Genomic DNA, 72,089 nt, shown 5'->3' with positions numbered 1-72,089 from the left:
GTTTCTTCCCCCAGGCAATCTACCTCATGAACAGTTAAATGTTCCCCACTTATGCTTATAAACGTGCAATATCCTTATATTTATTTGTTACCCCTCCATCCTAGTACATCCCTGCATCTTTTTCAATCCTATCCCATTATCATTTATAGCACAATTGTTTATACACTTATTTATTTGGCTACAATTTTTTTTTTTTTTTTTTTGTGTCTGTGTGTTGGTGTCTCTGTGTACTGGAAGCTTATGTCACTAAAACAAATTCCTTGTATGCGCAAACATACTTGGCAATAAAGCTCTTTCAGATTCTGATTCTGATTCTGAAAAAAAAAAAAAGATTTATTCATCTTGCTGAACAAGACTGAAAGGTCCAAGTGGGTAAAATGATCCAAACTTCCCATAACTAGTCAAAAGTAATGCAAGCCTGTGAACTGTGATTTGCAGGCAAAAAAAACAAAAAAAAAAAAAACAAACAAGTTTAAAGAACTACAAAATGGACTGACTGCATAGAACCAATAAAGTAAAAAAGCATGTGTAAAAAAGCAAACTGCTCTAAATGCAAAATGTCTAAATGACTTGTTGTGCATGTGGGGGCAAAAGTTCACCAAAATAAACCGCCATGTACTATTCCGTCTTTACTTTCTCTGCACTTACAATTTTGGCCCGATTGTCTCACTAACTGAGTTTTGCAAGCGTGAGGGAGAGGGCGGATCCACCAAATTCTTGTAGCCAATAACATGATGCTCTCGCTGACTCTCCATTTGCTCTTATCCAATTGGTTAATCAACAGATCATATGCCAAAACATGAATCTTCATTTATTTCTGGATCGTTCTCATTACCAGAATGGTCCTTTTATTGTACACATTAAAAATAAAAATAAATCAATATCAACTTGATTAAAACATGATACTTTATAAGTTGTCTACAATTAGGCTATGTGTTCATACTGAATTTTGAGCTGTGTAGCATCCTTTTCTTCTTCAATAGGCTATTTATGAAATATTAGTTTATTGTTATATTGTAATTTTGATAATACTTAAAGATGGCCCAGGGTCTGCACTAGTTTAATACATGTATAATTTCACCAGTCTACTTATCAGGAACTATCCAGTCGAAATGTTTTGCAGTTCTTTAAACAGTTTCTTTTGCTTGAAAATCACTGTTCAAAGGCTTTTTGACTTTTGACAATATTTTAGTGAAAACACTGTGCCATAAGCGTAAGCAAGGAAAAATGGAAGTCAGAAGAATGCTGATAGCATGTAGCTGCAGATTCACAATAAATTAATTATACTTATGGGTAACAGTAAAATGCTGCATTTTGTTCTTATGCTTGAAACACGATTTACATGTCGACAAAGCATCTCTTGCACATGCAAATTTAATTTAGGATTACAGTCTTAAGAACACTTCCACAACTCTTACCCTGCATATGCAAATCTTTTAGGCATTAAATTACCTTCATAATTGAAATTGAAAATCATATTTAGTTAAAAACTTAAATTGATAAAATAACTCATGCACGTTCATATTCTCCGCTCCCATAAGGTTAACAGTTTTATTAAAATGCTACGCATTTAGCGCTATGTGACTTCTGTTTTATATTGTTTATCTACAGTATAAATTTGTATATTGTTTTGATTAACCTGCCGAGTAGACAGATATGAATTTTTATTCATAACCATATGGAAAATGAGTGAATATTGTTAGCTGATGCTAACTGTCTAGCTAACAAGTTTGCTGGTGCTAAGTTGGGGTACATTTCAGATATGAAGTCCAAATTTTTTATTCAACTATGAACCATCAAAATAGATTATATCTGGGGGAAAAGAAAGGATGTTATCATAGCAACTACAGTAATCATCAAAGTGGGAAGTGATGCCCTGTGGGGGCATTTGGCCAGAGGTGTTTTTACACCACAGACAAGGTTTGAGAAAAAAAAAAAAAAAAATCATTATGAACATATAATAATATTTCATATGAAGTGGCCTATATAAAATTGTTAAATAAATATATCGGTAGCACTTTATTTTACAGTCCTGTTCCTCATGTACATACTGGGCCCTATTTTAACGATCTGAAACGCAAGTGTCAAAGCGCGAAGCGCAAGTAACTTTGTGGGCGGGTCTCGGCGCTGTTGCTATTTTCCCGGCGGGATAAATGGCTCTTGCGCCCGGCGCAAATCTAAAATGGATTGGTCTGAAGTAGCTTCATTATTCATAGGTGTGGTTTGGGCGTAAGGTGAAATAAACCAATCGGAGCGTCAACCAACATTCCCTTTAAAAGCAGGTGCGCAAGTTCCATTATGGATTGCTATTATTATGGCGTATTTACCAGGCGCACGCCAGGAGCGGTTCACAGCCGAGGAGACTGATGTTCTTGTAAGAGCAGTGAAAGACAGAGAAGTTGTGTTGTATGGGGATGGGAGAAACCCACCCAAAATAGCGTCGGTTAAACAGGTGTGGGAGGAAATAGCCACAATTGTTTCATCGATTTTTTTTTTTTTTGGTTTTTGACGGACAAACAAATTTGTCAGATGTCCTTATATACATATATGTCTTGCCACTATCGGGCAAACAGGTCTGATCCTTAATTACTACTATTAGCCTGAATAATTTGTAAGCAAGATTTCACAATGATTTCCGTCTTCTCATGTGTTAATATTTTTTTAGTGTAACAATTTATGATTTGCAAAAATAACTGTTGCATCTGTGTAGATTACATGAGCAAAGTGTATGCGCGTTGTGCACGCTATACATTATGGTCAAGCTTGCGCCCTTAAAATAGCATAATGAACAACGCGCAACGCGCCACTGACTTTAGACTAGGGGCCCTATCTTGCACCCAGCGCAATTGACTTTGTACACCGACGCATGTGTCATTCCTATTTTGCACCTGCGCAAAGCGCGCTTTTCCCTCCACAGAAGCACGTCGCTAAACTAGTGAATGAACTTGCGCTCCCTGGGCGGTTCAGAGCAAAAAAGGAGGCGTGTTCCGGCGCAAACAATCCCTGGTGCTATTTTGCTGTTCCATTAAACAATTGCGCCACTGACCAGAAAAAACCTAGTCTAAAGTCAGTGGCGCGTTGCGCGTTGTTCATTATGCTATTTTAAGGGCGCATGCTTGACCATAATGTATAGCGTGCACAACGCGCATACACTTTGCTCATGTAATCTACACAGATGCAACAGTTATTTTTGCAAATCATAAATTGTTACACTAAAAAAATATTAACACATGAGATGACGGAAATCACTGTGAAATCTTGCTTACAAATTATTCAGGCTAATTGTAGTAATTAAGGATCAGACCTGTTTGCCCGATAGTGGCAAGACATATATGTATATAAGGACATCTGACAAATTTGTTTGTCCGTCAAGAACCAGGAAAAAAAAAAATCGATGAAACAATTGTGGCTATTTCCTCCCACGCCTGTTTAACCGACGCTATTTTGGGTGGGTTTCTCCCATCCCCATACAGCACAACTTCTCTGTCTTTCACTGCTCTTACAAGAACATCAGTCTCCTCGGCTGTGAACCGCTCCTGGCGTGCGCCTGGTAAATACGCCATAATAATAGCAATCCATAATGGAACTTGCGCACCTGCTTTTAAAGGGAATGTTGGATGACGCTCTGATTGGTTTATTTCACGTTACGCCCAAACCACACCTATGAATAATGAAGCTACTTCAGACCAACCCATTTTAGATTTGCGCCGGGCGCAAGAGCCATTTATCCCGCCGGGAAAATAGCAACAGCGCCGAGACCCGCCCACAAAGTTACTTGCGCTTCGCGCTTTGACACTTGCGTTTCAGATCGTTAAAATAGGGCCCTAGGTTTTTTTCTGGTCAGTGGCGCAATTGTTTAATGGAACAGCAAAATAGCACCAGGGATTGTTTGCGCCGGAACACGCCTCCTTTTTTGCGCTGAACCGCCCAGGGAGCGCAAGTTCATTCACTAGTTTAGCGACGTGCTTCTGTGGAGGGAAAAGCGCGCTTTGCGCGGGTGCAAAATAGGAATGACACATGCGTAGGTGTACAAAGTCAATTGCGCTGGGTGCAAGATAGGGCCCACTATGTAATTATTATAGTAATTACAATAACTATGTAATAACTAGGTACTAACTCTGAACCTACCCCTAAACCTAACCCTACCCCATGTAGTTACCTTGTGTTACCAGAACTTTCTTAGATAAGTACACTGTAAGTACACTATAAGTACATGCAAGTACACGTACTGTAAAATAAAGTGCAACCAATATATCTATCAGTACTTTTTTTACTTAAGTATATAAAAAAAATCTAGTACTTTCACTCGAGTAAAATTGAAAAAGGAGTACTTTTACTTTTATTAGAGTAATATTTTATTATACTTATCTGTACTTTTACTCAAGTACTTTATTTGTGTACTTCGTCCACCACGCTTTACTGTCAAATATGTAGTACAGTATTATTTGTAGTATTGTTAGAAGTTTCATTATTTTTTTTCCCTATTCCCTATTAGACAGCAGCAACCTGTAATGATGTTGTTATCAGATCTGAAAAGGAACCAAATGTTCTCTTCTGCACACTGAATATGGTTTTAATAGATAAGTCAGGTTAAGTAAAGTATATTTATAGCACTTTAAAATATGTGGGTTGATTCAAAGCAGAAAAAAAATAAAATAAAAAATAAAAACTCTTAGATTCAGGAATCTGTAATAGTACAACTTACATTTCAATTACATAGCGGCACAGTTCACATGCTTAAATACAGTTTACCATGTTTCATAATGTTAACTGAAAATCAGATATCTATACCTTTCCACAAATAGCACTTTATGTACTTTTATGCTTATGTTTAGTAATAGTAATAATACTGGGATATGGTGAGTCTATGTAACATTATGACTATAGGCTGTCCTTTGGGAAATCTGGAGTAAGGCCATATAACAACACTAGTAATACTGCAGGAAAAGTGGGAACAGCAAATTTTAAAAGACTGGCAGGCAAACCATTATTATTATAATTTTTTTTATTTTTTTTTATTTATTTTTTTCAGGGTGAATTCAGTCATCAGTTCAGGTAATCAGCAGAGGTATAATACGCACATTCACAAATCACACTTGGCGTCTTATATTGTCATATCATGTTGCCAAAGAAAAAAGCACCCCACACAATTGCAGAAAGATTAGTATTGCCTGCTGCTAGACAGAGTTAATATAGTTCTGGATGAAAAGACATCTGAAAAGCTAAAAATGATTCCTCTTAGCAACAATATAGTGTCGCTGTGAATTGGGACTATTGCCCAGAATTTAGAAAAACAACTCACAGAGAGAATGAAATCAGCAAAGGGCTTAGATATTTAGCGGGATGAGAGCACTGACATCGCATCAAGCACCACGTTAATGGTTTATGCTCAGCACTTTTCACTATGTTAATTTGTTGAAGATCTTTTGGGCTTCCAATGCACCAGGTTAACATATTTGTAAAAAGAGTTAAATGTTTTCATAACAAAATGTAGTTTGGATTCAGCCAATTACAAAGGCATTGCCACTGGCAGGGAAATCAGCATCACTAGCAAAAAAAAACAGAGTTCAGTTGTCAAAAGGACTAAGAATGCAGCGAAAAAGACTAGTGAAAGTCATGGCCTAATGATTAGAGAGTCGGACTCATAACCCAAAGGTTGTGGGTTTGACTCTCGTACCACAAGGGATTGTAGGTGGGGGGAGGAAATGTACAGCGCTCTCTCTCCCACCTTCAATACCATGACCTAAATAATTGAAACTACCATTACAGAAAGGACAGTATTTTCAAACATTAAACATGTTATTGTTATAGATCAACTTGATTCCATGTAAAATGTTAATAGTTCTGGCTGTGTACTTGAGTCACATTTGTGGGGCCCCACCTTCTCTACTCGCGCTGGTCCATGATGCATTGCACATTGTCACTTACATTATTTAGTTATTTATTTATTAGATGTCAATAACTTGTTTCTGTGTCTCAAGCAGGCTGGACAGAGTTGGTGTTTTGCTCATGAATTAATCAGTATTTTAGATTGTATTGAAATTAATGAATTGAATTGTTCATCAAAATTCACAAATTATATCAAATTCAAAACAGATGGAACAACTTTATGGCAGCTATACACAATATGACTTATAAAAACTGACCAGACTTTAAAACACTCGCCATTGTTCACTTGCCCACTTTGTAAATGGCTGCAGAAGAAAAACTGTGCATCACACATTAAATGACTAATGATCACACATTACCAGAAATACAGGTCTTTCAAAACACAATAAACATAAACACATGCCTTGTTGCTAGGAGACACAAATTTGGCTAAAAATATGAAACATATTTAATATCCTCTGACTAGATGGAATAATTTTATTCAGTGGCATCGCTGTGAAGAACCTTTTAAGCCCCTTTATTTTTAAGAGTATAGACTCGTCCACACTGCAAACATGTGGGCAAAAAGTCCTTATTGATAATTTACATCATGTTTAACTAGCGCTGTTTGCATAGGTACTATACTACACAATATTTCATAACAATACCTAAATAGCACTGTTTTAGAGTTGTGTGGAATGGAAATTGTAAAATTCCTTAGGATTGGGATTTCCCGGCAGTCATCACAACGGTAATTTCTATGCTATTCTCATTTGTACTGTACATTAGTTGCTTATTATTATCTGAAAAAGACCTCTGCAGCAAACCAGGGCAACATTAGTGAAGCAGCACATGGTTCTGTAGATCTCTCCAGCTTCACTGACTCACCCGCTATAGTCTTCTATTCACTCCCCCGATCCAGGGCTTCTATTTGAAGTGAAAGCCTCCGGGATAACAGCAAACCAATTAATCTTTCCTATAATAGACCGAAGGCTCGCGGATTATGGTGCTGATTGGAAAGTTTGCTTCAGGAACTTAATTAGCTTTGCAGGTTTACCCGACAACCAAATCTCTTCTGACTCCTCAATTAATTTAATTCTTAATATAATTATCATGCATTGTCCTCATTATCGATTGACTCCAGTTACATGAATGAAAGGGGGGGGGGGGGGGTGTTCTCCATAGCCTTTGTGATCCTGGTGCAATAATAACTTTTGTTATTAAAAGTAAATGTGATACATGAGACCCCATCTGCCTCCCATCTTTGTCTTGCAGCTCTAATTTACCAAAAAGAAATTGTTGTGCAGGTTAGTAATGCATTTTACATGAGGCAGAGGCTGATGGGAATTAATTGAGCCTGACACTTGGCAGATCTTTGTGATGTCTTATAAGTGAGTGGGCTGACTTCTTGTAATTGATTACATCACAGGTGAACACGTGTCCTCGACCCCAGCAGAGATAACAGCTGGTTATGTATATTCCAGCTCTTTTCTAGCAGGTAACTGTCTGGAAAAACTGAAAAACAGAATAAAAAAACGCAACTTCTCAATTGACTCTAAGGAGTGAGTAAACCAATTAACAGCAAGAACACGATAGTATAACATATTATATATATATATATATATATATATATATATATATATATATATACACACACACACAAGGAAATTAAAATGATATTAAGTCATGTAAGATTTTGTCATGCTACACTGAAATGTGTTGTGATTTTAGATTGTAGTTGGAAAAAGCTACTTTTTTAACAGAAAAGATATTGGCAGTTATTCAGTTTCATACTTGGTATCTTCCAAATACTGTTTTGCCTCTTTAGAAATTCTAGTCATGCTTGAGGTGGAATCAAGTGCTAGATCATAAGAAACAACAGCAGTTCAAGTTTCAGTACCACACTTTGATTTCCTCTTTAAAATACAAAACACAAATGTATGTAACAAACATATTACACACACATATACACATACCTCCTACCGGATTCTTACATTTTAAGCATGTGAGGTCATAAATCACACTATTTTGGATACAGCTCGCATCTCCACTGGAATCAGGGGATTGGTTGAGGACTGTGGGTAGGTCACAGTTGTAGGGTTAATCAAAGACATGAAAAGCCTTTGGGAAACCTGCTTAATTGCCCCTTAAAATTAATGGTGAGAACTGATCAATGTTGAAATGTTAACTAATGATTCCATTCCAAGCATTCAATAGTCCTGGAAAAGCAAAACAAAATACAGCTTTCAGCTGAACATTTATAGGTTTTCTTTGTCACAAACATGGTCCATTTATCTGAAGTGCAATCATATTCCATTAGGAATACTAAAGCTTGTTTATCACCCTCAATAAGACATGGTAAGTACAAGGACATTCTCTGTGTAACTGACTGCTGGTTTCAAACACCTGCTTCAAAACAGAAATCGGTACTGAAATGTTCCAAATATTCCAATATAATCAACTTTTTGTACTAACTACTGCTTGTGACCAGTGGTTAAAAGCACAGTTTCATCTGGACTTAAATAGATTATGGTTTTGGGCATAGTAAGTGAGGTAACATGCAGTACAGGCAGTAAGTAACAATGCACATTTTAGTGTGTCAACTATAACCTATTTTGAAGAGAGCACGTGTGCATAACTGCATAAACAATTATTTATTTATTTTCTACAATGATGTATTGTAGTGCAGTAGTCTACTAGTGAGTTACATTGTTATATGGAAAATCAACACACGTACCTAGAAGTTCCCCTTCAGGAATACAAGCTGCGTTGAAAATCTATGGGAATGCCTTCAGCATGACCATGCTTTGATTCATGCGTGTAATCAGTCCAATAGATGGTCAAGACATCATAGACGGATATGCAGTTTATCTCTTGAGGGAGATGATTGTCCTTCTGCCCACTTTAAACGCCCTCTCCTGCTGGGCATAATTCCAGGAGTGTGTCTATGCTTGTGATCTTGCGGTTCCAGTCCCGCTGCTGCAGAGGCATCGTGGCATCGAGGCTTTTGGATCGCTTATTCTACACGATTTATGTGTAGTCTGTTTTTACACAGACCACGGACAGTCTGTTCTTGAGGGGGCTGACAGTATTCATTCTGTTAATGTCCCTAAAAAAGGGAACATTACATTGGATGTTTAGCTGTACTCCTGCTGACGTTTCTTCTCATGGGAAGAAAGTCTTATGCAATGCAGAATCGACTGAATTGCACAGAATGGGGAAGAAAGGAGATGTAAGTGACTTTGAACCAGGAATGGTAGTTGGTGCCAGATGGGCTGTCTGAGTATTTAAAAAAAACTGCAACCATCAACCATCTCTAGGGTACAGAGAATGTTCCGAAAAAGAGAAAATATTCAGTGAGCGGCAGTTGTGTTGATTAAAAATGCCTTGTTGAAGTCAGAGATCAGAGTAGAATTGGCAGAATTGGTAAGAGATGATAGAATGGCAACAGTAACTCAAATAACAACTCGTTACAACCAAGGTATGCAGAACACCATCTCCGAACAAACACCAAGTCAAACCCTGCAGCAGATGTGCCACAGCACCAGAATACCACACCGGGTGTCACTCTTGTCAGCTATGAACAATAAACGGAAGCTAAAATTCACACAGGCTCACCAAAATTGGACAATAGAAGATTCAAAAATGTCCCCTGTCTGATGAATCTCAACTTCTGCTGTAACATTCAGATGGTAGGGTCAGAATTTGGCGTAAAGAACATGAGCGCATGGATCCATATTGCCTTATCTCAATTGTTCAGGCTGGTGGTGGTGGTGTAATGGTGTGGGAGATATTTTCTTGGCACACTTTGGGCCCCTTACTACCAATTGAGAATCATTTAAATGCCACAGTCTACCTGAGTATTGTTGTTGATCATGTCCATCCCTTTATGACTACATTGAACCTATCTTCTGATGGCTACTTCCAGCTGGATAATAAACCATGTCACAAAGCTTAAATCATCTCAGACTGGTTTCTTGAACATGACGATGAGTTCACTTTACTCAAATGGCCTCCACAGTCACCAGATCTCAGTACAATAAAGTAGCTTTGGGATATGGTGGAACAGGAGATTCACAGCCGAAAAATCTGCAGCAACTGCATGATATATACATAATAATGTATATATATATATATATATATATATATATATATATATATATATATATATATATATATATATATATATACATAAGACAGCATATGGTGAGGGCTTTTCTCAATCCGGAATCGTACGGTACTGGGAGTCTCACTACCTCCAAGGGAGTCACAAGAGCAGTTAGAATGGTAATTTCCTGGTAGTCCTACACTTCAGGACACCAAGCTAGCCACTGTAGATACACCAGAGATCAGTCTCAAGAGACTGATTTCCCTAGGAGACTATTTGGCAATGTGGAAGCTTCTGCCAAATGTGTCACAATGGGTCCTACACACGGTAGATAGAGGCTAACGCATTCAGTTTGGATCCCCTCCACCTCATTTCAACAGGTTGATTCCCACTCTGGTGGGCCCCAAGCAGGCTCTGGTATTGGAACAAAAATATTTTAAACATTCTCTTGAGGAAGGAGGCCATCGAGGTGGTCCCAGCTCCCGAGAGAGAGTCCGGGTTTTACAGCCAGTACTTCATTGTTCCGAAGAAGGATGAAGGGTTGCATTTGATTTAGATCTGCACCAGTTAAACCACTCAGTCATGTGACTAAAGTTTGGGATCCTCAAATCAAGTCTGAGGACTGGTTTTTGTTGATCGATCTGGTGGTTGCTTTTGGGGGTGAAGCTCACCAATATTGTGCTCTTCCGTTCAGCCTTGCACTCTCACTCTTCACTTTCAAGTGTGTGGATGCTGCTCTGGCTCCACTGCAACTCCAGGGCATACAGATACTGAATTATATTGATGATTGTTTGATATTAGCTCAATCAGAGCAGACGGTAGTTCGACATTGAGATGTCATTCTCGCCCCCATTAAAGAGCTGGGGTTAAGACTGAAACAACAAGAAAATTTGCTTTCTCCATTACAGAGGACCACTTATCTGGGTTTGGTATGGGATTTTACCACAATGCAGGGACTTTTGTCTCCTGTTTGGAACGAGTTGATCCTCATGGCAGTCAAGAGAGTGAGAGAGGGCCAGCCACACATGTGGAGAAAGCCATGGTTCTTGTCTCAGAGTGTTGGATACTCTGTCATCACATATTGCACATAACGATGGATGCCTCCCTTACCGGTTCCAAAGCGGCCATGAGTGGCTGCCCAGTCCGCAGTCTGTAGAGTGGCCGCCATCCCAGATGGCACATCAACCTCCTGGAGATGCTGGCTGTGTTTCAGGCACTTTTTCTCCTGGATCTAAGAGGCCATCATGTGTTAGTGTGCACCAACTACAAAGCAGTGGTCTCTAACATCAACCACCAGGGAGGTCTGCCATCATGCACCTTTTACAGGCTGGCTCACCAGATCATTGTCTGGGCCCAAGGGAAACTCCTTTCGCTGAGAGCAGTGCACATACCTGGGCATCTCTATCAGGGAGCATACATCCTGTCGAGGCAGGGGCCAAGGCCCAGGTAATGGAGGCTCACACTGAGCTGGTGGAGCAGATTTGGAGGGAGTTCGGCCAGTCTCAACTTTACTTGTTCTCAACTCAAGACACCTTGCACTGTCCACTCTGGTTCTCCCACATGCACCCAGCTCCACTTGGGTTGGATTCCATAATGCAGATGTGGCCAAGGCTTCATCTGTTCGCCTTTCCCCCAACTGCTCTGCTCCAGGGAGTTCTGGAGAGAGTATGCTGGAATGGGGTCTGTCTTCTCTTTGTAGCACCGTTCTGGCGGGGCAAAGTATGATTCTCTGACCTGATTTCCCTTCTTGATGGCTCTCCTTTGGAGATTTTCATCAGGAGAGATCTCCTCTTTCAGGCAGGCCTTTCCCCCGATCCAGTGTTTGGAACATGTGGCCCCTGAGGAGGCACAGCTCATAGGTTCCGGTCTCTCAACTGAGGTTGCTGGGACCACACACGTTTTGATACAACTCAGGTTCCTGAAGGGGAACATCTTTAGGTTACGCATGTAACCATGGTTCCCTGAGGGAACGAGACATTGAGACTCATTGCCATATTTCCAGCATCTCTGCGAGAATTTCCTTCATTCTACAAGAAACTGCTGCTATATCCACATGCTTTTGAGATCCCTGGTCTCTACGTCACCCCGCCCATGACGTATCATCCATCCACTGAATTGATTACACATGATTTAGAGCATGGTCAAGCTGAAGGCGCTCCTATAGCATTTTGACGCAGCATCTTGTTCACTCTGGGAACCATGGTTACATGCGAAACCTAGAGATGTTTCTAGGAAGTCTGAAGACCTTGATTAGCTGGTTGAGGTGTGTTTATATAAGTTTAGTGCTAAATTCTGCAAGACGGTGGTGGCCTTCCAGGAACAGATTTGGACACCCCTGAACCAAATAAATGTTAGTCTAACCACTTTTATCGTGTAAAACCAGTCACTCTAATGATGTATCTTGTTCTGAATTACTCTATTGCTTTACCAAAGAATAAACTAAACTGTGCTCAAATGAAACATATGTTGTCATTTGCATCTTTTCATTTACATCATTTACATAATGTATTTACACTTTGTTTGCACTATATGACAGGTGTTCTAAACACAGTATCTAAAAAAGTTTGATAACCAGCCATGTTGTTGTGTATTCCTAGTGCATATAAACCAGAAAATTTGGTTGAAAGAGTTTGAGAGTTACTTGTTCTTAACTATTTGTATTCTACTACAATGACCTAGTTTTTAGTCCTTTCACTGCAGTTTTCCCAGTGCTGAGTAATGTATTTGTCCTTTAAATGTAAGAAATGTTACTGACAGACGTTCAATATTTTTATTATGAACTGAAAACTAAATTATTCTTCAAAAATCACACATCAAAGATTGTTGCAAACTCAGTGAAGAACTGTGTTCCAAAGTCTTTTTATTTTCCACCAAGGGATCTGTGAATTGCCCACAGCTATTGAAACAGCATGACATCAGAAAAGAGGGGAAAACAAAACAATACTGCTGTCTCTTTATATATTGTTTTATTTTTCTGTTTCCTTCAAAACTCAGGAGAGATATATTCACATTACCACTTCGTTCCGAAGATGCTTTTATGGGTTTGGAACGACATAAGGGTAAGTGAGATTAATGACAACATTTTCATTTTGGGGTGGAGAATCCCTTTTATAATAATCACTTTTGCTCATATCACTCATGAGCTGATTACTCCTTTGCCTGACCAGTAATGACATGCTTGACAATGGCATGCTAACCCCTGATGTAATTCTTTTAGATTGTTTTGTTTTGTTCTCTTGTCCACCAGGGGCACACACCTCTCCCTCATAATTAATGAATTTCTTCCTTGTAGAAATTGTAGCTCTCGAGAAGCTTGCCATACAAGATGTCTATGCTAGTTTGCAAAAAAAATAAAAATAATAATAATAATAATAATAATAATAATAAAAATAAATAAATAAATAAATAAGGAATAATAATAATATGAAGGACAGATTGCATATGTCATGTATGTTGGTGATTTGTTACAGATTTATGACTCTGCCACTTGAACTTTCCCTTGCCCTGTATTGTACTCTCTCATTGGCTGTAGGGCATGCCGTCATTTTCAGTGAAAATACATTTTACTCTGCAGAACTGTGAGTTGCTGACAGGTCTAGATATTTATCATATCTCAGGCATAGGCAAGACATTGGCACTTTCCTCAGATCGCATCTTTGATAAACTGCATCTGATTTTGGGCAGTTGTCTGCGGTTTTCACAAAACTGTTGGAGACTGAAAATCAGGGCTAAAATTGTGCAGTGTGTGCCTGGCATTAGTGGGCCACATCACAGCAAGTAGGTCCCTGGTTTTAGTCCAAGCTGAACCAGGACTTTTTGTGTGGAGTTTGCATGGTTGCATGGGCATGAGCTCCTTTCTGTCCAAAGACACGCATGATTATAGGTTTTTAAAATAATGGGCAATTATAATGATCTGCAAAAATAGGAATAAATATTTAGATCTTACTTCAATCTGATTTATATTTTTCCTTCTACTGATATTGTGTCAGAGTTACGATATTCTCTCTCCTCTCTGGACCAGCGGTCAATAATAGCATAATATTGATTGGTTAATAATGTAATTCTTAGAAGCACCATGAAAGTAGGTATGGAAAAAAGAAACTGATTAACATTTCCAGTCACACTAACAAGATGATCAATAAATGTAATTGGAAACAGGAATTTGACTTAAGAGTTACTGATGTAAAGTAATATGATTGCTTACAGCATTAATATTAGAGGGAATTTGCCTGGTGGCTACTGAATAATGAGATCGTAGAAACTCTTCTTATGATTTCAGTTGTGGTCATGGATTATTCATCCTTTTCCTCACTGTTTATAACGCTTACTTATGACCTTGCCCATGCAGAAGTGTGAAGCTAAACATAGTCATGTGCTATGCCTTGTTAGTTTTGCCTAAGATCCCCATGGAAAGGGTGGTCAATCACAGTCACAGGAATCAGAGAAAGTGTCATGATGCGAACAAATGAAGGATCCTTTTTGCGGATTGGCCTGATAACTCAGGAGAGTTAATCGATACTGGTCAAAACAAGGCAGAGGGAAAATCTATTTGTATGCATGGACTCATTAAATCTGACTTGATTGCATCTAAGCTGCAACTGCCAGGCCCACAAAGAGAACTGTAATCAATAAAGAAACACTAATCAACCAAGACCGGCCTCAGATAGTAGATTACAGATGGAGTTCAAAATCTTGAAGTAAACAGGACACAGAGGGTTAGAGGTCTTAAAATAGAATAGATTTAATACACTCATTTGAATAATCTTTAGAGCCGTTTTCAGGAAGGCTGGAGATGCTCCCATCAACCCAGGGTTTTTGAGCTAAGAGGATAACACAAGTGGTGGTAGGAGGGAAGTATAATTGGTCTCACCAACTCAAATGAGCTTTGGTGTGCAGTGGTGGGGTGCATTCATGAGACTCATATATTGAATCCCCATTATGATGCCTCACATGACTTAGGTGACTAATTGAATCCCTAGCCCTCTCAAGTATTTCTGCACTTCCTGTTGTAGAGAACTTGAAGATGATGTGTGCATTTTTTTTTTTTTTCAACACTGAAGTGCGCATCTCTGCTAAATATGAAGAAATAACTACGTAAACCATTCATACGTTGATTTCTCAGAAAAGCAGAGCATAAATGTGAGTCATATGCTTATGAAATGTTTTTATTTACAGTCAAGAAGCTTGTTCTCTATCGCAAACAGTACATACTCTGAAAGAACATTATTTTAGAGGGCAACACTGGTATCTGCTGAGGACTGGGGACAACCCCACGACCCATTTTTAAACCACAGGGGAAAATCAAGGGATTTGTTTCTCTCTCTTACTCTACCTTTTGCCCTTTACAGGTACAACTTTTTTATAAAAAAATTTCTGACAAGGTGATTTCATCAGGTTTTGCAATTTTTATTTAGACATTTTCATAATATCCACAAGAACAGCAAAACCTGCGCTCATATATAGAACCTCATACGTGAATGCTGTGAAGACGGCAAATTTAAAATAGCAATTCTCACGTTAAATGCATATGCACACTGATTCCAATAAACTTGAATATATTATCATGTTGCTAAAGTAATGACATAATACTATGATTAGCATCAAATACACTTTGTACTCAAATATTAGCTAAATCTTAGAAGGCAGGGAAATAAATGTCTAAAAAGACTGACAGGAATCCTCAAAACTAGACATGCTATACAGCAATAGAGAAATTCAATATCAAGTAAACAAGTGTATTATTTATTCTTAATTAGATACATTTACTTCTGTCAAACCTATACGCTAGGTGGCATTTGAAAGCTCTGACTGTCATGAGACAAATTGTACGCTGTTCAGGAGATGTTTGAATAAAATTGAATCAATTAATTTAATCTCATCCACTCAGCTCATAGAGGTTAATTTCACAGTCGCCAAAAATTTCATCACATGTCACTCTCTGGAGATTTCACCTGTACAATAATATTACCTTTAATATAATATCAGTCCATCTTAATTAGATCTTACATCATCTACGCATATCAAAATGCAATATTTGCTCAATATGTATATTAAAACTGTAGGCACACAACTGTAGCAGAAATGAGTCAAATCAGACAAATCAAAGAGTCTATCAGAGCTGTGTGCATTGAAACATGAGCTGAATTCCTCAGGAAGTCATAAATCAGTTCTAGTGCCACAAGAACCAAGCAAGATAACCAACCAACCAACTTGTTCACACAACAGCTTTCAAAATTAACACCAATAGAACAATTATTGACAATTTTAATTCGAAGAAGAGATTGTCAAATTTATTGTTCGTGATTGGAATGCAACGCTGGACATCACATGTAAACCCAGGAGATCAAGTTAAATACTTGCATTGACTCCCCCCCCCCCCAGCCAGTGAAACCAGACTGAAATTCCTAAGGGGGAAGGGCTTTAAACCTTTGTCTTCACAGAAAAGTCCTTTGCCAGAGAATGGCAAAGAAACTGCTTTTTATACATTATATATGGACCAGAATGAACTCAAAAAAGACTTATGAATGAATCATTCCATTGCTTAACTCCATATTCATTTACGTGTAACCCACACATTTGACTATCATGTATAATCACTTATTGTGTATGTCTTTTGATAACTATAGGATACCTAGTCATGTCTAGTATTCAAATAATCGCATTTTCTTGCTTGATATTGTCCTGACAATCATTTATTTGTAAAATATATCATAATCATGTTACAGGAATCATGTCCAAAATTAGACCCTGTGAGGCAAGAACCACATGCTTGGTAAGATAAACAAATGATTTATGATACCCACCCCAAGAACATATCTGATTGGTCAAGGCAACATTTGAGGGGTGGCCAACAAGGAAGTTTAAATACATTGGACACGATGTAATTTTGCTTTTTAGTCGGCTTTTAGTTCTAGTCTAGCTGCTGCTATTAGCCATGTCGGCTTTTAGTCCTAGCATTGCTTGTGCTATCAGTCATGCCTTGTTTTTTTAGTCTGCTTTTAGTTCTAGTCTAGCTGCTGCTATTAGCCATGTCGGTTTTTAGTTCCAGCCTTGCTCGTGCTATCAGTCATGCCTGCTCTTAGCTTTTAGCTTGTAGCTTTGCTACCTAGCTTTAGCTATAAGCATCTAGCCATGCGGTTAGTCGTCATTGTTCTTTGAGCGCGGTTCCAGCGTGCCTGCCTACTGCTTCTATGCCACAATGAGAAGGAACACAACCTAGTCTCGTCAAACTTTATTTCTTTTCTTTTCCGTTTGAGAGTTTCGTGTTCTGAGTTAAGTTTTGTAACGTCCATTCAACTTCAACCAGCGAACACGACTCTGCACTTTCAGCCAACGCCCAACAACCACGGGCTTCCCAAGACGTCACTTCAGAGACTGAACTTCCAGCCAATCAACGACCTCGGGATAGCCCTTTCACCGAGGCTCCTTCTTCACAGGAGATGCAAGTAACTTTACCTCCAGACTGTGACCTTTACTGGTGTATCTAATATAATTTTAACCCCATTGAGGAACTCAATGCGAGCGCTAATTACGTGATTGATGGTTGTTCATGTCTATGCAATTTAACGTATTGCTGTTAACTTGGGATTCCATATTTCCATTCTCTTAAACTCATCTTTCCCTAACTTTCGACCTTCCTGCAACTTGTGTGAATGTGTGTGTGCCTGCGTTTATATGTTAGATTAGTTTATATGTCTTAGATTTATCTAATAAAGCCTTATTCATATTGAAAAGAGAAGTATCTTGTGTTTTGTGCTTACAAGTTAATGTCTTAAGCTGCCGATCTTGTTACTGTGCTAATTGATAGTGTTTTCACTATAGTTTGGATATTAGTCTCCAGCGCAGATTTGATGTTAAACGGCTCGTTCACTGAACCGCAGGCGCGTCTCCGTGAACAGCCGTGAAACAGTGATTCTGTTCAAATTCCCTTTAAAATCTTAAATGATTCCCTTTGAGCTAAATTGACCTGTTTCCCTTACATTTATAATGGTGGAGAATGCGGGCAGTTTAACCTAAATTGTGAGCATAAACCAAGTTATTTAATCTTTGATTTTGCTAAAGGAATGACGGATGAAAAGCTTCCGAGACCTGAGTATGTGTGTGTGTTTGCGTGACGTAAGCAGCACGCGCCCTCCCGCTTGAATGAAAGGAGCTAGAGGAGACTTTAACTCAAGTCCGTCTCCCCTTTGTTAACAGCAGTAAGTGAACTTAAAAGTAAACATCTGAGATCGTACAATAAGGTAGAAATTGAGCGTGTTCCTCATTTGTGTAATGCCTTGTTTTATAGCTGATTTGATTTCACTGCGTGTTCCAGTGTCTCAAACGCTATCTCAGTCACTGTTTGCTGAACGGAGCTAAACTGTTAGTGTTTCAAAAGGGATATAAATCGGTGAATAAAGAATAGTTTTGAGCGGGTTCCTCAATCTATTTATCAAAGTCCCCGTATTCATATTTCATATAGTTTGATTGCCAGTGCGTGTTCCACTGCCGAATCAAATTTGATATTCGACTCCCCTAAGTTAACGTTAAACATTAGAGAACAATGTTTGCCCATTTGTATCCGTTCACAAAGTGAATGCAATCTCGCGTAACACGGCGTGTGTCCGAGAGTAATTTGAATGGGAGTGTTTTAAAAGCTTGATCAAGTAAATTTTAACTGTGTACCAACAGCGAAGGAAAACTTTTATGTTTGTGTCCAGAAAAACTGGCACGGAGATTCAAATTGCTGAGATTGATATAACGGTGTTCCCTTAACTACAGCAGGAAGCTGCTATATCTGAATTAAGATAAATTTAACTCTATACAAACTGAGAGTTTAAGTGCCACATCGCAAAACCAACTGGAAGGCGGTGTTGTTATTTGTACAGTGTTGAAATGAGCCGACATTTCATGTAACATGCTTAACTGTATTTGCAACAATGCAACGATTCATGTGCTAATCCACTAGAATGTGTTTTGGTTGCCATAGTGACGACCGTGACCCGGAAGCCTAACGTACTTCCGGAGCAACTCTGAACTGTGCACGCGCAGCGCACAAACTCCGCGGTGTCGCTAAGCTAACGAAACCATTGCATTTACATTGAAGTCTATACTAAAGCCACTAGCCTCAAAGGTTAGCCGTTAGCATTACCATCCAGTGGTAGAATAATGTGTGTTTGGGCAACGCTGACGTGATTTAACCATTTTAAACATCTTAACTAACACTTGTTAGTCTCTTTCTTTTTATCGCTCTCTTTTCTCACTAGACCACTTATTTTCATTTTACTAGAAAGGGAAATACTGACTCACAATTATTAATTGTCAAATTGAAATTTAATTGAAACATTAAATTTATTTTGAATCATTTAAAATTTCCCTCTCAGATCATTTCATATGATTTTTTATTTCTAGTATTCTCTTTTGGGTCTAATTATTTTAGGAATGAATAAGCCTTGAACTTTGGAAGTTAAAGTAAACTTATTCTTCCTAATTTATTTATTACCCATCTGAATATATGCTATTCAGACCTTTACTTATTTGAATGCGTTTTACCCCTCTTCCTGTTTTGGTTATACACTTAACCACTATTGTTTTACGTATTGATTTCCTCTTTTTAATTTCATTTTTGCATATTTTGCCCATTTATTAATTTTTTTTAAATTTTCCTATTTCTTACCATTTCTTTTGTGTATCCTAGCCTGGGAACGACAAACCTGAGCCCTAAAAGGAGACATTGTTATCCCTCACTACGAGTTCAAATAAATTAGAAAGACAACCCTCTTTCACTTAAAGTTTATTTTGTTTGATTAGTTGTGCAGCAACTAACACAACGCTCTCCTTGTAGTTGAGATAACCGCTACTGAGACTTACCATCTCCGTCCTCTCTCTCCTTTACTTTCCTCTTCTCTTTTTACATTTGTAGGACATGTAAGAACCATCAATCAATTCTAAGTGAAGTAAATACACAATCGTGCCAAAGACGACGAATCATCCTTATGAATTTGATTGTAATCATCCTCTCATTTGTTCTTCATAACCTCCCTACATTTGGAAACGCAATCCAAGTCTTAGCATCTCATCCAACGTTGAGATCAATTTAATAGAGATACGTGTTGAGCAACTGTCGCCCTCGCTGACTCCCTGGTGAGCGGTCCAACTGAAAGGTGTACGGTGTCAATCCTGTCAGACTAAGAAAAGAGATATCAGAATTATTATTGTATTCTTTTGTCCAAAGAAAGAAATATAACAATATTGTTTACGTTTTTGATAACATTTAATTGGAAAAAAATAATTTTCCTCATTTGAAAAACATAAATTTTGCTTGTCATTTGAATTTGTTTTTCACCTCTGTCTCTCTTTTCCTCTTCCTCATTAGAGTGACAAAGTCTTCGCATCTCTCGTCTACTTAGACACCCTGAGACCAACACAGTCATCACCACATTTCACTAGTGGTTCACAATCACTGATACAACACTTAGTTGTCCCACCACACATAGGCTTTTACTCCACACAGATCTGTGTCAGTCCCTCTTCTCCCCAGCGTGCCAACATGCCGCAGACTGCAGACCCCATTGCCCATGGGGAAGATGTGAACATTTGGCTGAGAGGCATGACAGACAGCCTCACTCCAAAGACATTTGAACTGTTATTATTTTTAATAATAATCCTAATCCTGAGAAGATTCCTGACACAAGATTCAAGCCAGAACAACAACCACGAGGAGCTAGTCAAGATCACGAGCTCACTAAGCTATGCCTTCACAACCCAGCTGAAACTGAGCGACAAGCACATCACCCACCCCATCAAGAGGAGCTGACAGGTGCTCAACGTCGCATAGACAAGCTGGAAGTGAAAGTTCAAAATCAACTCAAAGCACCCAGCGAGAGGGAGCAGGATACAACAGAACAAGTTAAGAAGCTCCAAGCAGCCCTGGCAGCAGCTCAGCTCGACCAGCAACATACAACGGCTGCTCAGAAAGACCTGGTAAACAGACTCCAGTATGCCGAACAGCTACTGGAGAAAGCCAAGATAGACATCAGAAACAAGAATTCTGAAATCAGTGCTTTGAAAGACCACCTTGAAAGGTACAGAACTGAAATGGACAATCTGACCCAACAACTAGACGATACCAACGATGAGCTCTACATGGTCAGAAAAGAACTCCAAAATGCTTACAAGCACAAACTAGAGCCAAGAAAAGAGAAACCTCTCTTAGCCTCATCACTGCTGAGCAGAGCAGAGCCCCACGTCCAAGAACTGGCATATGACGAAAGGAGCGAAGGGCCACAACCCAAAACCTCACCTGCCTTCGCCACACAACCCTTTCCTGCCAACGAAAGAAAACCTCCCGTCCAAGGCCTTGAAGCTGCACATGGGATGACAATCAAAGACCTCAACAAGCTGTCTAAAAACATCAGCAGGTTCAACCCGAACTCCACAGAGAGCCCCGACATCCAAGCTTACCTGCGAGATATCGAATTTCACCTGGAAGTGAGACCTCATGTGACTGACAGAGACTGGTTATACCTCCTTAGAGCCACGTCCAGTCCCGAGGTACGAAACTTTCTAGATCGACAGCCCAGTCAAACCAAGTCAAACTACCAGCGACTTCGTGAAGTCCTGATTAAAGAGTTTACAGACCCAGAGTCTGAACATGGACTGTTAACTGCCTTGGAAACCAAACAAGGTCGTCAAGAGACTCCACAAGCTTACTACAACCGACTCCGACAATCCTACTTTGGTGCACACAACAACTCTGACCTTGAAGAAGATGTGAACTTCAAAACCCTCTTCCTAAAGAATCTGCACCCTGGAGTCAGTCACCATCTAGGTGTCATGGCCTGTCCGAACTCCATGACCATCCAACGGTTGCGTGACCTAACACAGAAGGCCTATAACAAGCAGAAGTTGGCCTCAAAGAAAGGTAACCAAACATCCACACTCTTGAACTCTGTCAACAAAGACTCAAGCCTTGCACTGGACAACACCCAGTGGCATCACAACACCAGAGTCTTCCATCAAGAGCACAGAGAACGTGACGCCCATATCCACGACCGCTTTCAGCCCAACTGCTGGAAAAATTCATGGGACCAGCCACGCTTCTCAAGAAACCAAAAGGATAACATCTGGAAACCTAACCAGATATCCAAAGGTAATCACCTGACTCATCCAAGAGCAACTCGTGTGGGTAAGCGACAACAAAACCCACCTCAGCACCACTCAGACATGCACAGTGCTGAGTACTCACAAGAACATAACCGCTTACCATTAGAAGACACGGAACAAGTCATGGAACAACTAAGAGAGTTCCTTCAAGACAATTTACATGCAGGTGACCACAAAGTTGAGTCATGCTCGCTGTGACCAGCGACAGAACGGAAGGCCGGTGATCACCTGGTGCACCACATCAGAGATGACAAGCACCTGTTCAACAACAACCCAGAATGAACAAGTCTTTCACGGCCAACTGTTGATGAAAAATCTGAGGTACTAAAGGACATCACCTCAGTCACTAACAAACTGTCAAATGAACTCCAACTCCAAGTTCCAAATTCCCTGTCTGTGCAACAGCAACCACCAGAGCACAGAAGGTCAGAAAGTCTGCTACAGCCAGAAGGCATCACAAGAAGAATGCAACATAGGAGACAAGTTTTGCAACTCAGCTTCACACAGCCATGCCAAACTGCCTCCGACTGTCTGCCAAAGAACTTCCTGCCTTGCTGGACTGACCCCTCATTAGACCATGGAAACGCCCTCATCCAAGCCAAGGATGCAGAGAGCCAGTCTTCAGTGACATGCTAGAAAAAGGGGGAGACAACACAGACTTGAACAGATCTGACCACACATTACCTACACCCAGAGGTAAACACATCTACTGATAACACAGTCAACAAACATATTCTTCCCACAGGTAGAATATCCAACTTTTAGCGTAACAAAGTTACACATACCCACCATGAAGAAACGTGTAGCCATCCTCAGAATAGGTAGAACACCTGACACTAAGTTAAGGTTCATGACACACTAGCTGCACCTGACATCCTAGCTCAATAGTAGTTGTAACCCATGCTAGGAAAACCCACAGCAGCCTTGTTTTGTTTTGTTCTTCTTCTACCTATCCTTCTCCTTCCCCTCTTTCCTGAGTAGGTGAAATGCCTAGACACCCTGCGAGGGTCGAAGGTCTGATATTAGGATTGACTCGCAACACCTAATATCTGCCAGCCACTCTAAACTGAATGGAAGCCAGAGAGCTCCATGCATGATAGGTCAATTCATTGAATTGAAAATGAAATTACTAGAAAACTAATGGTAAACATGTAAAGTAAGACAACCTAGAAGAACCAAACAAAGTTAACCACAAATTTGATTGATGAATCAACATAAAAACAATTTCCAAGACGATCTAAACTATCCTCAATGTGCTAAACTACATTGACTAATTGAACTTAACAACCACGTGTACCTAAATAACCTGATGCCTGCACCAGTACAGTAACTGTCATGGAGGTGTTGTCTTGCTGTTTGCTGTGTTTGTCTGCTTCTTCTGCCTTTGTTTCTCCAGCGATCGACGATGTCTTCACCTAAACACCTCGCCGATCGAAAGGGGGATATATGTAGCAGAAATGAGTCAAATCAGACAAATCAAAGAGTCTATCAGAGCTGTGTGCATTGAAACATGAGCTGAATTCCTCAGGAAGTCATAAATCAGTTCTAGTGCCACAAGAACCAAGCAAGATAACCAACCAACCAACTTGTTCACACAACAGCTTTCAACATTAACACCAATAGAACAATTATTGACAATTTTAATTCGAATAAGAGATTGTCAAATTTATTGTTCGTGATTGGAATGCAACGCTGGACATCACATGTAAACCCAGGAGATCAAGTTAAATACTTGCATTGACTCCCCCCCCCCCCCCCAGCCAGTGAAACCAGACTGAAATTCCTAAGGGGGAAGGGCTTTAAACCTTTGTCTTCACAGAAAAGTCCTTTGCCAGAGAATGGCAAAGAAACTGCTTTTTATACATTATATATGGACCAGAATGAACTCAAAAAAGACTTATGAAAGAATCATTCCATTGCTTAACTCCATATTCATTTACGTGTAACCCACACATTTGACTATCATGTATAATCACTTATTGTGTATGTCTTTTGATAACTATAGGATACCTAGTCATGTCTAGTATTCAAATAATCGCATTTTCTTGCTTGATATTGTCCTGACAATCATTTATTTGTAAAATATATCATAATCATGTTATAGGAATCATGTCCAAAATTAGACCCTGTGAGGCAAGAACCACATGCTTGGTAAGATAAACAAATGATTTATGATACCCACCCCAAGAACATATCTGATTGGTCAAGGCAACATTTGAGGGGTGGCCAACAAGGAAGTTTAAATACATTGGACACGATGTAATTTTGCTTTTTAGTCGGCTTTTAGTTCTAGTCTAGCTGCTGCTATTAGCCATGTCGGCTTTTAGTCCTAGCATTGCTTGTGCTATCAGTCATGCCTTGTTTTTTTAGTCTGCTTTTAGTTCTAGTCTAGCTGCTGCTATTAGCCATGTCGGTTTTTAGTTCCAGCCTTGCTCGTGCTATCAGTCATGCCTGCTCTTAGCTTTTAGCTTGTAGCTTTGCTACCTAGCTTTAGCTATAAGCATCTAGCCATGCGGTTAGTCGTCATTGTTCTTTGAGCGCGGTTCCAGCGTGCCTGCCTACTGCTTCTATGCCACAATGAGAAGGAACACAACCTAGTCTCGTCAAACTTTATTTCTTTTCTTTTCCGTTTGAGAGTTTCGTGTTCTGAGTTAAGTTTTGTAACGTCCATTCAACTTCAACCAGCGAACATGACTCTGCACTTTCAGCCAACGCCCAACAACCACGGGCTTCCCAAGACGTCACTTCAGAGACTGAACTTCCAGCCAATCAACGACCTCGGGATAGCCCTTTCACCGAGGCTCCTTCTTCACAGGAGATGCAAGTAACTTTACCTCCAGACTGTGACCTTTACTGGTGTATCTAATATAATTTTAACCCCATTGAGGAACTCAATGCGAGCGCTAATTACGTGATTGATGGTTGTTCATGTCTATGCAATTTAACGTATTGCTGTTAACTTGGGATTCCATATTTCCATTCTCTTAAACTCATCTTTCCCTAACTTTCGACCTTCCTGCAACTTGTGTGAATGTGTGTGTGTGTGCGTGCGTTTATATGTTAGATTAGTTTATATGTCTTAGATTTATCTAATAAAGCCTTATTCATATTGAAAAGAGAAGTATCTTGTGTTTTGTGCTTACAAGTTAATGTCTTAAGCTGCCGATCTTGTTACTGTGCTAATTGATAGTGTTTTCACTATAGTTTGGATATTAGTATCCAGCGCAGATTTGATGTTAAACGGCTCGTTCACTGAACCGCAGGCGCGTCTCCGTGAACAGCCGTGAAACAGTGATTCTGTTCAAATTCCCTTTAAAATCTTAAATGATTCCCTTTGAGCTAAATTGACCTGTTTCCCTTACACAACCTTATTTTGCTAATTATAGTCTTATCTTACAGGATTTACCAGAGACTCGAAGCATACTTTCAGTAGTTAGATTAAAACAGACTGTGATTAGCCCAATATAATTTATTATACTGTGACAATATTTGCACTATTTATTCGTTCAAATAATGAATTGCACAAAAGTAGCCAAATAGAGCCTACTTTACATGGCTTATCTATAAATTATTTGGTGCAATTCTAATGCATGGTTTTCGAACTAGTCTTAAAGTAATCAAAACTGCTTTGTTATGATGTTCCTCTACTTTTAAAAATCTTTCCTACTTTCTTCCTTGCATGTATGTTAGAGCAAAACAGGTTATCATGATTTCACCACCAAGTCTTTGATGTGTCTATGTAGTAAAGTTTTATATATTTTAAAATGTTATGTTCAGAGACTACTATTTGCGTACCATGGCTCAAGTAGAAAATGTATCCAGAGATCTAAGTATAAACATAAAAATGGTATTTTTTTTGCCTTGAAGTACATCGGTATCTTTGATATCCCTAATTTGAAAGTAACAGCACAAACTAAAAGACATTCAGCAACTAATTTAATTAGAAACACTTTGTAACTTGCTTTTTAGATGATCGCTACAAACCTACCAAGATGGTTCAAGTCTTGTCAACAAGTTTTCTGTGATTAGTTCTGCAGAACATCAGTATAAATAGACACGCAAGCCTTTTCCTGCAGGGAATGATGTAAACACCCACATACAATCCCTGTGGCCCTGACATGCAGCAGTTCTCAGATTCTGGCTGGTTTTTACATTAGATAATTAGCTTGAATTTCACACAGTTCTCACTTCATGTGTGTAAAGACTGTTTGGACATGGAATGGGCAGATATCAAGTAAAACTCTTTGCCCTAGTGAAACGTTTAACTCTCTCTTCTATTCATCCTCCACAATGATAATGGGATCCATGGTCCACGTTCCTGATGATGTGTCTCTGCGGTTAAATACCCAAAAAAACGATGAGGTGATTGCATGTAAAAGAATTGTCAATAGAATTACTGAAAAATGCATGATGTTGGAGACTATGGTTTAAATACAGTATAAAAAGCTACACAAAGAGAATAAACCAAACTGACTAATGGGCCTATAAAATGCCTTATAGGTCCATTAGTCAGTTTGGTTTATTCTCTTAATTAAAAGTAACAATGATTCGCTAATTTGGGCTGCGTAATCACTAGCATGCATGGTAGTAGTTGTTTAAAATACAAAAATTTACATGGAATTGTCATATAGATTGTCCTAAACAAATATGTGAATGCTATAAATCAGGATCAAATCAAGTAAATCGCCTTCAAACTAAGCAAACAAACAAACCACTTCTGCTGAAGAAAAAATAAAAAAATGTGTTCAGGGCGCCAATTATTTAATGTAGAGAGCACATAATTTATTTTGACAGAATGAGAAATTTAACGGCAGAGAAAACTTAATGCCAGAGGATGCCTTTCATTCTGCTAATCAACACTCAAAAGGCTTGGTAAATATGCCCCCCCCACCACCACCATACTGAGCCACAGGCCATTTCACAAACATGCTATCTGGCTTTTTAGGTCCTTTGAGAAGTATTCCTGTTTATTAACAATCCAGTTTGGTTTCTTGGAGGAGCACCAGTGTGGCCACACATGCAGACAGGAGCTTAAGAGCAGATGCTCAGGGCACTATGCAGAACAGAGCAGCTGCATTTAGTCAAATAAATGAGTATTCCTTTGCATCCTCGTTGTTAAGGTCTTTGAATTCTAGGGAGATACAATAAATAAATAAAATAACAGATGTCCTGTTTAACCTGTGTCTTCAGGGAATGTGTTATGCAGTTAATAATATAATAAATAAGAAACTCAAACTGCACAGTTTATTTGCACATATTGTCCACACTTGTGTTGTATTCACTAAATGAAGATAATTTATTGAGATGTATGAGATGTATTGTTTTTGGGAGAGCTCTATCTGCTTTCATCATTCAGCATATACAGTAATAATGTCTTAGAAAAAGAAAAAAAAAAATACATATAAATAAAACAATGAATCTAAATTCAAATTGTGCTTGCTGCACTGAAAGAATTTATAGCATTTTCAAGAAATGTACTGGTTTACTCATACTATCATTGCTAGTAGTCTTGCACATAAAATGTTTATCTGTTCATCTGTGTCAGAAATTGTCCTTGCTGGCAATGATGATGTTTTCTGAGCATAAATTCCAATTTCAAGGTAATTTCCTCAGGCTAAGTTTTGCTTAGCAGTTGATTCTGTTGGCAAGTAGATAATTGTAATGCCTCGTAATTTATTTTGATGTGTTATAATAGTGATTTTCCCATTAGTTTACTGAAGCTTCACAATTATTCAGCTGTTTTCAAGCGGACCATGGTGTCTAAAAAAACGTCTCTAGGTTACGTATGTAACCCTAGTTCCTCGAGGGAACGAGACGCTGCGTCAAAATCGCTTTGGGGAACGCGCCCAGCGTGCGCGACTCTGAATATCGTGTGAAATCAGACCAATGGAAGAGCGTGACGTCACCGGCGGAGTGACGTAAGCGACCAGGAAGCTATAAAAGCACGTGCCACGCAGCTGGCGTCAGCTTCGAGTACCAGCAAGCGCCGGCAGGGGTGCCGGGGGGTATGGCTCCGAGACGCAGCGTCTCGTTCCCTCGAGGAACTAGGGTTACATACGTAACCTAGAGACGTTCCTCTTCAGGAACTCGAGCTGCGTCAAAAGCGCTTTGGGGAACGAGTACCAACGCCGCCAGACTACCAAACCCCTGCCTAGTGTGTATCCGAAGAGCACAGCTTAGGTCAGGAGGACTGAAGCGCCTGGAGTGACTGGCATGTCTAGGCCATAGAATCTGACAAACGTGGAGGGCGTGGACCATCCCGCAGCGTTGCAGATGTCCAGCATGGATACACCTGCTAAGAAGGCCTTGGAGGCCGCCATACCCCGGGTAGAGTGAGCCTTGGCTCCCGACAGCGGGGGACGACCAGAGGACTCATAGGAAGCGTTGATAGCCTCGACTATCCAACGACTGATAGTCTGCTTAGAAGCAGGAAAACCCCTCTTGGGGGGACCGTAGCATACAAGCAATTGATCGGTCTTTCTCCACAGGGCAGCTCTGTGGACGTATGCGTCCAGCGCTCTAACTGGACACATACAATTTAGCTTCGCCTGGTCAGGCTCCCGAAAGGGAGGAGGACAGAAGGCCTGCAGTACGACAGGTTGTGGTGTAACAGAGGGAACCTTAGGAACATATCCCGCTCGAGGGTATATGAACGCTTTAGTCATGCCTGGTGCAAATTCAAGATAAGTAGGGGCCACAGAGAGGGCCTGAAGGTCTCCTACTCTCCGCAGAGAGGTGATAGCCAACAGAAAGGAGGTTTTAAGTGTAAGGTGTCTGTCTGAGATATCTTGAATAGGTTCAAATGGGGGTCTGCACATTGCCTCTAACACCACCACCAGGTCCCACGGGGGAATACGGGACCGTACTGGAGGTTTCAGCCTCAGCGCACCGCGGAGGAAACGTGTAACTAAGGGGTGTCTTCCCAAAGACTGGCCATCGAGAAGGGCGTGGTAGGCCGCAACAGCCGCCACGTAAACCTTCAGCGTGGAGTGGGTCAACCCTGCAGAGAGCCTAGCCTGTAGAAACTCCAGAACTGTACCAATCGGGCAGTTTGCTGGGTCTAGCTGGCGGTCTCTCCACCATGAGGTGAAGAGTTTCCACCTCAGGGCGTACAGTTTCCTCGTTGAGGGAGCTCTGGATTGGAGAAGGGTCTCGACAACCTCGGTTGAGAGACCGGCTGCTAAAAGTTGTGCCCCCTCAGGGGCCACACCCACAGCTTCCACAACTCCGGGCGAGGGTGAATTATCGTACCCTGCGCCTGCGAGAGGAGGTCTGTCCTGATCGGTATCTCCCACGGAGAGCCGTCGAGGAGCGAGACTAGATCTGAGAACCATACTCGGCCCGGCCAGAACGGGGCTACTAACAACAGACGGACCCCGTCCCGGCGCACTCTCGCCAGAACTCCCGGGAGCAGAGCAATAGGGGGAAATGCGTACAGACGAAGCCTCGGCCAGGTCTGTACCATAGCGTCCAGTCCCAGAGGAGCTGGATGAACTAGAGAGAACCAAAGGGGGCATTGAGACGTCTCTTGAGATGCAAATAGGTCTACTTGAGCCCTGCCAAATATTCTCCAAATCTGCTTCACTACTTGTGGGTGAAGTTTCCACTCCCCGGGCCTCGGCCCCTGCCTTGACAGTATGTCTGCTCCCACATTTTGTTTCCCAGGAATATATACTGCTCTTAGTGAGAGGAGTTTGCTCTGGGACCACACCAGGATCTGGTGCGCCAGCTTGTACAAAGGGCGCGAACGCAGACCTCCCTGGTGGTTGATATAGGAGACCACCGATGTGTTGTCGGTGCGCACCAACACATGGTGACCCCTTAGGTCTGGGAGGAAGTGCTTCAGTGCACGAAAAACTGCTAGCATTTCTAGACAATTGATATGCCATGTTCGATGGCGATCGCTCCACAGACCACGGGCAGGGTGGCCACTCATGACTGCACCCCAACCAGTGAGGGATGCATCTGTCGCTAGCGTTACACGGCGACAAAGAGCTCCCAGCACCGGGCCCTGTTTCAAGAACCAAGGTTTCTTCCATACATCTAAGGCACGTAGGCAGCGCCGCGTGACCTTGATAGTGCGAAGTAGATTGGCCCTCGGGGAAAATCCCTTGGTCTTGAGCCACCACTGCAGGGGCCTCATGTACAGCAGGCCAAGAGGTATCACGTTGGACGCAGCTGCCATCAGACCCAACAATCTCTGAAATTGTTTGACAGTGAGTGACTGGCCTTGTTTGACTCTCTCGACTGAGATGCGGATCGACTCGATACGAGCAGGGGACAATCGTGCCTGCATCGTGGTCGAATCCCATACTACGCCTAGATAGGTGGTTCTCTGAACCGGAGAAAGTACACTCTTCTTGGCGTTCAGTCTCAAACCCAGCTCCCCCATATGTGCGAGGACGACATCTCGATGCCGAACCGCAGCCTGCTCTGACTGAGCTAAGATCAACCAATCGTCGATATAGTTGAGAATGCGGATGCCCTGCATGCGCAGGGGGACCAGAGCCGCGTCTACACATTTTGTGAACGTGCGGGGTGAGAGTGCAAGGCCGAAGGGAAGTACTCGATATTGGTAAGCTTCGCCCCCGAAAGCGAACCTCAGAAACTTCCTGTGATGTGGAAGGATGGATATATGAAAATATGCGTCTTTGAGATCTATCGTGACAAACCAGTCCTGGGACCTGATCTGTGCTACAACTTGCTTGAATGTGAGCATTCTGAATTTTAGTCTCATAACTGAACGATTTAAGACCCTCAAGTCTATAATCGGACACAGCCCCCCCATCCTTCTTGGGAACTATGAAATACCGGCTGTAAAATCCGGACTCCCTGTCTTGAGGAGGGACCACCTCGATGGCCTCCTTCTCTAATAGGGTTTTCACCTCCTGTTCCATAACCAGACCCTGCCTGAGGCCGACTACTGTCTAAACGACCCCGTTGAATACTGGCGGCACGGAGCCGAACTGAATGCGGTAGCCTTTTTCTACTGTGTGCAGGACCCATCGAGATACATTTGGCAGTAGTTTCCACGCTGCTAAATAATCTACTAAGGGAATCAGTCTCTCGAGACTGATCTCTGGTGTAAGAGGCCCCCGCAGGGGCGGCGAGCGTCTCAGCTCCGCTACGCGCACGGGCGGAAGATACTGAGAGCGATGCTCGCTGGGACCTGCTGCGCCCTGGATCACTGGCAGGGTTAGCAGACCGGCCCCCAGAGGGCGCTGAGGGGAGACGGGCACCGTGTACTGCGGTGTGTACCGCTCTACCCCAGCAGAGGCTGCCCTCTGAAACCCTGGGTTGTTGGCGTCAGGGTTTCTTGGCCGAGGACTTCTTAGCTTCAATAACCGCCCTGAGATCTTGTTTGGGCTGGGAAGTCCTCGGCCGAGAGCGTCGTCGAGACTCTCGTTCCCGACGCGGAGGAGCACGAGAGGCGACGCTCTGCTTCTGAGCCTCGCGGTACGAGGAGCTAGGGAGCGGCTGGGGCATCTCCCGCCCAGATGCCCCGAGGGAGCGACGAGGGAGGAACTTATGGAACGCCGCCGCTTGCTTGCGGGCCTCCTGAAACCTGTCGACGACAGAATTGACTGCGTCGCCGAACAGGCCAGTCGGCTGGATCGGGGCGTCCATGAGGCAGACCCTGTCCCGCTCTTTCATATCAGACAGGGTCAACCATAAGTGCCTCTCCGCGGCCACCATAGCTGCCATGGACCGCCCAATCGCTCGAGCGGTCTCCTTGGTGGCGCGGAGGGAGAGATCAGCGGTCCTTCTTAGCTCAGAGATATCATGGGACTTGATCTCCTCTCCCTCATCTAGCTCCTTGAGCAGATCGGCTTGGTACGCCTGTAACACCGCCATGGTGTGCAGACACGCACCAGCCTGACCTGCTGCCGCATACCCTTTGCCTACCAAAGCCGAAGTTGTTCTTAGTGGCTTTGAGGGCAATGCCGGGGCCTTTAGAGACGACGCCGCACCGGGGGACAGATAGCTCGCGAGCGTCTGTTCCACCCGGGGCATCGCTCTATAGCCGCGCTCTCCCATCCCCACTACGTTCCCGTAGTAGTCTGACGAGGGGATGTAGAGGCGGGCCGAGAATGGGCGTTTCCACGACCTGGAGATCTCATCGTGCAGGTCGGGAAAGAATGGCAGGCCCCGGCTGGGAGGTGGCTGACTCGCGCGCAGGAAGCGTTCATCAAGCTTGCTTCTCTGCGGTTCAGCTGCTTTCTCGGTGGGCCAATCGATGTTTAGCTTGGCCACCGCGCGAGTAACCACCTCCAAGAGCTCCTCATACTGCGGCGAGTGGGGTGGCGAATCCCTGTCGAGCGACTCCACATCAACTTCCTCCTCGGAGGAAGAGAGGCGAAGCGTCGACCCCTCTCCCTGAGTGGAAGGAACCGCTGAGCGTGCTTCCGACTCTAGGGATTGGGTGCCGGATCTGGCAGAAGTGGAAGGAGATAGGGACTGGCCCGTCTCCATTCCCTCCACCAGATCCACTTGCGAACCCCACGAGTGCAGCCGCCGTTCTGCCTCAGCAGAGGCGGGACCAGCACCGCGGGGAACGCTGGCGAAGGCCCCCTCCTCGAAGAGGGCCCTCCGGGAACGAAGCATACGCACCGACATCCGCAAACAGTGCGGGCAGTCGGCCCCCTCGAGAGCCGACTCGGCGTGCTTCGAACCCAGGCAAACCACGCAAAGGTTGTGTGTATCCCCACCCGTTATATATCTCGGGCAGGGAGGAACACACAGCCTAAAACGCGATTTGGAATCGCCAGAATGCTTAACTTTCGCCTTGCTTTTGGGCATTGTCTAGGAGCTCTTAAACTGGACAGACAACAGTAAATAAGACTCACAGACAAACAGTTTGACAATCACACACAGAGCGCTTGCTGAGAGACGCGAAGCTGACGCCAGCTGCGTGGCACGTGCTTTTATAGCTTCCTGGTCGCTTACGTCACTCCGCCGGTGACGTCACGCTCTTCCATTGGTCTGATTTCACACGATATTCAGAGTCGCGCACGCTGGGCGCGTTCCCCAAAGCGCTTTTGACGCAGCTCGAGTTCCTGAAGAGGAACTGTTGGAGGCTACACTGTCTCCATGGAAACACTCAAAAGGGCTCTTTTTTATCCCCAGTGATTCAAGACGATAGTTTTGACATAAGATGTCTTGGCAGGTGTCCGTGTTTCTCTGATACGGAATGCTAATTAACAGTACAGTATGCTGTAAGTCCTGAACAAACTCTGAACCACAGTTCAGATTTCAAAGACCCCTGAATAACACCTGCAATCATTCTGTCTCCAGGCAAATTGCAAAATAAAGAAGAGTGTTTGAATGTGTCTGCGTATCTGTATATGTATTTAGTGTGTGTATGAATGTGTTTGGACTGCATACATGACAAACATAATTCGTTTTAAAGCTGCAGAAGCATTCCAAACAGATTGCACACACACACACACAATAAAATTATTTCTAACTTCTTAAGTAAAATTACAGAATGACACATCTGCTTCTGCATATACTGAATTCAAAATGAAAAAATGAATACAAAAATACAGAGAAAAGTCTTTAAAGTCAATATAATCAGCATCTGTGGTTTTCACTGAGACTTCATACAGTATCTCCCAAGTTATTATTATTATTAGTAGTAGTAGTAGTAATAGTAGTAGTAGTAGCAGTAGTATTTTAAACCTCAGATCTTTTATTATATATATATGTATATATATATATATATATATATATATATATATATATATATATATATATATATATATATATATATATATATATATTATTATTTTTTTTTTTTTTATTATTTTTTTTTAATTTTTTTTAAATGTAAAAATGTAATGTAGTGCAACTCTTCAAAAAACATAATTATGTTTTTATTTAATAAGTCAAAACATCAGATAAATATTTTAACATATTTATTTATTTATTTATTTTACTTTTTACTTGATGGTTACACCACATTCCATTTTTAGATTATTTACATTTACATTTACATTTAGTCATTTTGCAGATTATTTTATCTAAAGCGACTTACAATTGGGGGATACATAAAGCTATTCTTCTTAAAGAGGCCATTAGACACAGGAAGTGCTTGTAATACCAAGTTTTAGACATTGTTCAAATAAGTACAAGCTAGAAAAATTAGAAATAAATAAAGAGAAAAGTTTTTGGTAACACTCTCTATGAAGCCTGTATTTATGATACATTATAAGGGTATTCTTAAGTCATTATAATGAATGCATTATGCATTATAAAAAAAACCTTATGATATGTTGTATCATCTCATGAATATTCATAAGAACAGTTTTAATATATAATAATATTTACTTATTTGTGGTTATAGCTTTTAAGAGTATGATGATTTATAAGACATTGAACACGCTGCATCTTTCTCATAGTTATAATGTATTATAAGTCTCATATCTTGCCGTTTTTCTTATGCTACTTTACTTAAAGCAGACAATGACAACTTATAAGTAGTAATAATAATAATAATAATAAATGTTTCTTTCAAACAGCCATAAGAACAGATATCAGATCAGATGAATGTGTAATATGACACATTTGATTTAAACTATTTTTGGTGATTTATCAGTTTGATTATTTTGATGGTACCCTTTAGACAGCTGTTGATAAGTAACTCTGCAAATATCTAACTAGCGGTCATTAGAGTATTAGTATGTCTGCAATTTTATTTTGATGGTCAACCAACAGATGAACTGACTATACGTGTCTTTAGAAAGTACGTCAGCTTATTCAGCCATACTAGATTCGACCATTCTTGAGCATACTAATACTCTGATGAGAGTTATTTGGCAAATAGTTACAAAGTTGCTTATAGTCGATCGATTAATCAAAATAAAATGTAACCATATAAAACATTGCATTTTTAAAGTTGGAGTATTAAGCTCACATCAATGAATTAACATTAGCTCCACAGAAACCACTCACAAGCTGTAGTAAGTAGTAGTAGTAGTAGTACTACAGTAGTACTGTGCAGATCTTAAACAATGTCAAGATATGATACAGTCCATTATACTGAAAATTAAGTAGATTTAATAAAGTGTTCATTTTGTGTTAAACTTACAACCACAAATACGTAAGTATTATGATGTATTATAGTCGTTGTTATGATTATTCATGAGTTGATATACTAACATATTAAAAGGTGTTTAATATATATATATATATATATATATATATATATATATATATATATATATATATATATATATATATATATATATATATATATATATATATATATATATATATATATGCATTATGCATTCATTATAATGCCTTAAGAATACACTTATAATGTATTCTAAATTTGGGCTTCATAGAAAGTGTGAGCAGGTTTTAGTTTTTTAAGTTTTTTTTTTTTTTTTTTTTTCAAGCTGTCGCTTGAAAACTGTCAGGGATTCAGCATTCCGGATAGGGAATGGAAGATCATTCCACCATTTATTATAATTAAATGGAACTAAGATACATATAAAGAAAAATAACTGTACAGTTTCTAAACATTTGCACAACTTTTAGACTAAGTTTCAAAAATATTTTTATTTACCATTTCCATTAGTGTGAACATTATTCATGATGGTCACTCTATACTAACAGTTATAGAATAATTTGAAAATGGTGAGGCAGAGCAATCTACTGTACAGCAGACAACTACTACACGTACACATAAATTTAACATATGCTTTTTTCCAAAGCAACTCACAGTGTACATATTTATTATTATTTTTATTTTTTTATTTAACTAACATGTGTTCCCTGGGAATCAAACCCACAACCTTCTGTGCTGCTAACACAATGTTCTACCCCTGAGCCACAGTAACCACTACTCTAAGCTCAGTTTGTAGGAGTACATGGAATAATATATTCAATAATTTAACTTTTTAGCAGCAAAGACTGAACCAACTAGTGCAAGTACACCATTAGCAACAACAAGGATATTAATATACATACATATACATACAACTACTTATTTTATGTAGAACATTATCATATGCACTTTAAGCACCCTACTGCCCTGCCACTAGATCATACGCCCAGCTCTTCTACTAAAAGCACACAGCCATACATTAGTGCTACCTCTTTCTAATCCATGCCTGTATTTGATGCAAAAACATACAACCCCAGTCACCTAGAGGCAATCCAAATCACCAGCGCCATCTGTGATATGATTTGCACTGATTTATTACTACTTTCGAGTGTTTATGATGTCGCTTTTGTCATCCAACACAACAAAATATCCTTTCTGGCATGCTTTTCACCTAAAGTTGTCTCAGCTCATAGTGCACAGGTCCACAATAAGGTGAAAGAGACAACTGAATCTGTGGTGGGTCAAACTGTCCTTTGTACATCTGACATCTGGATAGGAAAACTTTGTATTAGCCCTTGAGAGGCCACTGTGCCATGCAGTCAGGGAGGCAGGTTCTGTAACATGACAGCACTTCTACAACTGGATTTGTTAAACGAGGGTCACATCCTGCCAACATTCACTAACGTATTGATCAGATGTTATATTTCTCCATCAGATTTGAGGGAAATAATCTCAGTGGTGGATTTTGTTACTGATTACACCAGCAATATGATTAGGGGCATGACTAATCATGACCACATCCGTTGCATGGCACATTACTTAGTGGTAATGAGTTCCTTGAAAGTTTGCCAGAGCTCATGTTATGTCTTCTGTCTGAAAATTTGTATTAGGTTTTATCCACAGTCTCTGGAACCCAGATGCTCATGATGCCATCCACAGTCTCATGAAAGCATTCTGTTTGAATGCCTTCTTCCGGCTCCTAGGAGTCACCGTCAGCTTAGAGGGTATGGGAATCAGTGCAGATCCACCTTCATCATGCAGTGCGGAGGAATAAGTTCTTCGCAAAATAACTAAACAAAATTATGTTCTTTTTAGCAACATCATATAACCCGTTTAATCAGAGAGTGTTCGGGCTCCCAAGTAAGACCCCTAATGTTGTCACAACATAACATCTCCATTCCCTCCATCAGGGAATAAGGGTTACATTCGTAACCGAGACATTTTCAGGTAGCCTTTACCGAAATGTAATTAAGTAATCAAATGTAAAACAGTCTCCATAGTCTTCACTGTAGGAATTAAATACAAATTAATCTGCAGTGCGGGAAAAAATATAGATTATTGATTATTTCATATTTTGCATCAGTTACACCCCTAGTGTAGTAAATATTATTGTTCTTCTAAAATGCACTAATGGTGAACTGATGAAAGGACAGCACGGGTAGAGGTCGATAGGTAGAGATGGAACACCAAAGATAACTATTACTAATCAAAACAAACGCTAATTATTATACTCCCCAGTAGTCTGTTCGTAAAAAAAATCAACACATAGGGAAACATCTTTAGTGTAAAATATGCAATAACTAACATTACTCTCCAGCAACAATAAATGGGGTGACCTAATCTTACCTAATGTGTTTCACAGAAACAAAATTCCACACATAACAGAAAAAAAGGTTCACAAACAAAAAACATAAAATAAATAAATAAATAATAAAAAAGCATCAACAAACAAATTATTTAAATGAGAAAGAAAAAAACAGAGTTGTCTTAGGCTTAACGGTGGTAATGGTGGAGTCAAGCAACCTTGGTATAGTTTGTTTATAGTCTATGATCAATTTTTATATATTTTCACAATCAATGTAAAGATACAGAAGTTATTTTTTTAGTGAAACATTCCTTTCACACAAATCAACAGTATATGGGAGTATGTTAATTGCAGAGGCATATTGAGAGCGCTCTTCACAGACATGCACACATATGATGTGTTGAAAGGCCCATCACAAAGTCGATATCTAATACTACTAATACTGTAGAAAGGCAGGTTTTGTACTAAATGAAACTGATTTTAGTAGGTTGAAGTGTTATCACTGAAGTAAGATTTCTAAAATACAGTTCTTGCTTCTGCAAACAGTGACTCAACCTAGTGTAATGCATCGAAGCAATGTTAAGCATGACTGAAGGCAGGTAACACTCCATTTGACACATTTCCTCCTCCATTACTTCTCCATGTGGAAAGATCTGGTCTGTATCATTAACACCTCATCCACTGGCACTGAAAAGTTCTTGAACTGCCAGTCTTTGCCTGGCCTGCTCTTCCAAAAGTGACTCTTCTTAACACATTATTGTGGTAATTTTTAGGACCTAAGAAAGGCCTCATAGATTAAACCTTTTTACAAACTGAACAGCACTGTTGTTTCTCTGCATCAGTCAGGATATTTCCTTGTCTTCTGACTCTGTATTCTGCATCCTGATTCATCAACAGCAATTTGCTTCAACACTGCACAAGGCGACTTTCAGCTGGATGCAGTAATGGCACAGAACAGTGTGATGCAATAAACTGTATATATTATACAATTAATAAATAAATATATGTATAAGTGCTGGGAATCTTTTAACTTTTTAAAATCACGATTAATCACATTATTCTCTGTGTATTGTGCGCTTTTTTTTTCATTTAAACGTAGGCCTACTGCTATATGAACAAAAGTGTAATAACATTTGGTTTGCTAACACTTTAAACAAATAAGGTGCTTTTTACAGCAGTGGTCCTTTTACATAGTCACAATATTTATTGTAGCCTGAATCTCAACTTATAACATTAATGTAATTAAATTAAAATAAGTTTGTCACTGCTAGGACATTCATGTTTTTAGAGAAAATATTTTATAGTTTGTTATAGAAAAACAGGTTATGCTCAGAGTCCAGAGCCTCGATCATAATATTATAACAGGCACCTTAATATTAAAGACCTGCATGATCGCAGGACCCATCGCAGCAGAGTGTGGCGCAGGACAACACTTGATGGGTGGGTAGAGACTCGTGTGTGCAGGATGTGGGAGAATAATTAGGGTTTGCTCACACTAGGCAATCTTAACTGTTCCAGAGTACGTTTGACCCCCAAAGCCTGGTTCGTTTGACTAGTGTGATTGCTCCATTTAGCAGTCCCTGGCTCAGTTGGAACTGGTTGGCTAGAGCGCAGTTCATATAGATCAGTTAGCGTGAGCGCTAACTGCACTGGATTGCAGATCTTCTGATACGTGCTGCATGATTGCATTAATATTTGTGAGCGACAAAAGTGATAAACCTGTAAAGCAATATTTTTGTGAGAGAGACGTGTGTTACCAGGTTGTGTTCATTTGTGGATTGAAGTTTTGAAACTAATATGGTAGTTGCATTGCCACTAGACCTCAATTATCATGAAAAAAGCCAGGAAATTTCAGTTTTGTCAATATGTAACCTTTAAGAATATTCATTTTAATTTATTGTGCCATCCCAAAGAGGCACAATATCAATATCACACAAATGTTCCCTTCTGGTGGAGTGACCTGCCCAACTCAATCTGAGCAGTCCTTAACCATCTTCAAGAATTGGCTAAAACACATTTCTTCCATTTTTGTTTGACCTTCTAACTCTAGCACTCTGCATTTCAATTCTAATTCTGTTCTGTTCTATTTTATTCAAAAAAAAAAAACATATTGTTTCTTAAAACACACACACACACACATTAGATTATCTAATAATTTTGTTTTCTTAATATATTGAGTGGCTTTGGGCTTGCAAAAACCACATGTGACGACCCAGGCTGGCTTCAACAACTGTGAAAGCCGATCTGGCTATCCACAGCGCAAAGTTGATGTATTTCTTCAGCGACCAGCAAAGATCAGTTCTAGGCATGACGAAGCAAATATCGTCCTCTTTTAGAAGGCCAAAACAAAGTAGGTTCGCTTTCACAATGAAACACACAGCGACTCCACAACATGGCGCTGGAAGCAAAAGCGAGAATAAAAGGTGCTCGCCTTCTTTCTTTGCGTGGACATTTGGGCTGTGTTATGCAAATCTTCCCACACAGTGACATAAAACAGGTCTTAACTTTTATAAATAATATCTTTGGATTTAAGATTTTAGTCTTTGCAACGTTACAGATCTTCTTTATGCACCAAGAGCTTGTTACACTCCAAATGGAAAGGAAAAATTGAAATGCCATCAAATGACCCCTTTAATTGTTTTGCATTTAGCGTGTGTTTTCTTCTCCACCTGTTCTTTATTTTATTCAGTTTTTCCCTGCTTACCCAATGAGTTATCCAATGGTCATGCCTTAATTTCAGCATTCATGGGCAATTATGTATCACTTATAAATGATTAAATACAAAAATAAGAGTAGTTATTAATATCGACGTGGTTTCAAATTGCTAAAATGTGCTTGTAAAAAAATAAAATTATATATATAGGTCCTTCTTAAACAAATTAGCATATTGTGATAAAGTTCATTATTTTCCATAATGTAATGATAAAAATTCAACTTTCATATATTTTAGATTCATTGCACACCAACTGAAATATTGCAGGTCTATTATTGTTTTAATACTGATGATTTTGGCATACAGCTCATGAAAACCCCAAATTTCAAAAAAATTGCATATTTCATCTGACCAATAAAAGAAAAGTGTTTTTAATACAAAAAAAAGTCAACCTTCAAATAATTATGTTCAGTTATGCACTCAATACTTGGTCGGGAATCCTTTTGCAGAAATGACTGCTTCAATGTGGCGTGGCATGGAGGCAATCAGCCTGTGGCACTGCTGAGGTGTTATGGAGGCCCAGGATGCTTCGATAGCGGCCTTAAGCTCATCCAGAGTGTTGGGTCTTGAGTCTCTCAACTTTCTCTTCACGATATCCCACAGATTCTCTATGGGGTTCAGGTCAGGAGAGTTGGCAGGCAAATTGAGCACAGTAATACCATGGTCAGTAAACCATTTACCAGTGGTTTTGGCACTGTGAGCAGGTGCCAGGTCGTGCTGAAAAACGAAATCTTCATCTCCATAAAGCTTTTCAGCAGATGGAAGCATGAAGTGCTCCAAAATCTCCTGATAACTAGCTGCATTGACCCTGCCCTTGATAAAACACAGTCGACCAACACCAGCAGCTGACATGGCACCCCAGACCATCACTGACTGTCGATACTTGACACTGGACTTCAGGCATTTTGGCATTTTGTTCTCCCCAGTCTTCCTCCGGACTCTGGCACCTTGATTTCGAATGACACGCAAAATTTGCTTTCATCCGAAAAAAGTACTTTTGGACCACTGAGCAACAGTCCAGTGCTGCTTCTCTGTAGCCAATTTCCTGCTCACGCCTGTGCACGGTGGCTCTGGATGTTTCTACTCCAGTCTCAGTCCACTGCTTCCACAGGTCCCCCAAGGTCTGGAATCGGTCCTTCTCCAAAATCTTCCTCAGGGTCCGGTCACCTCTTCTCGTTGTGCAGTGTTTTTTGCCACACTTTCTCCTTCCCACAGACTTCCCACTAAGGTGCCTTGATACAGCACTCTGGGAACAGCTTATTCGTGCAGAAATTTCTTTCTGTGTCTTACCCTCTCGCTTGAGGGTGTCAATGATGGCTTTCTGGACAGCGGTCAGGTCGGCAGTCTTACCCATGATTGCGGTTTTGAGTAATGAACCAGGCTGGGAGTTTTTAAAAGCCTCAGGAATCTTTTGCAGGTGTTTAGAGTTAATTAGTTGATTCAGATGATTAGGTTAATAGCTCGTTTAGAGAACCTTTTCATGATATGCTAATTTTTTGAGATAGGAATTTTGGATTTATGCTAATTTTTTTAGAAGGACCTGTACAATTTAAATGTATGCATTTAGCAGACGCTTTTATCCAAATCGACTTACAGTGCATTCAGGCTATACATTTTTACCTATCATACATCGTCAAGATCCACGGATATTTTTTTTTTCACACTTTAAAGGCCTATATAACTTTCATTTAGAAAACTTATTTTGTAAATATGTATTCATGTATGTAAATATGCAAATATGATTATTTGAGTCATGAAGTACAGACTGTCTTACCTGGTTGATTTCATAGCCTTATTTTTATTTTTATTTGTGGACTTACAATGTCTTATTGGAGTGAGGGCCCATTTCATTAGAGGAACGGCCTCCTCCTGGGCTTGGTCCAGCAGAGTTTCCATTGGTGATCTTTGCAGCTGTCCGCTGGAGGATCTTGTGGTCTGCTGTACTACAGTTCCCTTACCAGACAGTGATGCAGCTGATCAGCACACTGTATATGGTGCCCCTGTAGAAAGTGGTGAGGATGGGTGGAGGGAGACTTGTTTTTTTCTTCAGCTGGTGTAAAATGTAGGCTATGTTGTGCCTTCTTGGTGAGTGACATGGTGTTGGTGGTCCAGGTGAGATCTTCTGTGATGTGCATCCCTCAGGAATTAAGTGCTGCTTACTCTATCCACAAGTCAACAGAGTTTCTCCTGAAGTCCAACACAACTTCCTTTGTCTTAATCACATTGAGGGACAGGTTGTTAGTGCCACACCATTCAGCCAGCTGTGCCACTTCCTCTCTGTAGTGCGGTTCATCGCTGTTGCTGATGAGACCCACCACAGTTGTGTCATCTGTGAACTTGATGATGTGGTTGGAGCTGAACTTGGCAGTGCAGTCGTGGGTCAGCAGCGTGAAGAACAGCGGGCTAAGCACATAGCCTTGTGGGGCACCTATGCCACGATCTTGGGGTTTGGCTTCAGCACCAGACAGAGGCCTCGTAGCTTCTCAGTAGTCAGTAGTCACTGGCGAAAGCTGATGTTTGTCTGTTGAGGAAGTACAGACGTTCATCTTGTTGATAGCAGAAGATAATATACTGCGAGAGCTTGATGGGGAAATGTGGAATGAAAAAGTTTTTCGGGAGTTGCGATAGTAGAGGTGTCGCAACTGTAACGATATGTGAATAATCCTGCCCACTCTAAAGCGGTACTGCAGTGCAAATGCAAACCAAGCCGAGCTGTACCGTATTAAGCTGTGCTGAGCCGAGTTGTACCATTCAGTGGAAAAATGCAAATGGAACCTCAAACAAAGTGGAACTAAAAATACCAGGTACCAGGTACTGTAGATGATGCAAATGCAAACGTTAACCGTATCGTCCCTTACCATGCAGTAAAAAAGTGCTAATAATGTTGCATGCTTGAGGGAAAGGGTTGCAAGGTTTTCATTACAAAACCCACTGCTCAAAACAAGAACAAATTATCCGCATTTTGAGGGGTCCACTGGTAGAAATCATGTTCTGGGAGTTAAAATACAAATTATTCTGGTCTTTTCAACCCATGGACATGAAAATCAACCCCTTGGCAAAAATGACAAAGTAGCCCAATTCCACAGGAAAACCACAGACTTGGCAATACTGTGACATATAGTATTGTCTACAATTGACACGAGCGCTGTCATGACCCGAACACAACAGCTTTAAATTGTCTAATTTAGTTGTCTTCCCACTGTACTAATAGTTGCAAACCATTCCTCTGTGTATACCATTTTAGCTGTATTATTTGTGTCCCCTTGCAAAATTGCTCTTGAGAAGACTCAGAATACAGAAGCATTGGATGTAACAAAAATGACACAACTATGACTCTAAAAGTGCTTATATTTATATTTAAAGACATAGTAATAGTTTGTTCAGTAAGTCACTGTTAAATAAATACATAAATCTGCTTTGTTGTACTTTTTAGTTAGACAGGCCTTTATTAAGTGATATAGATATATAGTTTGTCAGTTAAAACACTCCAATAATAAAGCAGGTAATGTGCACACTTCACGTAATACTAACAGTACATTGCTAAAGTCCCAAGTAACTTATCTGCCCATCCTGAGTTTCATTTCCATTGGTGTGTATAGCCACCCAGCTAATGCAATTCAGTTATGTTTAAGGCAGCAGTTATGTGAAAGGCTAATTAGTTTAGCTTGCATGGTTCTCTTTCCCATGGTTGTGGTTCATGTCCAATTCAGACATGCACAATGAAGGAAGAAAAAAAGTCTGCTGGTGGGCACATCAGAGCATTAGAAAGCCTGAAGGCCACCCTAGAGAAAGCAGACAATCTGTCGCACTAATTGAACACCGTCTCTGCTGGGTTGAATCAGTAGGTCTGAAAGCTGCCAAAGAGGTGAATCAGTGGTTGAGATTGAGGATTTAGTGAAAGACGTGTTGCAACTTTTTTTTTTTTTTTTTTTTTGAGAGAGAGAGAGAGAGCATTCAATATTTAAAAGCTTTTGATAATAGAACAATAGGTGAATTATGTCTTATTCCTTTCATCGCGAAACAAACAGTAAAATAAACAAAACTTGAACAGTCTCGCTGCGTTGTCTTCTGTTGTAAGGGCGTATTCAAACCGCGCGCTTCAGTGAAACATTAGAATCTGAATAGGGCGTTCAGCGCGGGGGCATGGTCGCATTAGAAGATAATGAAGGGAGACGTGAAAATGGGCATCGCGTTGACATGTCAAGCTTTCTATAGATATATCTCTCATGTCTCTTCGTTGAGTATTCACAGAGTTACAGTTCATTTTAATGACACATTTGTAAATGAAGATCAGCACAGCCCAAGGCTGCAGACAGCACACCTTGTTTGTTATCTTTATTTTATAAATGCACAAAGTTTTGTTGTTATTATGTCTGTATTCAAAAAAGTAGACCCTTTACAGATTCGAATGATGTATTGCTCTTATCTGTACGATCAAAACTGAAAGTGTAATTTAAGTTCTTTTCGGGGTTATCAGGTTAAAAATAAGTCCTGCTGTAGTGAATCCATGATTTTTGTAAGAAAAATATCCATATTTCAAATGTAATAAACACTTTAGTCTTACTTCCGGTACAGTATCTGTTGTGCATGGAAGCCGCTCCGGGCAGATAACATAGGACATATGTGTTGCATGCATGCCTCTGAGATATGCTAGTTTCATGAGCTTATATCGAAAATCCTCTGACCTTTTTCTTTACAAACCCTCGGTTTGTACTTTTAATTCTTGACCAGCATTTTGTTTTGTTCTCTCTCTGTGTTGGTCATGTTTCATTTAATGCAAGCATCCTATGTCATCATTAGATTTAGTGAAAAATAAGTGTTTATTACCATAATTGAAATATGGATAGTTTTTTTACAAAAAAATGCATGGATTTGCTGACTTTATGCATCCCCCTGAGCCATGTGAGGCACATTTTTTATTGATGTGCATGCTTTATTTGACGTCTTGTGGACTGTTGAACAGAACCTCCACCCGAGATTATAACACTTGGAAGAGCCAGGACAATTTTTAATATAACTCAGTTTGGGGTTGTCTGAAAGAAGAAAGTCATATTCACCTAGAATGCCTTGAGAGTGAGTAAAACACAGGCTGATTTTCATTTTGGATGAACTAACCTTTTAAAAATTGGTCAAATTATTATTTAATTAAGCCACAAATATATAACACTTTACAGTTATGGAAATTGTAATTCTGTTTGAATAATTATTTGCTACTAATACCAGATATATGTTCATGTTTAATAATTACTTCTTAATATTTTCCTGCTTAAGAAGTATGTATGTATTGTTTATCCTGCTAGAAATGTCCATAAACATTAGAGATAACACTTGTACAACAATGGATTTGCATACACATACAGTATCTTACCGTCTGCTAACAGTGTATTACACAATGAGGAATCCAGTCATTTATGTCAATGGATTCTACCTAATGATAGCCTAATCTAATAGGTAATTTAACCTGACCCATACTAATATGCTGAGAAAAGCAACAAAGAAAATATATCTAGTTTAATTAATTTATATTACTTTATAAAGGCCTATATTTTGTAGTTTAAAATGCATTTCTAACTTGTCTTATACTTCAGTTCAGTGTGATATGTGTAAAAATAACCTTGAACTAACCGGATACTGTAATTGCAGATGCACTTTTACAGCTCCTGCAACACAGAGCAGAGCTGCTTTTGGGGGCAGTGTGAATACTGTAACCTGTTAATATGGGAACCAAAATAAACATGCAGTTCTTACGTGTGGTGCGAAACAGGCCTAATAATAATCATTTTCATGAACATCCATCTGGCAACTGGTTGACAGATCTATGAATAGCTGTGCAATAGCATTTGGCTTCTTAGTTAATAACATGTCAAAAGATAATAATTATTTTTTTCTCAGCATATTACTATGGGTAAAGTTGTTTGAAGACTATATTCCACAAAACCTGTATTTATTTTATTTTTTTTATTTTTATTTTTTTAACTGTTCATTGCCTTCCTACCTTGTAGATCCTGGACATGGATACTGCTCTGTGGCATGATCTCCCTCAGTGCACCTTTCCTCTCCTTGCTTCTTTTGTAAGCTGCTCTGATTCCTCTTTTTCCCTGTCTCTAATTTTTTTCTCCATCTCTGGCATTTATTCTGCAGGTATTTCTCCCTTTTTTTTCAGGATCAGCAATTAGTCATGCACGATACCCATAGATGTCTGTAGATGTTTAAATTGATACTATTAAATCAAACATTCTTTCAGAGCAATTTAAAATTTACAGACTGTCTAGGCAGAACACACACACAGCTTTAACATGGACATCACTACATTCAACATATGTATGTGGTATAATACTCTTGATCAAATATAATAATTAATTTAAAATACTGGATAAATTCAGAACCATTGTGTTAAAAACACAACCCCATCACAATCTCACAACCCAATTATGATCAAATAGGTAACAGGGTTGAGTGTAATTTTTTCCTCAAAATGACCACGGCTCTAAACGTAGTAAATAAGAGGAGAGCACATGGCATGCATGGCATTAAGAAATCCTGTATATTGTTGAAATAATAAAGATCATTTGTGTGGTTGTGTTTGGGTGGTTGTGTAACGGGGTTGAGGGATTACTGAGATATGTAACTAAATAATATGATTGCAATGAACAAACATGAATTTACTTTCTAATATAAAGATAAAATGTATGTAATGTTTTCGAACCTTATTAAATGATACATTTCTAGTAATACACAAAAAAAAAATCGCTTTTAAAAATAGTTTTTGATGACCCAATAGATAAAATACACTTAAAAAGGTTAGAGATACTCATCATACAGATTTCGTTGAATTACTCACCTAATGATATATGTAATGTAACATGAGCATGGCTAACTGATGTCTCCAGCATGCACAGTTAACTGTTCTTGCTTTGAGCTTTGATTTTCTTAAGAGTGCTATTGCCTGTTTGTAACAAATATTAGAGATACCATAGGTTCTTATGGTATATTTAGATGCCATAGCATCACAAATGTTTGACAGTCCCTGCAAAATTTAACCTTCAGATGTGGTAGTGTGATAATATAAATTTGGTATGGATTTTAGAGTTTAATGGAAGCTATAATCAAAATGTTCTCAGCTTTAAAACAGACATCACTAAATATTTTACTAAGATGTATGTGTTCCTCACTCACACATAACCTGGATAGTTTTCAAAAAGAATCTGAAAGACTCTCGTTTGTACAAAATAGGTCATTATAAACAAATACATTCTGAAAACAATAAAAGGGATTATTAATCTTTTTTTTTTTTTTTTTTTTTTTTTTTAACAACATCAAAACAGAACTTAAACAATGCTATTGTTGAAAGGAGGTCCTGGCCATGTGGTGCCGCTTGTGAAATATTCAAGTCTACTTTAAAGATTCTGCAGCTTCTTTGACACAGCAGAGATAGACAAAGAGGGACTGTGAAAAAGCTGACTGACAGCAAGCCAAGAAGAGAAAGCTAGTTTCCCAGAACCTTGAAGACATCTTACAAGCTGAACACCCAAGGCGACCTTACTCTCAGAATGAAAGAAATGTGCAGTACTATTTTATGTATTGTCTAATTACAGAGACAGTGCAGTAGTGTTATTTGTTTTATGACTTGTTTGTTTAATTGAAAAAGTAATTTTCAAATGCTCTTGAAGTGATAATAGCAATTGGGTATTATTAGAGCCCTTTGGCAGTAAAATAATAAGTGACAGCTTCCAAGCACTGTGCTTGAATTAAAAGAATGGACAACTGACAGACTAAATGTTTATTTTCAGTAATTATTCTGAGCAGGAGCTTCTTAAGGGCAGAAAGAAACACACTAATAACAGCAGAGAGACATTTACATATTTAAGAAAAAAAAACTGACACAATTGTTAAGTATTGCTTATTGTGATCATTAGCTTGTTGAATAATAACATACATTAGAAAAACAATAGTTCCTTTTTTAGATGCTGATGGCCCATAGACAATTTAGGTCATGTTCAAACAGTTTAGTAACCATTATGATGTGGACCCCCCTGGTAATATGCTTTTACATAAAAGTTTACATGTAACGTGTTAAAATAATAATAATAATAATAATAATAATAATAATAATAATAATAATAATAATAATAATAATAATAATAATAATAAAATAGACTGATAAGCATACTAACATAAAAATATTAAATATCCATTTCCATTTTTTTTTTATCTGTTTAATTAGCATGAATTTAGAATAGGTAACAAATATTTACAATTAAGAGTTTTCCCTGAAGAAACTCCTTATTTGCTGCTCATTAATAGTTAGTAAATTAGTTGTTAAGTTTATGGGTAGGATTAAGGGATCTAAAATATGATCATGCAGAATAAGTCATTAATATGTCTTTTATAAGTATTAATACTTCATCTAGGTGGATGCTGCACACTGGTGGTGGATGAGGAGCTACCCCCTGACTTAGTGCTATACGAATGTAAGTAATTATTATTATTCATTATTCATAAACAGCTAATATGCTAGTTATAGACATACTAATAAGCAGCTAGTTAATAGTGAGAATTGGTCCTTAAAATAGTGTGTGTTTAGTAAGCAGGTTTTACACACATTTTGCACCTGCCTATAGGTGCATATTACTAACATGCCCTTTACATAAATAAATAAATAAATAAATAAATAAATAAATAAATAAATAAATAAATAAATAAATAAATAAATAAATAAATGGATGGATGGATGGATGGATGGATGGATGAAAGACTCATTTTCAGTTGCCTAAAAAAGCAGTATGCCAACGATGTGCTTGAACACTGAACCCACCTCTTTCTCAGACCAGCAAGCCCATGGATGAACAGATGAGTGCAAGTGCATTCACTATTTACCTTCATCCGTCCTTCTGCTCCTTTTGACCTGAAAATGATTTTCAAAAAAAAAACAGTGCTTCTTTTTCACTTCTCTGCCACAGTCTCAGTAATTTTATTCGGAAACAATTGCTATCATTTTGCACCTCAGATATCAACTGTATTTACATAATAATATGTAGTAGCATCTTCTGTCTCTTAAATTACAATACATTATGCAAATAATGTAATAGTTTTAAAATAATACAAAATAAATCAATAAAATTAATCCCAACCTTTTGTTTAGTTGGGATCAGTGATGGACAGTAACACATTACTTAGTAACGTGTTACTGTAATTGTATTACTTTTTCAGTAACAGAGTAAATTAATGCGTCATAATTTTCAAAATAGCAATTAAAGTATAGTTAAAAGCTGAGGTTTCTACAATTCTAAGGGCCCACACACTTTTGAGGCCTCCATAGATCTGTGGTATTAGTAGTAAGAGTAGTAGTAATGTAATATAAATTAGAAATGTATCTACCAAAAAGTTATAACTAAATTACGGCTTATTTCTGCATTTACAGCAGAATTATCTCCCCCATCCACTGAATGGTTTTCTCCAGTCCTACATTAGAGTCCTAGAGTCACTGAGTGAGATCAGACGGTAAACTGTCAAATTAGGGATGTCTCCGAATTCACATTTTAGTTTTGTTATAGAAAATCTACAAATACACACTCTGATTACATACAGCAGAAGCAGGAAGCGTGTGAGGCTGTCATGGCAACCAGATACACTGCATGAGAATTACGGCTGTGCTTCTATTTTTCCACACTAAACTTAGCAATAAACACATTGAAAATAATACACAATAAACATGTCTGTCAAAACGATCTCAAATGAGGTTTTTATTAAGCAAATCAAGGAGTGAATTACTCATCCACTATTTGAGGGGTTTTCACAAGCAGGGTCACAGTTATCTACATTTTATGATGCTAAAGGTTTTTGGCATAATGTAATGTAGAATTATTATTATTTTTTTTTTACATTTTATGCTGTATGTGCATAGGCAGCTGGCAAATAAGGAAGCCAGCTGTTAAACTAATAGTTTTACATTTAGCTGAGTAAGATCAGATGATTGGGAAATGTTGGATACTGCTGGAAATGCTGCTATGGGGTATCCTATCCTATGATGTTTGCCCCAGTGAAGCTTTTCTATTAAAATAACTGATTAAGTAGTCAAACTCATTCCATGTCAACAGAATAGTGAGGTACAGAAATTGTATGTCCATAAAAAAGGTTCAGAATGAATTATGTTACTGATACCTTATGATCAAAAGAAATAACAACAGTTATTAATTTAAATTATTAAATTGCTGAATTTGAATAGCTAGGTTGGCTTGTCCAATCTTAATGTTTAAGTATATAATGATATTCTAGGGAATTGTGTGGTTCTAATTTTATACCCATAGTTTGGACAGGACTCTTTTCTTTTCCAACACCACAATGACTCTGTGTATAAGGCATGGTTTAAAAAATAAATAATAATTACTGGATGGCATGAAGACGTGCCTTCCAGGAGAGTAAAATCAGACTTTCTTTTGTGTTTTGCTCCCCATGTACCTTCCATGCCTTTTTGGTCTTCCTGTTCCTGCTCCATGATTGTTTAGCATTTGTTCCAGGTGTTACCTGTTTATTTCTATTGATCCCAGGTGTGTCTCAACATCTCCTCATCCTGTCATGTGTTTAAATAATGTTCCCTGTTTTGAATTCCTTTGTCTGGTATTGTTCATGTTCACCCCTTGCTACATGTGTTTTCCTGGTCCCCTTGGATGGAATTAAAGACTGCTTTTGTTAATGTACTCCTGGTGTCCTCGTTCCACTTTCCGTGCTCTCTCAGAGTGGCATTGTGACAATAACATGTGTTTGCAGCATTGAGCAATGCAGTGCTGAAATGTGTATGCTCATGAAACCTCTCATTAAAACACACAAATTGTAAACATTATTAAAGAATCATTATCCATATATTTATTGATATAACAGAGACTTGTGAGATTGCAATGAACTGAGATGTATTTTAGAGATTATAAATGCAGTGCTCTTTGCTAGTATTCTGCTATGCCAACGCAGCAGCCACATGCTACGGTTAAAAATAACAGTGTTATGTGAATGTTGATGCTTTAATAACAAATATTTATCAGGAGCATGGATGCTTGGATTTCATAAATTTAATGGAGAAAAAACTTAACTAGTAATGTAACTAATTAATAATTACTTTTGAAATAAAGTAATCAGAACAGTAAAGTGATTATTTTAAAAGGAGTAATCAGTAATTTGGTTACATATTCAGAGTAACTTTTCCAAAACTGGTTGGGATATATATGACACACTCAAACGCATTCATTTATTTAAAAGGCCATCCGGTCATCTGAGAAAAAAACAAAACAAAACCTGTATGTAGAAGATTTTCTGGTAGTTTGGTCAGACTTGAGCTGGGATTGGTTTTATTGATTTTAGGTTTCCTCACAAACACACATATTTGTTCTTGTGTAAAAAACAATCTTATTCAACAGGGTTTGGGCTTATCACACAAATTTGCTTAGCTTGAATAGATGCACAACATACTTCAGCCCATGTTTCAATGCAGTCTGATCAGACTATGAAATTCATATCCCTCCACAATATCAGTGTTTTTTTTTGGGTTGCTTTTTTGGTCATATTTGAAGCATTTCAAATGGGGGAAAAAATGGGTGATATATGAAAATAATATATGTTACCTGGATAGGTGTACAACCTGATTAAAACCAATGAATGCTTTGAAATGAGACTTCATGAATTGTAATGAGACTTGAAGCACACTGGTGGATTTCTTAATCTCATTTGATACATGACTTTAATATTAAATGCACATTTACTTAGTTATCAATCCTTTAGTCTGACAGAGTTGTATTAAACAGACTCACACATTGACCCCCAACTGAACATAATTTGTCTACAGATGATTCCAAATTAGGGTGCGAAGCCATATGCAATGAATGCAAAAACAAACACAGCAAGGAGGATTTTTTTTTTTTTTTTTTTTTTTAATGTCCCTGCTCTCTGAGAGAATATTTTATTTCTTCCATTTCAACTAAATATCACTACCACTGGAGCAAAGCCTCACTGAATCTTGCTTGGATTGTTTGTTTCAGCAGAGCACACAGCGCTCAACAGGCAGATCTATTGATCAACACATTATTTTCCAATATAATTGCTCACCCAAATGCATTAATACCCCAAGTGTAATTACTCGCTATTGAAGTTCTCATTCAGGAGCAAGCAAACAGCATGAGAAATTGTAGGCAATAAAAGCAGCAAACAATAATCCAATAACACAACCCTCAGTTGGAATCTCTTTTGTACAAACTCAACTAATGTGTGGTCAATAATCTAACATCACAGAAACAGACTGACATTTTTTTTCTCTCTCTGGCTATATCTTATTTCTCCTTTTTTTTTTTTTACTTTTTCTAAAAAAATAAAAAAATAAATAATGATAATACTATTATTCTTATGTTTTTTATTATTATTATTAATTATTATTATTATTTTTTTTTTTCAAACCTCAGCTCTAAACTTTAGCTACCCTTAAACTGATGTGATTGGTAGGAGCCAACCCTTACCTTTAACATGCAAGCTGATTGATTGATTGATAGGAATGTTGTTCCAGGACCAAACAGCTTTGATTCAGGACCATGTCGATTTTTATTGCACTTTTCACACTCACATATTGTTTCACAGCAGCTTTACAGAACATAGATCTCTACAAATCCCAGATTGAGCAAGTTTAAGGTGACTATGACAAAATGGGAAAAAATTCAATAAGATGTTGAGGTGAAAAGGGTGAAAATCTTTGGGAAGAAGCATACTCTGTGGGAGCGGGGGGTTGTGCAGCTTCCTTTGGCAGGGCACATATTACATTAAATGTACATGTCATATGTTATGTAGTCACATGGTCTTATTTTCATTTAATAAACACGTAAGATTACATTTTTTTTTTCTTTTTTTTATAATTTAAGTTATAAGTTATAATAACTGAATGTTGTCTGGCAAAAATGGCAAAAAATAAAAAATAAAATACACATGAATAAATCTATAATGAAATATAATGTCTCACTAGTATACCTGTATTCTAAATATGTCAAATTAACTAGTTACTCTTATTAGCAGTAAATGTCTGTTAAATCAAAGCTCTCTAACATTAGAATGTCCCTCCCCATTATACCACCTGCCATAGACTATTACTAGCCAGCAACATATTGTTGTGAAATAAAATAAAAACTACTGCATATTTGAAAACGAGGCATGTGATCCAATGTCCAATTGGTAATGTATCAACAACACAGTAAATGTAATTGTATTTATCAAGTCTTTTCACTGGGTCTGAGTTTTATGGAAAGAAGCATTATTCTGAAAGATGATGAAACATGTTGTCCTGACCTGAAATCCTTGGTATGTCTGATATTTCTTATCTTGATCTCAATTGCAGCTGGACTCATCACTGAAAGCTCATGAAACAGGTTGTCTTGACCTGTACTGGCCCAATAAATTGCTCTTTCCGGCCCTTTCCATTACTGTATTTTTCAGGTTTCAGATCATATACTGCCAACTTGTCTTTAGTGAATAGCAGCAGCCTAATGGTTACTGATCACAGCATCACAGCGGATGCAGCACAAGTCCCAAGTAGAGAAGAAGAGAAAAACTGCTGAAGCCACAATACTGCTTGAGCAGCTGTATTCTTTTACAAGCATCATGACAGGGTTTTCCATAATATATATATATTAAATATATGTTGAATCAATCTAAATACATTCACTTATTCTTACAAAACTACTTTATGTGGGTCAAATCAAGTAAGAATTACAGAATAGCACTTGTTTGTGCATACAAATGCCAAAACATAAATACATAAATAAAATACATCAAGAATGACACTATAATGTCAATAATATACTTAATTCACTTTAAGTTTGTTTGAGTGGTAGACCATTGTGTTAGCAGTGCAAAAAGTGTGGGTTTGTTTCCCAGGGAACACACATAGCCTACTAGTAAAAACATAAATTAATGTATAGCCTGAATGCACTATAAGTCACGGTGGATGAAAGTGTCTGCTAAATGCATTGCACACGAGGGCAGGATTCAAAATCATAGTGTTAATCAAAGTAAAAAAAAAAAAAAAAAAAAATGTGTTTATTATTTTAAATTTGAAATTACAGGCAATTCAACTATATATAATTACAGGCCCCCACATTCCTACATGCAATCCTGAAAACATCTAGGCATGTTCCTGATGAGATGGCAGATGATGTCCTGGGGGATCTCCTGCCAGACCTGGATAAGGGCCTCAATGAGATCCTAGACAGCTGTGGTGCTACTTAGTGAATTTGGATGCTCTGATACATAACTTCCCAGATATTCACAGTTGGATTAAAGCCTAGAGAATTTGAGGACCAGTGAGTGACCTCAATGCATTCGTCATTCAGAAACTGTCTACGCATTTTGGCCACGTGAGGCCAGGCATTGTCATGCACCAGGAGGAACCCGGTGCCCAGTGCGTCAGCATCTGTGCAAACGTCCATGGATATTCCTCTCTGGACCATCACTGACCCAAAGAGGCGCCAGTACTGGTGTTCTCTGGCAAATGCCAATCGAGTTTCACAGTGCTGGGCTGTAAGCACAGGATGTCAGGTCCTCATGCTATGCTCTTGGAGCCTGCTATTGACAGTTTGGCCAAAAACATGCACACCAGTAGCCTGTTGGAGATCATTTTGAAGGTGTCTGGCAGTGCTCCTCTTATTCCAAAAAGGAGCAGATACCAGTCCTGCTGCTGGGTTGTTGCATTTTATGGTCTTTTCCAGCTCTCCTTGGCCAAAGAACCATCTTGAGGTAGTATCTCCTCCATGCTCTTGCGAGAGCGAGCAATTGCCTCTGCCCACCACCTGGGGGCTGTCTTGCTGTTGCCTCTCCAGTGCACAGGTGAAACAGATTCACAATCACTTATGCTTCCTAACTGCCTAGACTGATAACCATGAAGTTCAACTGGCTTAATGTTATACTATGATTAATACGTTTTTCCAGTGTATATACCTAAGGTATCAAGTTAAATAGGACTGCAGCTTGTGCCTGCTAGAAATAAATAGGTGAATGAAGCTCCTGGGATTAGCCCTAAAATTATAGCATTGTAACCAATTTGCATGTATCAGCAGAATGGCAAGAAACTTTAATAGCACAAACAAGTGATTCCATCAGTCCAGTGAGTAGGCAATGATATCACATTTCTTTGCTTTCTCTCTCTTTTATATGTATTTTTTAATACAGACCTGATAATGAAGCAAGTCTTGAGTGGTGAATTAATGAAGGTCTATTTGAATATAGTGTAAATGAGACAGGAAGTGGCCCTTTCTGCAGGCGTACACATTTAGCTGGTGGATAAAGAGAAAGAAGCAGAACGATAGAGTTCGGTGCTCCTCAGCTCGACCCTAGGGAGTCAGTGACATTTCAATGGGCTACTGTGCCACTATCACTCAAGTGTAGAGAGTGAGTGATCTTTCACCTAAACTCCAGATGAAAGTGCACTCTTGACAGACTGTAAATGAGGAGACTAAACATTATAAACAGTCTCAGCTCTGTTGTCATTATATATATATATATATATATATATATATATATATATATATATATATATATATATATATATATATATATATGCAAACATACCACATACAGAGAGAGAGGGGGATAGAGCAAAGAGAAATGCATATTTCCAAAAGGACTATTATGACACCAATAGAATAAAGTCTTCCGGTAGATTTTAAAAGATTTACTGAAAATCTCCCCCTGTGATTTCTTTTACCTGTCCAGCAGCAATATATTATACCCACACGAAACAAGATGGGTTATGTAACGGATCACACAATATCCAATAGGATTCTTAGAGGATACAGTGAAATTCCTACAAGATTAGGGAATGTTACTGCAAAATGTGCAGTTTGAGAAAGGCACATAGAGAGCAGGTGTAATTCAGAAAACAATATTAATACAGTATTCTGATTGATTGAAGTAACTAGTTAAATTTAAGTATTTGACATAAAATACAGCACATTCAATAAAGTAAGAATAATAATAATAAGGCATATATACCTTACTGCAAAAGATTTCTATTGACAATGCTTTTGTAGAATTGTGGTATTCACAGTCAGCCATTATTTATGTATTACAGGGTGTCACTGAGATAAAGCGAGTAGTATTCCTCTGGTCATGCAACCTCAATATGTCTGCCCCCATTAGGCCACTCCATGTAGAATAAAACAGCTTATATTGGGCTGTGTATTAGTCTCTCTAAAACTCTTTTTCGCCCCTAGTATCATTCTTTTTTCTTTTTTTTTTTTTTTTTTTTTTGGTTACAATACATTTTATTGAATAAATCTACATTTAAGACCCTTAGCATGCAAATGTCTATTATATTTAAATATCTGATGAATTTGACCAGTTTCTGAAATCACATCTGTATTCATCATTGGACATCACTAGATGTTCGAGTCCTGTTGCAATCACTTGTGCAGATAAGACTGTTCCAAATCATTTCTCCAACAGTGCCATCAAGTGATTTATGTAGGTATTACTGCCAAATGAATGTCCTGGGTGGACATGAGGCAGTTTATTGATATTTATTTGGAGGCAGAGGTCAAAATAATGTTGAACATTTTAGGAGATCCAATACTTTACAGCTCTAAGACTACAGCTCTATCATATTTCTGCTCCTTGAGGCAAAGCAACTTTGTTGAGCTCATGCAAAATTAAGATTGTTATATAATGCAAAATAAAAATGAAAAATATATTATGAACTTTTGTGCAACGTGATGGGTAGAATCAACACGTGTAGCTCTTTACGTTAGCATGCAGTCTGCATAGTCCTACAGTAGAAAAATGTTTGTTCTCAGATAGTGCTTGAGGCAGTTTCAATGAGATGCTATCAAAGGAAGGCTTACTGTAAAAGCTCTTCTGTGCTGATGTCCCTGCAAGGCTTCTTAAAGGAATAGTTAAAAAAAAAAAAAAAAGTAATTTGCATGACTTTTGAAACTACGTGAAACGTAAACGTGAATTTCTGAAGAATATCAAGGTCACTAATTTCAATATAGGAGCGATGAGATGCTGCTAACAAGGGTTGAGTTGCAACAACATTTTAACCTGCTCATTTTAACTGCTTAAAAGCCAGACTTACGTGTGCGTGCGGAGGAATGTAAACACTCTCCAGAATGAACGAGTGAACTTCCTCTTTTTACACCACACATAAAAACTACAACTGCCAAAGTTTGATTCATCATGCTCTTTATGTTTACCATTATATTTATGATGTTATCTTCTTCATAATGTGTGTCATAGCGAATGAGTCAAAGAGTGCCATGTTCAGACAGTCTGCAAGCATGTCGTACACAAGTTTAATGATCCATGTCATACAATATGATTGGTATTTATCTTATGAGATTGCTGAAATAGCACAGTCTGTTGAAGTCTTAAGGAATCCTGGCTAAAACCTGGCAATTACAAAACTTAAAAATAGTGAACTGGTATAAGCAATTATAGGCCTTCTAAAATTACACAACATGTGTCAGGACCCACGTTTTTGTTGTTTTTGTTATTTAATATTGTCACATGGAATCAGTGTTGATGGCGTAGAAAGTCTGCAGCAGAGCAGTGGCATCTCAGATCTCAGATGCATCTCAATGTTGTTTTGCACATTTGTATGTATTGCAATCAGAAAGTGATGGAAATTCCAAGTAAAAAAAAAAAAAAAAAAAGTTATTCACAAACTGTAAATTACTAGATTACCAATACCACTGCCATACACTCAAAAAACTTGATGGAAACACACACACACACACTTCGCTTTGAAAATGATTTGAAGGGGATGAATATAGATGCAGCTTCTCTGAGATCATGCTGTTAAATCTGCTTCCTAACCTTGTTTGGGAGGCAGGCACACAATTATATTTTAATTCTAGATTAAAATAGCATTCTTATAACATGCTGTTTAATAATTCAAATCCCTTAAAGGATTATTAGGCTGCATAAATTAGGTCAACAAGAACTTTCCAAAACATCCGATGTACTTGATATATTGCAAGTGGAATGGCATTGTGATGAGTTCAAGGACCATGGGAGCAGAGCGAGGCTGATGAAGAAAATGATAATGAACAACACCTGTGCCACACACCGGTCTCGAGCCCCATTAAGATATGGGAAGATAAAAGGGGAACAACAGTGAAGAACAAGAGAGGACCAGGCCTGGGACATATACATTGCTGTCTTGTTTATGCTTTGGTCACAGTCATCCATTAGGGGCTGCCGCTTACTTTCATTTTGTTATTTGTTTAATTTATTATTACAATTTATGTTAAACATCTTCCATTCCTGCCCTTTTCTTCCCTGAACTTGAACATTGTTACAGGCATCTATGCTAATATTAACTGGTCTGTCTAATTTATATTCTCAGATTACTGTAGTCACCCGGGTATAGTCCGTATCCAGACCAGATGGTGGATCAGCACCTACAGACAACCACAATATCTTTCAATGTCAGCGGAGAGACAATGACAACTACATAAGTTATAGAGACAGATCCTTTGCGAAGACCTCATTGACTAAATAGACATTGGCACAGATCTTCAGGGAAGACCACATGAATCAGATAAGTCACGTGCATAGACCTCATGGTCAACTCCAATTCCCCCCACCAAAACTGCCATAATTAATCCCAGTCTTCAAGGAGAAAGAACTCGATAAAATATACTGAATGATACCAATCCCGGTGTGACTTGAGGAAGCCTGGAATTAAACCGCACTATGTTCATTCATCTGGCCAGAAAAGAACTGCAAGTCAATGTGAAAGCACTCTATTTCTGTCACTGATGGAGTTTAGGCCCCTTGCTACTGTCGTGTTTTGTCTTGCTTGGTAAAACTTAATATTTGGCAATATTTTTGACTTGACTGCACAGACACTATTTGGATGAGAATTGAGCTGGATGATGACATCGCTGTTTTCTTCAGAGCTGCTTTGTAGATGAATTAAGTCATTCCATAATTGATTCACTTTACATTCATTGAAACAAACTGAATCAGCAGGGAACCAAATATGACTGATTTATTATTGTTTACTATTGTCTTTTTAGAGCTTCACAGCAGAATCACTTCGCATCACTGAACTATTATTTTTATTATTATATTGTAATATATTATATATATATATATATATATATATATATATATATATTTTTTTTTTTTTCATTTATCAGTATAAGGGGCTATTCACACAGGATGCCCTCTTAAATTCAAAAACTGAAACAAGAAAGTGTTTAGATGCCTTTTATTTTTTAAAGCACAATTGTTTACTTGATATGTTGTCTTAAACATGCAACACTCATGGCACAAGATTATGAAAAATACAAACAGTTGAAGACATACGTCTAAATGTGTACATACTATAGACCAACACTATATATATATATGTATATATATATATAACAATATTTGGAGCCTGACAGCAATTTCCTCCAAATTTGTTATTTTAGATGGCTGATTTGCTACAAAAGTGGTGCTTTGACGGATTTAGCAATGGTACATAGAAGGGGATGAATAGAGATGCATCTTCTCTGAGAGCATGCTGAGAGTCTAACAGTCATTGTGTGTGTGTTAACCTGCTAAAGCACAGCACACACAAAAAATAAAAAAATAAAAAAAAAATAAAAAAACTCTCTGACAAGCAGCTCTACCTTTAAAAAAAAATAATAATCTACTTGACCAATGACCAGTTAGCCAACTAGACCAGTTCTAGTCAAGCCAAAAAATAAAACAGCATTTAAATTAATGCTAGTCTAAGCTGATCTTTACAACAGGATTGTCTAAGAGCCATTGAACCTCTGTCCAGTTTTGTAGCTCAGATCTGAATCAGAATGCTCTTCAAACTCTGTACATAAGAGACAAAGATCATGTTTAATTAATGTTCCTTACAAATGTTTCATGAGCAGAGTATTCCCACTTCCACAGCAACAACCAGGAGCATGCAATATCCACTAGCAGTGCTGCTTGTCTGATACAATGTCATTTTAATTTAATAAAGATATACTTTTTTGTTCTTGTTGTTTATTTAGTATCAAAATGAATAGACAAAACCTTGAAACTGCACTGTGCAAATCCATATTTAACTTATCTTGCTTGAGTTTGATCAAATCATACATAAGTTGAGTCTCACTGTTTGCCGGTGTGCTTCTAAACAGCATGTTCTCTACTAATAACCATAGTGGTTCCTTTATCAATTTAGACTGTCTGTCTTTGGCTGATTTATCTAGATGTATTTGTCAAAAAAAAAAAAAAAAAAAAGATTATCGGGCAGATGTCAGATTTTAAAATGTTGGTATTTTTAAACAATTTAGACACCTGTCAAATATTCAGTATAGTCCATGTATGTGGCGTGCTTAGAAATAGAGACAGCATTGCCAAGGAACAGATCTTAAAATTGTATTGTAAAGACAAAAAAATAGATTATGGAAATACTCATTCAGTCTTATATGTGAACAATAAGTATATTAAATTATTTAATTTTGAAAATATATAGAATAATATGTTGTGTTAAAATTATATAGAATAATATTTTTCAAGTTTTTTTTTTCACATCATTAATGCAACAATATATTTATTCATATGTTTGTGTGTGTGTGTGTGTGTGTGTGTGTGTATATATATATATATATATATATATATATATATATATATATATATATATATATATATATATATATATATATATATATATATATTACTAGTTTATTGTATATATAGGAATGTATTATGTAATATATTGCATTGCATTTTTGAGTGTATTTACATATATTTGTATTATGTAAGCAACTGTCTCATTGAATATCTTTCAAATAAGCAATAACCAATAATTACTGATAAATGCTAATTGTTGTCATGATTTTATTGTGTGTGACCGAATTAACAACACTTTGTTGTTAAAAATGAAAGCAAATGTTAGTGCATTTCCACAGGCATGTTAGCAATGCTTTCAGGTGTGGCATTTGTGTACAAGAGATTTTCTATGACAGTAAATGGCTTGAAATATGCTGCAAATGCAAGTAGTATGCTTAATCATTTTTGAATGAATGTGAACTGCATGATTGTTTCTTACCATGAATTACATCAAAAATGTTGTATTGCTCATGCTATTGAGTGATGGGATGAATAAAATAATTACTAGGTACTGCCTTTAGGTCCATTCATTTATTTATGGACATTAAATATATTACAAATGAAGTGAACTACAGCTTGACAAATATTTCCTCTTAGTCTAGGGTTGCTTTTAGTCCACTATGTCTTCTAATTTATATTCATGACATTCTCTTCCTCAGCACTTGCTGCCTAAAGATGAGTCAGTAGGGACACTGTGGCCAATTCTAAAATTGTGTACACTTTCCTTTATTACTGACATAGTATTACAATTCTGTGGTAAAATAAATATATACAGTGTATGTGTTCAATCCATGCTAGGGTCGTTAAAATGTTTAAACTGAGAAAGACTTTATTGTAATATCATATTTTATGCAATAAATGAATAAGTACAGTTTGGTTGGAAAATCTTATGATTGATTTATTAGTCATAATACTAAATGAATAGGTTAATTTACCAGTAGTTGCAGCAAAACGGTTAAGAATGACTTAAATGACAATTACTTAAAATGGCTTAAAATGAAATATGTTTGTTTGTTCAAAAATTTAAGTACTTAATTAAATTTACTTTGTCGTTTTTCTTTTTATTTTGGTTGTCCTTATCTCTGTAAAAAAAAAAAAAAAAGTTGTCAAGTAAATCATCTCTGCTTGATGATAGTAGTTTATCTAAACTACACATTTTAGATAGAATTCATCTATATTCCCTATTTAGGGAATATACATCCCCTAAATTCAAAGTCAAAATCATAACCGACAGGGGAATCTGCCATCTACTGATAAATCCATCTAAGAGATGAAATCAGGCCTGCAGACACACAAATAGATACCTTCACATTCTTTCCCATTACCAATAACCGGCATAGAAATGTTTGTGCATTGTAAGACCTCCCTCTTGTGGACAGTAATGGTCAGTGCATATTCGTTTCTCCTTTACAGAGTAGCAATTGTTTTAAATATATTTCAGACCATATTTTGTTACTGTGATCTAATGTGATCTCTTGATTATTCCCATAAATAAAAGTTTAACAACAAATTTTTCATGTCATGCAATTTTTAATTTGTACACCATTTTGTATAGCTTTTAAATCTTTGGACCCTTTTTTTACAATTATAACACTACATTACCTTTGCATGACATGATACTAGTTATCGCAGCTGTGAGGATATGTGTAAAAAAGCGTCTGGGGGATCAACTGCAAATTTGACATTGTTCTCTCTTTTGATTGCTACAATCGGTCTCTCTCTCTCTCTCTCTTCTAATCATTTTGAAATTCGTAAAAAAAACATTATCCTGATTGCTCAATTGAACTGTTTGCTCAAGCATGTGAGACCTTCCGTTCACAGACGCCACGTCGGTTGACCGACGAATATGGGATATCGCTTTGATAGACCAATCTACTTTGAGTGTAAACTAAACGAGCCAATGCACATTGGCATGCAATTATTGCATCCAGCTGCCGCTGATCACTGCGTGAGTATAAGAGGGCAGCAGGTGCAATGCATACCAGTTTTTCGCTGAGGAGCCGAGCCGGGAACCCGGCAGCTCAGCGGCGGTACAGCAACCATGGCAACGGGACGTGGCGTCTCCGTTCCCTCCTTCAGGGAACGAGGGTTACCATCCGTAACCGAGACGTTCCCTTTCAGTCAGTCACTCTCGACGCCACGTCGGATGACCGACGAATATGGGATCCCTATCAAAGCGCCATGGGTGCTGCCCCTTCCAGTGCCCTGTGCGAGCCGCCTGCGCCCCTATTAGGTGTAGGCCGGGGCTCAGAACAAGTAGCTCCACTCACCATTGTCAAAGCACTACCTCACTGGGTGAGATTGGGAAAACGTACCCGGTCCGCTTGGAGCCGGGACGCTGCGGAAGCCCCATCCTTCCCGAAGGAGGTCTCGGAGGCAAATACACATATAGCATCCGTTTAGGAGTATACGGAGAAATTTGAGGTGATTAAAACCCCCTTGGGAAGGCAGAAGTCTGCCGGGGAAACACGGGCTCTAAGACTATACCGTGGACTATACACATACGAGTACCACTTAGGTCTCAACATGGAACCCAGCCTTCCATGGTTTCTCACGGATTCCATGGAGTCTCCCGGGAGCATTGCTCGAGACAGCTTGTCGGCTGTACGATTGAGCAGGCCTGGAATGTGAACGGCACGAAGTGACCTCAGAACCTTCTGACTCCAAAGGAGGAGGTGGAGAGCGAGTTGCGACATGCAACGGGAGCGCAGACCACCTTGTCGGTTGATGTACGCAACGGTCGCAGTGTTGTCCGTTCGGACCAGCACATGCTTGCCTCGTAAGAGACCTTTGAGACGGTTCAGGGCAAGGTGTACTGCTAGCAACTCTAGGCAATTGATGTGCCACTGCAGCTGTGGGCCCGTCCAAACCCCTGAGACTGCATGCCCGTTGTACGTGGCCCCCCAACCGGTGGTGGAGGCATCCGTGTAAACCACAGCATGCCTGGAGATCTGCTCTAGGGGCACCCCTGCCCGGAGAAGCGCAAGATCTGACCACGGGGTGAGGGTTTGGCAACAGGCCGGTGTAACTTGGACCCGGTGACTGCCACGCTTCCACGCCCACCTCGGGACTCGGCCATAAAGCCAGTGCTGGAGCGGTCTCATATGTAATAGGCCGAGCGGTGTAAGTGCCGCAGCGGCCGCCATATGCCCCAGGAGCCTCTGAAAGAATTTCAGTGAGACCGCTGTCCTGCCTTTGATCGTATTCAAGCCGGCTAGCAACGACCGCGCACGTTCCTCTGTGAGGCGTGCTGTCTGTTCGACCGAATCCAACTCCATACCAAGAAAAGAGATCCTCTGACTCGGCGAGAGTTTGCTCTTTTCCCAGTTGACCCGAAGGCCCAGCAGGCTCAGGTGCCAGAGCACCACATCCCTGTGCTCGCGCAACTGATCCCGAGACTGTGCCAGTATCAGCCAATCGTCTTAGTAGTTGAGTATGCGAACACCTTGCTCTCTGAGGGAAACGAGAGCTGCCTCCGTGATCTTCATAAAAAAACACGGGGAGACAGGGAAAGCCCGAAGGGCAGAATCTTGTACTGATATGCCCGTCCTTCGAACGCAAACCGCAGAAAAGGTCTGTGGTGCGGAAGGATGGACACATGAAAGTACGCGTCCTTCAGGTCGATCGCTGCAAACCAATCTTGGGGACGGACGCACCCGAAAATGCGTTTCTGTGTCAACATTTTGAACGGTAGCCGATGGAGAGCCCGATTCAAAACTTGCAGATCCAAGATCGGCCGTAACCCACCGCCTTTCTTGGGTACAATGAAGTAGGGGCTGTAAAACCCCGTCCTCATATCGGCTGGAGGGACCGGCTCTATCGCGTCCTTCACCAGTAAGACTGCGAGCTCTTCCCGCAAGACAGGGGCATCGGATGCTTTCACTGCAGTGAAGCGGATACCGCGGAACTTGGGGGGACGCCGGGCGAACTGAATCGCATAGCCGAGGCTGATGGTCCGCAGAAGCCAGCGAGATGGGCTGGGCAGCGCTGACCACCTTGTCGGTTGATGTACGCAACGGTCGCAGTGTTGTCCGTTCGGACCAGCACATGCTTGCCTCGTAAGAGACCTTTGAGACGGTTCAGGGCAAGGTGTACTGCTAGCAACTCTAGGCAATTGATGTGCCACTGCAGCTGTGGGCCCGTCCAAACCCCTGAGACTGCATGCCCGTTGTACGTGGCCCCCCAACCGGTGGTGGAGGCATCCGTGTAAACCACAGCATGCCTGGAGATCTGCTCTAGGGGCACCCCTGCCCGGAGAAGCGCAAGATCTGACCACGGGGTGAGGGTTTGGCAACAGGCCGGTGTAACTTGGACCCGGTGACTGCCACGCTTCCACGCCCACCTCGGGACTCGGCCATAAAGCCAGTGCTGGAGCGGTCTCATATGTAATAGGCCGAGCGGTGTAAGTGCCGCAGCGGCCGCCATATGCCCCAGGAGCCTCTGAAAGAATTTCAGTGAGACCGCTGTCCTGCCTTTGATCGTATTCAAGCCGGCTAGCAACGACCGCGCACGTTCCTCTGTGAGGCGTGCTGTCTGTTCGACCGAATCCAACTCCATACCAAGAAAAGAGATCCTCTGACTCGGCGAGAGTTTGCTCTTTTCCCAGTTGACCCGAAGGCCCAGCAGGCTCAGGTGCCAGAGCACCACATCCCTGTGCTCGCGCAACTGATCCCGAGACTGTGCCAGTATCAGCCAATCGTCTTAGTAGTTGAGTATGCGAACACCTTGCTCTCTGAGGGAAACGAGAGCTGCCTCCGTGATCTTCATAAAAAAACACGGGGAGACAGGGAAAGCCCGAAGGGCAGAATCTTGTACTGATATGCCCGTCCTTCGAACGCAAACCGCAGAAAAGGTCTGTGGTGCGGAAGGATGGACACATGAAAGTACGCGTCCTTCAGGTCGATCGCTGCAAACCAATCTTGGGGACGGACGCACCCGAAAATGCGTTTCTGTGTCAACATTTTGAACGGTAGCCGATGGAGAGCCCGATTCAAAACTTGCAGATCCAAGATCGGCCGTAACCCACCGCCTTTCTTGGGTACAATGAAGTAGGGGCTGTAAAACCCCGTCCTCATATCGGCTGGAGGGACCGGCTCTATCGCGTCCTTCACCAGTAAGACTGCGAGCTCTTCCCGCAAGACAGGGGCATCGGATGCTTTCACTGCAGTGAAGCGGATACCGCGGAACTTGGGGGGACGCCGGGCGAACTGAATCGCATAGCCGAGGCTGATGGTCCGCAGAAGCCAGCGAGATGGGCTGGGCAGCGCTGACCACCTTGTCGGTTGATGTACGCAACGGTCGCAGTGTTGTCCGTTCGGACCAGCACATGCTTGCCTCGTAAGAGACCTTTGAGACGGTTCAGGGCAAGGTGTACTGCTAGCAACTCTAGGCAATTGATGTGCCACTGCAGCTGTGGGCCCGTCCAAACCCCTGAGACTGCATGCCCGTTGTACGTGGCCCCCCAACCGGTGGTGGAGGCATCCGTGTAAACCACAGCATGCCTGGAGATCTGCTCTAGGGGCACCCCTGCCCGGAGAAGCGCAAGATCTGACCACGGGGTGAGGGTTTGGCAACAGGCCGGTGTAACTTGGACCCGGTGACTGCCACGCTTCCACGCCCACCTCGGGACTCGGCCATAAAGCCAGTGCTGGAGCGGTCTCATATGTAATAGGCCGAGCGGTGTAAGTGCCGCAGCGGCCGCCATATGCCCCAGGAGCCTCTGAAAGAATTTCAGTGAGACCGCTGTCCTGCCTTTGATCGTATTCAAGCCGGCTAGCAACGACCGCGCACGTTCCTCTGTGAGGCGTGCTGTCTGTTCGACCGAATCCAACTCCATACCAAGAAAAGAGATCCTCTGACTCGGCGAGAGTTTGCTCTTTTCCCAGTTGACCCGAAGGCCCAGCAGGCTCAGGTGCCAGAGCACCACATCCCTGTGCTCGCGCAACTGATCCCGAGACTGTGCCAGTATCAGCCAATCGTCTTAGTAGTTGAGTATGCGAACACCTTGCTCTCTGAGGGAAACGAGAGCTGCCTCCGTGATCTTCATAAAAAAACACGGGGAGACAGGGAAAGCCCGAAGGGCAGAATCTTGTACTGATATGCCCGTCCTTCGAACGCAAACCGCAGAAAAGGTCTGTGGTGCGGAAGGATGGACACATGAAAGTACGCGTCCTTCAGGTCGATCGCTGCAAACCAATCTTGGGGACGGACGCACCCGAAAATGCGTTTCTGTGTCAACATTTTGAACGGTAGCCGATGGAGAGCCCGATTCAAAACTTGCAGATCCAAGATCGGCCGTAACCCACCGCCTTTCTTGGGTACAATGAAGTAGGGGCTGTAAAACCCCGTCCTCATATCGGCTGGAGGGACCGGCTCTATCGCGTCCTTCACCAGTAAGACTGCGAGCTCTTCCCGCAAGACAGGGGCATCGGATGCTTTCACTGCAGTGAAGCGGATACCGCGGAACTTGGGGGGACGCCGGGCGAACTGAATCGCATAGCCGAGGCTGATGGTCCGCAGAAGCCAGCGAGATGGGCTGGGCAGCGCTGACCACCTTGTCGGTTGATGTACGCAACGGTCGCAGTGTTGTCCGTTCGGACCAGCACATGCTTGCCTCGTAAGAGACCTTTGAGACGGTTCAGGGCAAGGTGTACTGCTAGCAACTCTAGGCAATTGATGTGCCACTGCAGCTGTGGGCCCGTCCAAACCCCTGAGACTGCATGCCCGTTGTACGTGGCCCCCCAACCGGTGGTGGAGGCATCCGTGTAAACCACAGCATGCCTGGAGATCTGCTCTAGGGGCACCCCTGCCCGGAGAAGCGCAAGATCTGACCACGGGGTGAGGGTTTGGCAACAGGCCGGTGTAACTTGGACCCGGTGACTGCCACGCTTCCACGCCCACCTCGGGACTCGGCCATAAAGCCAGTGCTGGAGCGGTCTCATATGTAATAGGCCGAGCGGTGTAAGTGCCGCAGCGGCCGCCATATGCCCCAGGAGCCTCTGAAAGAATTTCAGTGAGACCGCTGTCCTGCCTTTGATCGTATTCAAGCCGGCTAGCAACGACCGCGCACGTTCCTCTGTGAGGCGTGCTGTCTGTTCGACCGAATCCAACTCCATACCAAGAAAAGAGATCCTCTGACTCGGCGAGAGTTTGCTCTTTTCCCAGTTGACCCGAAGGCCCAGCAGGCTCAGGTGCCAGAGCACCACATCCCTGTGCTCGCGCAACTGATCCCGAGACTGTGCCAGTATCAGCCAATCGTCTTAGTAGTTGAGTATGCGAACACCTTGCTCTCTGAGGGAAACGAGAGCTGCCTCCGTGATCTTCATAAAAAAACACGGGGAGACAGGGAAAGCCCGAAGGGCAGAATCTTGTACTGATATGCCCGTCCTTCGAACGCAAACCGCAGAAAAGGTCTGTGGTGCGGAAGGATGGACACATGAAAGTACGCGTCCTTCAGGTCGATCGCTGCAAACCAATCTTGGGGACGGACGCACCCGAAAATGCGTTTCTGTGTCAACATTTTGAACGGTAGCCGATGGAGAGCCCGATTCAAAACTTGCAGATCCAAGATCGGCCGTAACCCACCGCCTTTCTTGGGTACAATGAAGTAGGGGCTGTAAAACCCCGTCCTCATATCGGCTGGAGGGACCGGCTCTATCGCGTCCTTCACCAGTAAGACTGCGAGCTCTTCCCGCAAGACAGGGGCATCGGATGCTTTCACTGCAGTGAAGCGGATACCGCGGAACTTGGGGGGACGCCGGGCGAACTGAATCGCATAGCCGAGGCTGATGGTCCGCAGAAGCCAGCGAGATGGGCTGGGCAGCGCTGACCACCTTGTCGGTTGATGTACGCAACGGTCGCAGTGTTGTCCGTTCGGACCAGCACATGCTTGCCTCGTAAGAGACCTTTGAGACGGTTCAGGGCAAGGTGTACTGCTAGCAACTCTAGGCAATTGATGTGCCACTGCAGCTGTGGGCCCGTCCAAACCCCTGAGACTGCATGCCCGTTGTACGTGGCCCCCCAACCGGTGGTGGAGGCATCCGTGTAAACCACAGCATGCCTGGAGATCTGCTCTAGGGGCACCCCTGCCCGGAGAAGCGCAAGATCTGACCACGGGGTGAGGGTTTGGCAACAGGCCGGTGTAACTTGGACCCGGTGACTGCCACGCTTCCACGCCCACCTCGGGACTCGGCCATAAAGCCAGTGCTGGAGCGGTCTCATATGTAATAGGCCGAGCGGTGTAAGTGCCGCAGCGGCCGCCATATGCCCCAGGAGCCTCTGAAAGAATTTCAGTGAGACCGCTGTCCTGCCTTTGATCGTATTCAAGCCGGCTAGCAACGACCGCGCACGTTCCTCTGTGAGGCGTGCTGTCTGTTCGACCGAATCCAACTCCATACCAAGAAAAGAGATCCTCTGACTCGGCGAGAGTTTGCTCTTTTCCCAGTTGACCCGAAGGCCCAGCAGGCTCAGGTGCCAGAGCACCACATCCCTGTGCTCGCGCAACTGATCCCGAGACTGTGCCAGTATCAGCCAATCGTCTTAGTAGTTGAGTATGCGAACACCTTGCTCTCTGAGGGAAACGAGAGCTGCCTCCGTGATCTTCATAAAAAAACACGGGGAGACAGGGAAAGCCCGAAGGGCAGAATCTTGTACTGATATGCCCGTCCTTCGAACGCAAACCGCAGAAAAGGTCTGTGGTGCGGAAGGATGGACACATGAAAGTACGCGTCCTTCAGGTCGATCGCTGCAAACCAATCTTGGGGACGGACGCACCCGAAAATGCGTTTCTGTGTCAACATTTTGAACGGTAGCCGATGGAGAGCCCGATTCAAAACTTGCAGATCCAAGATCGGCCGTAACCCACCGCCTTTCTTGGGTACAATGAAGTAGGGGCTGTAAAACCCCGTCCTCATATCGGCTGGAGGGACCGGCTCTATCGCGTCCTTCACCAGTAAGACTGCGAGCTCTTCCCGCAAGACAGGGGCATCGGATGCTTTCACTGCAGTGAAGCGGATACCGCGGAACTTGGGGGGACGCCGGGCGAACTGAATCGCATAGCCGAGGCTGATGGTCCGCAGAAGCCAGCGAGATGGGCTGGGCAGCGCTGACCAGGCGCTTAAGAACTGTACAAGCGGGACCAGCGGGACCACAGCCGTACCCGCAGTGGGGCAGCGAGGTGGAACACAGGGACCCAGCTCGGGTGGCTTGTGAGCAGGCCGGAGTGTGGTGTGGGGTGCAGGGCTCACCTGGTTCCACGGTTTGGCAGAGGGTGCGTGAGTAGGGCCTTTGCTGACGCTCTCGAACCGCCCGCTGCTGCCATCTGGCGAAGGAGGAGGATGAGTGAGGTCCGGTGCTTGGCCGTCCGCAACTCTCCGTGTCCCCCTGTGACCCAGAGATAAGGGAAATTGCTCTTTTATTGAGCATTTGGGTACCGTCGGCCGCGAGGCCAACGGCAGGAAAAAATAAAAACAAAAGATTCTCCTCCCGGCCCTCCTCCGGGGGAGGGAGTGGTGCGTTCACCATCTCCCGAAGAGCAGATCCCTCCATCTCTGGGTCGCTTGTCTCAGGGCCGCTTGCTCTTCCGTTTACCGGCAGGTTTGGTGGGGGCCTGGACAGGCGGGGCTGCCTGCCCACGCCTGGCTCCACGGCGCTGCTTTGCTGGAGGCTGCTGCTGATGCGGCGCGGGAGCGGGGGCAGACGCAGGGGGCCGCCCTCGGCAACGTGCAGGCTGGGGCACTGCGGCCGGCGGACGGGAGGAGGCAGCAGGTGCCCGCCGGGGTAGGATGTGTCGTATCGCCTCAGTCTGTTTCCGGGCAGCTGAGAACTGCTGGGTGAAGCTCTCGACCGCGTCGCCGAATAGGCCGGTCTGGGACACGGGGGCATTGAGGAACCGGACCTTGTCGGAGTCCCTCATGTCTGCCAGACACAGCCAGAGATGGCGCTCCTGAACCACAAGCGTGGACATCGCACGACCCAGGGAACTCGTGGTGACCTTCGTCGCTCGGAGCGCGAGGTCAGTGGCGGTTCGGAGTTCCTTTAGAACTTCTGGGTCGTGACCACCCTCGTGCAGGTCCTTCAGTGCCTTAGCCTGGTGCACCTGCAGTAACGCCATAGCGTGTAAGGTGGAAGCAGCTTCCCCGCAAGCCGTATAGGCACTGCCGGTCAGACCAGACGAGTGCCTACAGGCCCGGGAAGGAAGCACCGGGTCTCCACGCCAGGAGGAGGCGGACTTAGGACACAATTGCATCGCTACCGCCTGCCTCACCGACGGAATTCCCGAATACCCCTTCGCTGCACCGCCATCGAGGGTGGTGAGGGAGGAGGAGCCCACCGGCTGGTTTCTGGCAGTAAAAGGTGCCGTCCACGACCTGGTGAGCTCGTCATGCACTTCCGGAAAGAAAGGCACTGGAGTGGGGCGCTGAGAACCAGCGCGCGCCACCCCGAGATACCAATCATCCAGCCGCGAGGGCTCGGGACGCGGTGGAGGATTCCACTCGAGCCCTACCCTCTCGGCGGCCCGGGAAAGCATAGCTGACATTTCAGGGTCCGACTCAGGCCTTGCCACCATCCCAGAGGGCGGTAGCGCAGCCGAATCTTCATCCGACAGCTCTCCCTCCGATGCTGAGATCGACATCCGGTCTGGGGGAGGCCCACTGGATACCACTGGTACGCTCCTTGTAGAGGGCCCAGCGCGTTCCGTGGGTTGCTCCACTGCAAGAGGAGTGGTGGTCCCCAGAGGGTTGGTTCCCTGCGGGGTTTGCCACCACTGTGACCCTCAAACCGCCCGAGCCACTACTGGAAGTGGACCTCGTCTGTCCGCCAGAACGAGCCCCAGATCGCAGCAAAGGCAGCGGGACTCCGCCCCCCTGAAGGTAGCGGAGCCTGGTTCGCAGCTCCGAGATGGTCATCTTCCCGCAATGGGAACATGAGTCATCCATGAAAGCCACCTCAGAGTGCTTGATGCCCAGACACGTGAGGCAGCGATCGTGACCATCACCCGGTGCCAGGTAACGACCGCACCCAGAAACGCACGGGTGAAACGGCATCCTTAAAAGGACGATCCGTCGTCTTTACAAAGACGCACCCGTGAAGCTCTTTTATAGAGAATTTGCTCTTTTAGGAAATGCTCTTCAGTGCTGAGGCGCACAGGGGAGATGGCCGCTTGTCACACTACAGGGGATAGTGCAGCCTGAAGTGTGCAACCCACTCGATACTG

Source organism: Carassius gibelio, chromosome B17 (genome assembly GCF_023724105.1).
Source record: "Carassius gibelio isolate Cgi1373 ecotype wild population from Czech Republic chromosome B17, carGib1.2-hapl.c, whole genome shotgun sequence".
Classification (NCBI taxonomy): Eukaryota; Metazoa; Chordata; class Actinopteri; order Cypriniformes; family Cyprinidae; genus Carassius; species Carassius gibelio.
This window is presented reverse-complemented; position numbering follows the sequence as displayed.